The 72,089-nt window shown below is 42.8% G+C and overlaps 1 protein-coding gene across 1 annotated transcript; it reads left to right on the forward strand.

The window, feature by feature from the left end:
• Nucleotides 1–10,648: 10,648 nt before the first annotated feature.
• On the forward strand, nucleotides 10,649–54,658 carry LOC148152195 (uncharacterized). The gene is made up of 4 exons (XM_087992476.1): nucleotides 10,649–10,864; nucleotides 11,914–12,169; nucleotides 17,240–19,000; nucleotides 54,310–54,658. The coding sequence occupies exons 3-4, from the start codon at nucleotides 17,481–17,483 to the stop codon at nucleotides 54,656–54,658; spliced, it is 1,869 nt and encodes a 622-aa protein (XP_087848602.1). The 5' UTR covers nucleotides 10,649–10,864; nucleotides 11,914–12,169; nucleotides 17,240–17,480.
• Nucleotides 54,659–72,089: the final 17,431 nt, after the last annotated feature.

Here is a 72,089-nt window from a genome sequence, read left to right on the forward strand (position 1 = left end):
GTCCAGTAGCAGAAGTAATGAGGATAAAAATGGAAAGTTTTAAGAGAAAAATCATTCCGAGCATCATGGACTGGGCATCGTCAGTCTCACTTGATAAAACACTTTCACTTGTGCTGTGAATAACAAGTACCCAATGGAGCTGAAATTAGCTGCTACCATACTTGAAATTGGAGGGTAAGAGTTATATTCTGTGAGGGAGGTGTCTTCATTTTCGTGAGACCGATACATTACAGGCGAAAGATAGCTGTGAACACCACAAGCAATGGAACCCATGGCCCAAAGCATACTGCGGCATCAGGAATCAATCCAAGTCATGGCTGTGATGCATAAAGAACGTAATGTGCACTGGAATGGCTCTCCCCTCTGGCAACATTATAAGCACCTTCCGAGTTCCCATATCACGTACATGGTACAACAGGTGCTCACTTCACACCTTGAACAGTAAAACATCATGTAGCATTACGAATAGCTCAGCTCTGCACTTCCTTGTTGTTGCAACCAGACAGAGATGTGATCACGCAACGGAGTCAATGTGAGGTAATGCTCAGTTGACATAAGTACCAGACAATCTAGATCACTGATAGGAAGCTGGCTGGACGGATGGTAAATTTTCTTTTTTCTTATTTTTAGTTCTGAGTGATCTTTTACTAAAACATAAACACACAACGTTGCAGTCCTGGTTTTAACAATAAACAAAACAAAAATTTCTTAACAACAGAATGAAGTTAAACAAGAAACAAAATCACTATCCTCTTACAACAAAGATTCAAAGGTTTTTCAAACACAATCGAAAGAAACCAGATTGAAAGAAACAACGACTTTGTATTTGAATCAGTACACTGGGTACAGCTTACAAACCTTGTTGCAATTCTAAGGACATCTAGTTCTGTGCTTCAAGCAAGACTGAGTGCAGCTTCTTTCCAAGACAAGGAGAAAGACAGAGAGAGAGAGAGTCATTTTTTGATATTTTGAAACTCTTAAATAATCAAAATTTCAACAAATCCACTAGAACTATAAATAACTTCTTATTTAATTAATATTTTCCTGAATTAGCTTCCTCCAAGTACTATATTGTTCCACAATGCAGCTCCAATTCTTTTCCTCCATTTAAAACTTAGTTGCACTTTATTTCCAATGATTGTGTCCCAGCAATCTGGGATGGAAATAATAACTTCTGATTCCAGTTAATGTTATTACTTTAAACTCCTTTTCCTAGGAGTGTTACCTACATGTTACTCCATTACAAGAATTTTCAACAATTGATGCATGCTTCTCTCTCAATCAACTACTGAGCTGTTTTAAAAAATTCTCAAAGTCAAGGACCAGGCTCGCAGGAAAGTAGTCTGACACAGAACAAACAGCCAAGAGGCGAGTCTGCTAGAATATAAGTGTTTTATTCCCCGCAGCGTCGCCACAACCAGGTCTCGTACTTACAACGGGTCTGGTTTATACTCACTCTACGTGTTACCGGAACTGGGAGCCGTCAGTTCTCGTAGAGCGGTTGCCAACAACCCACGCTCGGCGGTTAAACGCAACCCCGGAGCAGACTCTACCGAACTGGAGACTTTTCCAGCTGATATACTCTTTTCGAGATCTAAACATTCATGTGAACAGCAGAGCAAGGCTGAAAAACACATTCCATTCTGGTCACATACAGATAAGAAGATTCACACGGGAAGGTGTATAATAAGATTCACACGGGACTAAGCGACACCTTCCATTTTCGGTTAGATTCACACATGTATTGGGACACAATTTTAACCCTTTCACCACATTCCACTGCTTGGCCCAATACATGTGTTACATTATGATTCACACATGTATTGGGACATAATTTTACACCACATTCCACTGCTTGGCCCAATACATGTGTTACATTATGAGCACACATGTATTGGGACACACCACATTCCACTGCTTGGCCCAATACATGTGTTACATTATGCCCATATGTATTCTTTCTAACAAGCGCCTACGTACACGCCAAATATACAAGCAAGTCAGGACATTACAGCATGTTAAAATCACCAGGACCGCTACCAGGATCGACAAGGGTGGGAACAGGAATGTCCCCGCAGTGGAGGACATACCACTCAATATGTCCCACCAATGATGAGCTGACTCCACGTCCACTACACGGGCAGCATGTACTACCTCCTGTCCATGTATAAAGGTAGACACCGTAACCTTGGTGACATTGGTTTGATGCTTTCGTAATATCTGCTTAAGCTCCTCGGATCGGTCCAATGCTCGCTTAAACCGATCCAGGGAAATGTTCCAAGGCTGATTCTGCCAGTGCCACTGATAGACATTTGAGAGGCATCCCGAGAACGGTGCTGAGGGAAGCATAGGATGTGGATTATTGGTAGCCACACAGAGCGTGTGTGGCCCAATCTGCCACATCATGTCCCTTGGAGTCTCAACAGTCCATTCGCACAGGGCCGTTCCCTTAGTCAAGCAAGGGTCCCGATACCTGTCCATCAGTAGGCAAGTTTTCCCCTGATCAGTCTGTTCACAAGCGGACAGATCATAGGTAATATTGGTATCTGGGCTAAACCACTGTCCCCTTGTCTTCAGAAAATAATATCCAGAAGATGTAATCACTGGTAATACATAATATCGACAGACCGTAACAGTGTGGGTTACATTCATGGTAACAAAGTATCCGTTACACATAGTTGCGTTACACCATGTTCGCTCTGGATGGGTTATCATCCACAATTTCTCAGATACATTCCATAGTCCCCTCCACGCTTGTACATTGGGGGATGTTACCTCACGCAAAAAGCGTTCTTTCTGTATTTGAGCATGCAACATTTGAATATGACAGGCAGTCCAATTTAACTGAGCCGTAATGTTCTCAAACAGTTCCTGAGTGGCACCCCAGACATCCAGTTCCCATTGCAGAGATCGTATCATTATTTCAGCTGTCTCTCCTTGAGTCATCATTACGGATGGCATCCACCTTCCAATAGTATGTAGTCCTTGTGAGGTGGCCTGTCCCGTGTTAGATAATTTAGTACGGGTCACCTCAGAGTCAATGGCATTCGAGATACCCATAACAGTTCCTGCGCCTCCCAGCAGGGTGTCGTACCACGCTCGTCGCCGCCTCTTGGTATGACACTCGGGTATGAGGGGCAACTGTACCCGCCAATGAACATCAGTGTGCAGTACCGCCCGGGCCATCTGTTGACAAGTTGACATAATAGGGGCCAACTGTGTTCGATGCGACCGCACGCCCCCCGTGGCTGGCCCGCCCCGCGTGGGGTTTAATAACGCCTCAGACGGGGCGTTCGTCGAGGGCAGTACCATTATTAACCACATGAATCGATGACGATTCCGAATATCGGTGGCATTGCGCAGCCACAGATCTTCCCCCCGAGCTGTGACGCTCCAATGAGTCCCCGTTGTCCCGCATGTCTGGGTGCGTCGGTCCCACAAACACGTCTTGACTTGGGCATTTACCACCAGGGTGCAATTAGGCGGTATGAACGATATGTCATATTTTTCCCCATCCCGGCGCATGTAGCACTGTGCACACGTGTACAATTGACAGTCGCTGGTGAGAGTCAGAACAACGCACTGCTGACCGGGTTCACATGTAAAATTGTCCTGCGTCAGTCGCTGGCTACTGGCCTCCCACTGCACCTCATGGCGGGCGACCGGTACCAGCGTCCAGGCCGTGATACCGATGCCCTGGAGTGGCCATCCGATCGCGAACATCGCCAATAGGAGTCGCAATCCCCATGACCACCCCATGTTCAAGGTGGAGGGCCAGCCTGTGGGTGCATAGCAATTACAACATTATTTAGGTCTCACGTAAGTAGCACTGGTTCGCCGGGACGTTTGCCCAGGTCGGGTCCCCGGGGTACATAATGGTGACCAGACTGTCCTTCCCCTGTGCTATGATTTCGGCCGGCCTGGGGGGGCCGGTCGTCTGGCGCACCCATACCTTGGCCCCCTTAGTGTCAGTAGACCCAAATCCCCCCGTCCCACGCTCAGTAACCGTAACGGGAGCTCCCGTCTCTTCCACCGTTGTAAGGTTACATGGCTTAATGACCAATTGCGCTATTCTGTTCCCCTTCTGTATCACGTAAGGTTCAGCAGTGATGTTGACCAGGACCACCCCCAACTCCCCTTGGTAGTCCGCGTCAATTACACCTGCCATCACATCAATCCCCTTTAGTGACAGTCCCGACCGCGGGAGGATATGCCCATAGGTTCCAGGGGGACAAATCAATCCTAATCCGGTCTTAATCACCGTAGGTTTCTGTTGGATCAAAGTCTGGGCAGTTAGTGCTCGTAGGTCCAGTCCAGCCGAAGCCGGCGTGGCCCTTACGGGAATATCAGCTTCCTCAGCGAATTTCCACATTTTAATAGGCTGAGTCTTTGGGGTATCACATACTCGTATCATCCTATTCAAGGGTGTTACCCCATTTCCTAATGGGCGGGTATTAATTTGTTTCACCACCCAAATTAGTTGCTTCTTCCAACCTGTTAAGTCATTGCAACCTCCTGCTTTTCGTAGTGAGGACTTCAGAAGCCCATTCATTCGTTCTATAAGTCCCGCAGCTTGTGGGTGATAGGGTACATGATAAACCCATTCCACGTGGTTATCGTGACACCACTGCTTTACCGCCCTTCCTGTGAAATGGGAGCCATTGTCACTCTGGACCTGTATGGGCAATCCATAAAATTGTTCAATCAAATCTAAACATCGCAAGGTAGCCTGTTGATTGTTGTGACGACAGGGATGGGCTACCAAAACCCCAGACATAGTGTCCACAGCTGTACATATGTGGTTACATTCTTGTGAGGAGGGTAAGGGACCCACAAAGTCCATTTGCCAGCTCTGTCCCGGACCATCCCCCCGATGGATATGTCCCATCATGTGTTGGGGCACTCCCTGCCGCTGATGTTGACACTGCTCACACTGGTTTACTGCAGTCTTAACATCATCTACCATAAGATCTATTCCTCGGTCTCGAGCCCATTGCAAGGTTCCTTGCACTCCCCAGTGCCCAGCCTTAAGGTGTGCCCATCTAGCTAGGTCCACTGAGGTGCCCCTTTGCACAATCATGGTTCGGACGATACCATCCACATATCGGTTATGTAGAGCTTCCACATCATTTCGAGATGTATGGGCATCTACGTGGGTGATGTATATGACCAGGTATTGAGCTTTCTCCCATATATCTTCCCATAACTGTTTACCCCATACTTCCCTATTCTGGATCATCCACTGATTGGCCTGCCAAGTTGGCATCCATTGTGTCATGCCGTTAACCACTGACCACGAGTCAGAGAACAAACAAACTCCCATGACCCCTGCTTGCATGACTACCATATGCACTGCTTTTAATTCTGCCCACTGACTACTTTTTCCCTCCCCTAATTCTTCTAGGGTAGTGCCTTGTTTTGGGTTAAAGGCGGCAGCTTTCCATCTACGCTGTCCCGCTTTCCATTGGGCTGACCCATCTACGAACCAAGCCGTGGCTTGTTCATCCGGGGTCAGTTCATCATACCGTTTTCCCATCTTAACGGGTGATTCCTTGTATTCAATCACCTCAAACCGTTTTTCCCCTTCCTCAGGGGCCTCCGCCACTTGCTCATGTAGGACTGACACTCCTTTCTGTCCAGTCCGCACTCTCTCCGACACATACCATTTCCATTTAATGATGCTGCTCTCTTGGGCAGTTCCTATTCGGTGGGTAGTGGGGTCACTAAGTACCCACGGAAGAATAGGGATAGCTGTTCTCATGATCACTTCATGTCCAATGGTCAGGGCTTCGGTTTCCACCAAGCCCCAGTAGCATGCTAATAACTGTTTCTCAAAGGGGGTATACCGTTCCCCTGCCGGGGGTAATTTTCGGGACCAAAATCCCAATGGCCTACGGGTTCTTCCCTGTTTTTGCCATAAGCTCCAATTGGCATAATCCCCCTGTGCTGAGACTTGCAGTTCTACAGGTCCTGACTGTATCTTTCCCAAGGATACAGCTTGCTGTATCGCTTGCTTGGCCATTTCAAATGCAGTTTGATGGACCTCCGTCCATTCGAACGCTGCCTTTTTCCTCGTAACTCGATACAAAGGTTTTAAAATTTGTCCTAAATGGGGAATATGCTGTCTCCAGAATCCGAATAACCCAATAAATTGCTGCACGTCCTTCTGGGTGTGAGGGACGGCAAAGACCTGAATCTTATTTTTAGCTTTCGCAGTGATTTCCCTTTCCCCCTTGTTCCACACGATTCCTAAGAATTATACCGTTTGTGAGGGACCCTGGATTTTGGCTGGGTTGATCTCCCACCCATATCCTCGCATATGTTGAACCAGTTGGTCCAGCAATTCCTGAACCTGCTTCTGACTTGTCCCCTGTATCATCATATCGTCAATATAGTGCGAGATCATCACTTCGTCAGGCACTTTAAAGGCAGCCAAGTGTTCTGCAACTATCCGGTGGCAGATAGTAGGGCTATGCAGATATCCTTGGGGCAATCGCGTGAACGTGAATTGTCTACCCTCCCAAGTGAATGCGAACTGTTCCTGCCTATCTTCGGGAATAGGAATTGTGAAGAAGGCATTAGCCAAATCAATTACTCCGTACCACACCCCTGGATGATGTTGGATTCGTCCTATAATAGTGACGGCATCCGGGACCGCTGCCGTCAAGGCCGGAGTGTGACGGTTTAGTTGCCGATAATCTACCGTCATCTGCCATGACCCATCGGCTTTATGTACGGGCCATAAGGGGTTATTCCACGCCGTGGTGCATGTCCTAAGCACTCCCGCTTCCAAATAATCCTTAATTGTGGCGGATATTTCTTTATGTCCGCCAGGAATCCTATACTGTCTAAGACTTATTACGCGATCGGCGATCGGGATGGGGAAGGGGTCCATTTTAACCTTTCCCACTAACACCGTCCTACAGCGCAAAGCCATTTTCGTGATTCCAAATTCAAACTTCCCTTGTTGGAGGTGAAGTGTTAAACCGGCCAGAATGTCCATTCCCAGGATCCATTCTCTAACCGGTGTAATGATAATTGAATAAGTTTTAATGGGCATTGTACCTATCTTTAGGGGCAATTGTACTGTTTTTCCTTCAATCAGATTACCTCCCAGCCCAACCAGCGTGACTGGGGTTCCTTTAAACTTATGGGGCGTCCCATAGATTAAGGTGGCCTCCGCCCCTGTGTCCACTAGAGCCATAACGGTTTGGACGGATTTGCGCCAATAGATAGTCAATGATACATGAGGTCGAATGTCGTCTGCTGACCATTGGCTCGTTCGTGGGCAAACCCTTGGGGCTTGGCCCGATTCCTATTGTTCCTCCCATTCATCTTCCCCAGACAGCACTGGGTAAAGACGTTTGCCTCGCCCTTCTTTGTTCTTGCCTTTCTTACTAGGTTTCCGGCCACGCCTATCCACTTTATAACACTCTCGGAGGGGAGGCCGTACCTCCTCCTCCTCCTCGTCCTCCGAGGATTCCCACCGCTGGGAAGTGGAAGTTCTACCCCTTCGAGGCTCATTAACAACCGGACCCCGTGTCTGACATTTTTGTGTTAGTAATTCCACTAGGTCTTCCATAGTGGGTCGGGACTACGTCTCTACCCGGGACACCTTCAGTCCCTTTCGTCTGCATAAGTCTTTTAATTCCGGTGTAGGTAGGCCATCAATCTCCGATGCTGGGACCTGCGCCCGTATCAAAGCTTGCCACAAAGCACGCCGTGAGGGGCCTTGGTTACTTCCTTGATTAGGGTTTACTTTTCCCCCTGCCCGAGCCTCAGGGCGACGCCCCTCCGTGCCCCCCTGAGAAGCGCGGGTTGTGGGTCCCCAATCCCCCAAACCACCCATCTCCCTCATCATACTACGGGCATCTCCTAGGGTTTCTCCCCGTCCACTCAACATTATGGTTAATAACAGTGGTTTATAATGGGGGGGGGCAGTCTTCACTAGGTGGTCTCTAGTCTGTCTACTAACATTTGTGTTATCTACCTCGTCCAGCACTCCCAGCAACAGGGCATCCCGCACACACAAACGGGTTAGCCTCTGAACCCCTTCCTTAATTGTTGTCCAAGTTCCTTCCAAGGGGGGCCAATCGGACGGGAAGGGATACTGTTCGGCCACTGCCCTGGCATACATCCCAAATAAGGTCCCCATACTGCGATCTATTACCATATCCTTGGCTTGTCTGCGGTACCCCAGGTCTATGGCAGCATCCTTTGCTAATCCACCAAACTTGGGAGCATCCTGATAGTCTACCTGCACTTGTTGCCCCCCTTCCTCGAGGAGCCGAATTAGCCATAGCTCTAACGGCTCCCCAGGATTACGTCGGGTTTTCTGGGTGATAAACAGCACCTCATCGGTAGTGAAGTCTTCCGTTAATTCAGAGAATTCTGCAGGAGGCTGAGCCCGCGGTAATTCATGCATAATTGCCTCCCCTTGTTCATTCCGTATAGGGTTTCCTTCCTCATCTAACATTACCTCCCGTTGCACTGGGAGACGTCTCTGAACCTGCTTTCTCCTAACCACTGGTTTAGCTTGGAGTACGGGTGGGTCCTCTTCGTACTGATCATCTGAATCTCCCCAAATGTTCCCATCCCAATGATCGATATCCCACCGATCCCCGTTATTTAACTGGGCTACAAACGCCCGTACTTGTACTGGGTCTGGGGTTCGAGGGACCTTCCTTTTCTCTTTCCGTTTCTTAGCAGACAGATACATAATAGTTCGTCCTGCTAGTTCAGTTAATGCTGTCAATTCAGCTTTTAACTTCATAATTTCCTGCCTCAACATAGAGGCATCTCCCGAACTGAGTCCCTGCTCATGTTTCAGGAGGGCTAATTCAGCTTCAGCTTTTTGGCGCTTGTCTGACTGTTGTCTACAAGCCGCCGCACAGGCCCACATCCTCCGCTGTACCCCAGGCAAGGGGTTCTTCGGCAGGACTGGGATCCTCTCAAGGGTGGACAGCAGCGACCCTGGGGTTCCTACGCCCTCGGCCTCCCAGTTCTCCGGTCGCCCCCCACCATTTCTCAAACAAACTGCCACGCCATGCCACGGTCCATGCCATCCCGGGACGGTCGGGACCTCCACAGTTTGTTCCTCTGGTTTCTTAGCCTTTTTCCAAAACATTGTTCTGTATCAAAATCTTTCCTCAATTGCGATTGATCCTGCCGGCTACGCCAAAATGTTTTAAAAAATTCTCAAGGTCAAGGACCAGGCTCGCAGGAAAGTAGTCTGACACAGAACAAACAGCCAAGAGGCGAGTCTGCTAGAATATAAGTGTTTTATTCCCCGCAGCGTCGCCACAACCAGGTCTCGTACTTACAACGGGTCTGGTTTATACTCACTCTACGTGTTACCGGAACTGGGAGCCGTCAGTTCTCGTAGAGCGGTTGCCAACAACCCACGCTCGGCGGTTAAACGCAACCCCGGAGCAGACTCTACCGAACTGGAGACTTTTCCAGCTGATATACTCTTTTCGAGATCTAAACATTCATGTGAACAGCAGAGCAAGGCTGAAAAACACATTCCATTCTGGTCACATACAGATAAGAAGATTCACACGGGAAGGTGTATAATAAGATTCACACGGGACTAAGTGACACCTTCCATTTTCGGTTAGATTCACACATGTATTGGGACACAATTTTAACCCTTTCACCACATGAGCACAGACGAGAAACGATAGTCAGAGTCTGAAACGTTCTCCCCTAAGCCCTCTGCATAACATCCTTGGAAATCTGGGTAATTTTCTCGTACTTGGAATTCTGAATGTTGAAGTTTTTAAAAGCTAATTATTTAACTTCAAAACAGACAAACGTTTAACTTTGACTTCTAAACTTGTAGTTAACATTTTTAAAATACACACATATACGATATGTTTAAATCTCATATTTTCATCTCAGCCCTCAGGAGGTCTTCTATCTTTCTCTCCAGTTACATGTTGGTGTAATTCTGGGATCTCCTGATTGCGTGGGGCAGCCTGCCTTGCAGTGGAGCCTGTCACCTCAGAGTCTTTGCCAAGCAACCCAGAGTCATTAGTGGCTAGAAAGGCCAAGCATTGCGAGTGCGGCCTGCCCACATAGATGCATCCTCATTGGCTTGAACTCTCACAGGTTTGAGGCATGTGGGAGATTAGAAATGTAGTTTCTTTAGGTGGGGGAGGAAGTGTTGTGGGGAGAGGGGAAGGGGAACATTATACAAACGGTCACGGAATTCTTGTAGCATGTAGCATGCTTAAGACTAAAATTTTAACGAATATAGAGGATTTTGTTTAAGAAATAGTTTTAAACTAAGAAATAACTTTAAAGTGTTGTAGTTGACCACAAAAGAAGCAGTAGAGGCATTTCACAATAAAGCTTATAGTATGATAAGAGAAACTGGATAAAAGAACAAGCTGTAACAAACAAGGAACAAAGAATGCAGACATACAAGGACATCAGGATGGCCAGATAAGAAAATAACTAGAGAAAAAAACAAGTGAGGTAATCGGTTTATGATAGGATGGGAAAAGGGAGGCGTGATTCCGCAACTTGCAAACTGAATAAGAATGCTTACATGCTTTGTTTTTGCGCCCATTTTTGCTTGATTGCAGAGGCGTCCGGTACTTGCAAGGCCGTAATAAATTGTTCTTGTTTTCAAGGCTTTGTCTCAGGCTGATTTGTGAGTGAGTTCTGTTTCTCACAAGACAGCAGGGTTGAGGTGGATGGCCCAGCCGATAGGAGATTTTGATGGGATGCCTGAATGTGGTTCCTCCTCGGACTAGGTAGCTGCTGGCATTTTGTGAGAAAGGGATACCTGAAGTGAGGTCAAACTCCCTCACAGCTGTTGTTGCTGAGTGCCAATGGTTAGAGCAAAGGAGTCAAGGTCTGTGCATGTATCCAGTTCTAATATGTTATCATCTAAATGAACGAATTCTCATGTCTGTATTTAAATTGAATATTTTAAAAATGTCTTATCACACATTTGTTTATATTCTTGGATTATTTTATTTTCGAAATCGATATTTTTCTATATAAAGCTGTGTTTAGTCCCATCTAGCCCATCATACATAATTGAAAATCCTATTCAAGAAGATCAGAAGGTGAGTGAATGATTCTGTCAAGCAGATATGTGGGACCTACTCCATGGTGGACCTCTGCATCATTGGATTTGAGAAGAGTGAGAGGTGATTAGATTGAAGTTGATAAGGACCTGAATTGTCTGGACAAGAGTAGACATGGAAAGGATGCTTACTGTTATAGGCGAGTCCAGAATTAGGGGACACTGTTTGAAAATTAGCAGTTCCCCTTTTAGCATGGATATGAGGCCAATTTCATTTCTCTCATTGGGTTGTGGAACTTTAAAATTCTCCTCCTCAGAAGACAGTAGAAGCAGAGTCATTGATTATTATTAAGTCAGATTCTTATTAGGCAAAGAAATCAAAGGTTATTGGGGTAGGTGGGCATCTGTGTGAGAGACGATTTTGGTACAAACAACTGAGATGTGCATGACCCCAAAGTCTAAGGGGAATAAGAGCCATAGGGGTAGGGTAAAACATGCTTCTCTATAATAAAGGACGAGACATCTGCTGCTACGGATTGATAAGACCACTCACACAGACAGAGTAGAAAAACAAGTCCTTGATTGATAAGACCACTAACTCTGACAGAGAAGAATAAGTCCTTGACTGATAAGACTACAGGGTAGAAAAACAACTCGGGAGACATCTGCTGCAGACTTTGTGATAAGGGTGCAGAATGGAAAAATACTGACGGTTTAGAATGTGAACCTCGTGACTCTTTAGAGCCAAAGAGGGGAGGGACTTGTGCTGTATTTAATGAGAAACTTTGTTAGCCTCGGCGCGCCTTTTTCTCAGAAGGGTGCCCAACTCTGCAGACTTGCTAATAAAACTTTGTTTTCCTGAATTTGTCTAGAGCGATTATTGAGAAGCGATTTTCGTTTCTAACAAACTTGGGGGCTCGTCCGATCAACACTCCGGCCGCGATGGGGGCTGAGGAAGGACATCGGAGAAGGTGCACCCTGCCGAGTTCGGCAGTCCCTGATTCCTTGCTTGTCGCCCCGCGCGGCTTGAGCGAGTGATATCCGGAAGGCTCAGGAAAACAAAGGAGGGGTGTGGTCGAGGCAGTGGGGACGGTTAACGATCGAGTAATTTCGGTGCACCGAACCCAGGTAAGAACAGACTTGCGGGAACCGTCTTTCCGGAGGACTGGGGACCTGCGGAGTGCCTGTAGATTTTTCTACAGAGACGTGGGACTCAGGAATCTAGAGACCGGGGCTCGTCTGTGCGAGATTTTGCAGAGACCGTGTTTGCGGAGGAACGTGGACCTACGGGGTGCCTGTGATCTGTTTCACAGAGACGTAGGACACAGGAATCCAAAGACCGGGGGTGCCTGCAAAGGGACCTGGGCGATCACGGGACTGGAGGTCCGGGAATTGGTTAAATAGTGATAGATTATTACGGGACAATACAGGAAACAGTCCTCGGCAATGGGAAATATGGGATCCAAGGCGAATAAGGGAAAGGTAAGCTTGAACGTGGACAATGAAAAATACCCCGGGGTACCTGACGACAGTCCGTTAGGAATAATGTTAAATAATTGGGATCAGGGTAGGGAAAAAGGAAAATCTAGAAAGAAGATGGTGAATACTGTCGAACGTGGTCCCAAAAACCTATTCAGGGAGACTCAGTGTGGTGGCCTAAATTCGGCACTGACGAAGACTGGGTCCGGCAAGCTCTAATTTTATATGTCAATTCGAAACCTAATGTTACTCGGGAGGAAAGTGATTACGCCCTTTGTTGGCTACCGGTCACACTATCTTGCAAAATGAAGGTAACCAATGAAGACTCGAAAGGGCAGAGAGAATGGGAACCTTTAGATCACTTACCGCCGCCCTACGTGACCCCGTCTGCCCCGCAAAATAGTCCTTTGGGTGGCGACGATTCAGGGGAAGGGGAAGAAAACGGGGACGGTTAACGATCGAGTAATTTCGGTGCACCGAACCCAAGCTGATCTCAAGCTGAAAAGAGTCACAGACAAAACTCTGTCCCGATTGCAAGAATGAATCCACTCCGGGAAGTGCCCATGGGAGGCGCGGAAGGAGGGACGGGATATGTGAACGTCCCCTTAACGAGTACTGAAGTACGGAATTACAAGAGGGAGATGAAGGGCCTACTGGAGGACCCCATGGGCCTGGCTGAACAATTAGATTAGTTCCTGGGGCCAAATACTTACACGTGGGATGAGATGTATTCCATCATGGGAACATTGTTCTCTAGCCAGGAGCGACAGATGATACGACAAGCTGCGCGGTTGGTCTGGGAGAGAGAGGGAGGAACAGGAGGGGAGCAGAAATTTCCCCTCACCGACCCCGGGTGGGATAAGCAAACGGAAGAAGGACGACGCAACATGAGGCACATGCGGGAATATTGGATAAAAGGAATAAGGCAGGCAGCCCCGAAGGGGCACAATTTTACCAGGGCCTTTGGGAATCATCAAAACCCGGAGGAAACCCCTACAGACTTCCTAGACAGGATTAGGAAGAACTTGCAGCAGTTCGCTGGGGTGGACCCTGAGACGGAAGTGGGACAACAACTCATACGGGTAGAGTTTGTATCAAAAGCCTGGCCGGACATACGAAAGAAGTTAGAGAAAATGGATGATTGGGATAGTAGACCTCTAAGTGAACTACTACGGGAGGCGCAAAAGGTGTTTGTGAGAAGGGACAATGAGAAGCAAAAGAAGGCGACAAAGATAATGATGCAGACGGTGCAACAAGTGACAGCTGGAAGGAGGGAAAAGGGGGAGCCGTGGCAGGAACCGGAAAGGGGAGAGTCGTGGCAAGAGCAGAGGAAAAGAGGACCGTGGCCGGAACAAAGGAAGGGTGGAGGAACTCAAGGCCGCGACAGGGAAACGAGGAGGATACTCAGATGTTACTACTGTAATGAAGAGGTACATTTTAAGCGAGAGTGCCCCCGCTACAGGCGGGAAGTGCGGTCGTACGCCCTGATGGAGGAAGATTAGGGAGGTCGGGGGTTCCTACCCTTGGGGCAAAAGGACTATCGACAGGAACCCCTGGTAAACTTGAAAGTAGGGCCCCAAGGGTCGGAGATCACATTTATGGTGGACTCGGGAGCCGAAAGATCAAGTATAATCCAAATACCCCCCGGCGCCCGAGCAGGAAGAACAGTTATGGGGGTATCTGGCATTGGAGGAAAGACATTGCAAGTCCCAGTAGTGGAGGACGTGGAAATTAGGTATGAAAACAGAACTACTAAACGAGACCTCCTTCTACTGCCATCGGCGGGGTTTAATTTGTTAGGAAGAGACTTGCAGGTCAAACTAGGGATCGGAACGGTACCAAGTAACGGGGAAATGGTGGTAAGGTTGTTCGCCCTCACCGGAGAAGATGATCAACAAATAGACCCGGGAGTATGGTACCGAGAGGGGAACAGAAGGGGTCTAAATATCAAACCTCTCCAAATCACCATGTTACCAGGAAGAGGCCCGGTAAGAAGGAAACAGTACCCGATTGCTATGGAAGGACGGGAAGGGTTACAATCTGTGATAGAAAGATTAATCACAGATGGACTACTGGAGGAATGTATGTCCCCTTTCAATACTCCAATACTCCCTGTGAGGAAGCCGGATGGGACGTATAGGCTGGTGCAAGACTTGCGGGGGTTGAATGAAGTAGTCCAGGCTAGATACCCGGTGGTACCCAATCCCTACACGTTAATGAGTAAAAGTCCCCCCGAACATGAATGGTTCAGCGTAATAGATCTGAAGGATGCCTTCTGGAGTTGCCCCCTTGGCGAAGAAAGTCGGAACCTTTTTGCATTTGAATGGGAGGATCCCTTCACAGGACGAAAGCGACAGTTAAGATGGACAGTCTTGCCGCAGGGATTCACGGAGTCATCCAACTTGTTTGGACAAATACTGGAGCAGATCTTAGGAGGATTTCGGTGTAACGCGGAGAATCAATTGCTCCAATATGTCGATGATCTCTTACTCTCAGGACCAAGAGAAGAGGAGGTACGAGCAGACACCGTTGCCCTGCTGAACTTCCTGGGGAAACAGGGCCTACGCGTCTCCAGGACAAAACTCCAGTTTGTGGAGCAAGAAGTAAGATATCTGGGCCATCAGGTCAGTAAGGGGCATCGCTGTATCACGCCAGAACGAATATCGGGGATTACGGGTATGCCAATACCCAGGACGAAGAAGGAAATCAGACAATTCCTGGGGCTAGTAGGGTACTGCCGGATATGGATTGAAAGTTACACCACTCTAGTAAAGTTTTTGTACGACAAACTGGGACAAGAAGAACAAAAGCTGGACTGGTCAGATGAGGAGGAGCAGCGATTTAATATTATTAAAAATAAACTGATCCGAGCTCCGGTATTGGCTTTACCCACCCTGAAGGAACCGTTCCAGTTATATGTTAATAGCGCCGGCGGAATTGCCCAAGGTGTGCTTACCCAGCTGCGGGCAGGGAAACGTCAGCCGGTTGCATTTTTGTCAAAAATGTTAGACCCAGTGTCACATGGATGGCCGACCTGTATACACGCAGTGGCAGCTATGGCAATGTTAGTAGAAGAGGCCCGGAAACTTACCTTTGGAGGAAGAATCACAGTATACTCCCCACATTCGGTTAGTACCATACTGGCTCAAAAGGCTCACCGCTGGTTAACAGACTCTCGCATCCTGAAGTATGAGACGATTTTGATGACCGGAGACGATCTCAATTTTGCAAAAGATCTCAGTTGCAACCCTGCCCAGTTTCTATACGGACGTCCTGCAGATGGGGAACAGGAGCATGATTGTGTGGAATTTGTAGACTTACAGACCAAAAGCCGAGAGGACCTGCAAGAGGCCCCGCTGGGTGAAGGACAGGAACTGTTCATCGACGGGTCCTCCCGGTGCATCAGTGGGGTACGGTACAGTGGCTATGCTGTCGTAGATGGTGCAACGAGACGGTCGATCGAGTCCGGACGACTGCCCGGGAAGTGGTCAGCCCAATCCTGTGAGTTGTATGCCCTCCAGAGGGCCCTGAAGTTGTTGGAAGGGAAAGTGGGGACCATATATACTGACTCAAAGTATGCATACGGAATCGTTTTTACTTTCGGGAAAATCTGGAAAGAGCGACGATTGATAACTTCCCGGGGAAAAGAATTAGCTCATGAACAAATGATCAGCCTAACGTTGGAAGCCCTGGCGTTGCCTACAGAACTCGCAGTAGTCCATGTACCCAGTCACCAGAAGGGGTCGACACCGGAAGCGGTGGGAAACCGGCTGGCAGATGAGGAAGCCAAGCGGGCAGCGGTCGAAAAACCCGTCCAATTATTAACATTAATACCGTTGAGGGAAGGGCTCGCTAAACAACCCGTCTTCACCCAGGGGGAGATTGATAAAATGGATCAATTGGGTGCCCGGCTAGAAACTAACGGGAAGTGGACGGTTCCTGATGGGAGACAAGTACTGAACAAACAGATCACCCGGAGTATTCTGCACCGATTACACCATCAGACCCACTGGGGGGTGCAAGCCATGTGTGACACAATCTTGAGAGACTATGTATGCAGGGGGATATACACGTTAGCCCAACAAGAAATAGTCGGATGCCCCACTTGTCAACGTATTAACAAGAAAACCATGCGTTCTATGCCAGCTGGTGGTCAGCCCCTCGCAATTAGGCCATTCCAGAGGATCCAAATTGACTTTACAGACTTACCCCCAGTACAGAGATGGAAGTATCTGCTAGTAATAGTAGACCATTTCACTCACTGGGTAGAGGCTTTCCCAACCGCCAAAGCCGATGCACCAACCGTGGCCCGACTCGAGAACATAATCCCGAGATATGGCATAATGGAATCTATCGACTCAGACTGCGGGACACATTTTGTTTCTAGACTACACCATTTGATCTGTACTGCCCTGGGTATCCAATGGAAATTCCATGCACCCTGGCATCCCCAGAGCTCGGGTCGAGTTGAGAGAATGAATGGCACGCTCAAGACCCAATTGACTAAGCTGATGTTAGAAACTAAGTTACCATGGCCAAAGTGCCTTCCCATTGCCCTATTGAGAATACGTACAACACCTCGCCGGGATATCGGGGTCTCCCCCTATGAGATGCTGTTCGGATTACCATATTGGAGTAAGGTTGATGGGTGTCCCACTCTACAAGGGGGAGATGTATTTGTCAGAGACTATTTACTGGCCTTATCCCTTTCTTTTGCAGAACTCCGGAGGAAGGGTCTCCTGGCTCAGACTCCGCCGCTCGACTTCCTCTTGCATAAGGTGGAGCCCGGAGATTGGGTACTTGTAAAGACCTGGAAGGCCGAAAAGCTCCAGCCACAGTGGGAAGGACCGTTCCTGGTCCTGTTAACAACTGAAGCCGCTGTTCGGACGAAAGAAAAAGGGTGGGCCCACGCATCGAGGATAAAGGGGCCTATTCCGCCAGAAGGAGAGAGCACTTGGACATGCGGGCCAGGGGACAAGCCGTTGGTGGTAAAGCTGAAAAGACAGCAACAATGAACTCTACCTGGACTGTATTGGTGGGGATATTGATCAGTTTACTCCTGTATGTGGGGGAGGGCGAGGGGAGATGTGACAAATTTCGGACTACGGTGAGGCTTGGGAGTCAGATCTACTCGGGATCATTTGTGTCTCACTCCCATGTGAACGATCGGTGTTACGATGTGAATGCACGGCAAGAATGTTGGGAGGGTGGAAAACCCTATTATCAAGTGTATAATAAAGGGTACGGTGGCAAAGTCCATGGATGCCCTAAAAATGACCGCTGGGTGTGTGTTAACAAAGATGGGCAGTGGGGCCTACCCTCCGTGTTGCTCAGAGAGCAGGTGGACAGAGTCAAGGAGACCAGAGTACAGAACACTGAACGGAAGTTAGAGAAAGAGCACGACCGTCAGAAAACGGTCGTTGTCTCTAAAGTGCCATCTATATACAAAGAGGTAGAAGAGAAGATTGAGCTCCCTGATGTAACACAAAACCTGTTTATTGATCTCACCTCTAGGATTGCCACTGTTTTAAATGTTAGCAATTGCTGGGTTTGTGGGGGGCCACATATGTCAGAACAATGGCCGTGGTCTGGTCAAAGCTTAGACATATGGGAATTGCTTCAATACAATTGGACACATGTCAACGAAAGGAAAAGCCAGGGGTGGAGACTGACGAATAGCCCTGAGGGCCAGTTATGTGTTGAAGGCAAGGGGACCATGGAGGTAGGAATTAGTCCCTGTCAGAGTGTATTGAATGCCACCACACAAGTATGGTGGCCTGAGAATATTACTTGGTACATTGCAAACCGAGATCATCAAAATTGCGTTCGGTTACGTACTGATTCTTCCTCTTACGAGCTAAGTGCTGACCCTTCTGATGGCATGAAGAGAGTCTGGACCGGTGGTTGTCAGGGAAATCAATGCTCGGACGCTCCTGTTAAGACTCTGCCAGATTCTGGTAAGAGAGTGTGGAGCGGTGGTTGTCAGGGGAATCAATGCTGGGATAATCCTGTCCAGACTCTGCCACGGGGCCAAGAATCCGAATACTGGAATTGCAGTGGTCCTGGTCCTTATGAGGCCGTCCCTTGGGTAAAGGAGCTGTGGGATGACGTTGTGAGGCAGGGAGGGCCTGCTGCAGATGGCCTATTTTGGATATGCGGTAATCAGGCATATTCCAAACTGCCCATGGGATGGGCTGGAGTATGCTTCCTGGGTCTAATACGACCTGAATTCTTCCTATTACCCCGGGAGGAAGGCGATGATTTGGGAGTTAAACTCTTTGACTCCCTGCGTAGGTCGCCAAGGGATATCCAAGTCGGTGATTGGGGGCATGAGTGGCCACCGGCCCATATTATGGAATACTATGGGCCTGCTACGTGGGCACAGGACGGATCATGGGGATACCGTACTCCTATCTATATGTTGAATCGAATTATCAGACTCCAAGCAGTCGGAGAGGTCATTACTAACCTGGCCCTGGAGTTGCTGGCTATGCAGCAGAATCAGATGAGGGCTGCTATATACCAAAACCAGCTTGCCTTGGATTATCTGTTGGCCTCGGAAGGGGGCGTGTGCGGGAAGTTTAACCTGACGAACTGCTGTCTGAAAATTGACGATAATGGTAAAGCGGTTTTGAAGATTTCCGATGAAATTCGGAAATTGGCCCATGTGCCGGTACAATCCTGGCGTCCTCTTGGTGGCATCGGATGGTGGGATGGTCTCCTAGGTGGTAGTTGGTGGCGTACGGCGTTACTGATGGCTGGGGGGGGCGTAATGCTTCTACTCATCTTACCCTGCCTGACCCCCTGTGTTCAATCTTTAATCCAGAAAAATATTTCCCAACTCCAGGCAGTGGCGGTACCCCAACATGGAACGCAGGAACTTAAGGTGCTGTTGCTGCGAAAGACCAAGGATTTCCCGGGCCCTTGATGGGAGGAGGCTTATCTTTGTCATGCACATCTTAAAAAAAAAGGGTGGAATTGGGAGAGACGATTTTGGTACAAACAACTGAGATGTGCATGACCCCAAAGTCTAAGGGGAATAAGAGCCATAGGGGTAGGGTAAAACATGCTTCTCTATAATAAAGGACGAGACATCTGCTGCTACGGATTGATAAGACCACTCACACAGACAGAGTAGAAAAACAAGTCCTTGATTGATAAGACCACTAACTCTGACAGAGAAGAATAAGTCCTTGACTGATAAGACTACAGGGTAGAAAAACAACTCGGGAGACATCTGCTGCAGACTTTGTGATAAGGGTGCAGAATGGAAAAATACTGACGGTTTAGAATGTGAACCTCGTGACTCTTTAGAGCCAAAGAGGGGAGGGACTTGTGCTGTATTTAATGAGAAACTTTGTTAGCCTCGGCGTGCCTTTTTCTCAGAAGGGTGCCCAACTCTGCAGACTTGCTAATAAAACTTTGTTTTCCTGAATTTGTCTAGAGCGATTATTGAGAAGCGATTTTCGTTTCTAACAATCTGGAATCCAGAACACAAACAGATCAGCCATGATCTTATTGAATGGCAGAGCAAGCTCGAAGATTTTAACAGTCGTTTTCTGCTCCAAATGCTTAATGTTTGTCAAGAGTGCATATGATTAGATGAGATTCCCTACTGTGTGGAAACAGGCCCTTCGGCCCAACCTGTCCACACCGACCCGCCGAAGAATAATCCACCCAGACCCATTTCCCCTCTGACTAATGCATGTAACACTATGGGCAATTTAACATGGCCAATTCACCTGACCTGCACATCTTTGGACTGTGGGAGGAAACCGGAGCACCCAGAGGAAACCCACGCAGACACGGGGAGAATGTGCAAACTCTACACAGACAGTTGCCCGAGGCTGGAATCGAACCTGGAACCCTGGTGCAGTGAGCCACCGTGCCGCCCATTATATGCCCATAATTTTATAAGACACAGGAACAGAATTAGGCCATATGAGCTAAGGAAGTTAGAAAGCCACAAAATAATAAGTTCCATTTTTACTTCTTTTTCATGACATATTGGGAACATAAGGGTTAAGCATTCCACTGTTAAAAGGACTCACTGCAGAATCGATTGCATGACTGTCCCCTTGCAGAATGAAACAGGACATCACAGCAGGGGGGCTGGCTGACTCCCAGAGAAGAGAATCTTCTAGAGCCACACATGTGGATTTCACTTGCAGCCTCAGGCAAAGGTGTTTGCCCTCCTGGACAAGACTGATAGCCTTGGCCATAGCCTTATTAACTGCCTCCTGTTCCCATTATCATGCTTCCCCTACCTATTAACATGAGCATGTGAATCCAACCATGAGAACAAAGCAAAGTCCTTCTGCTTAAATCCCTATCCATCAACATACGATTATGAAGAATACGATAACCAGTCCCTATAAACCATTCACTAGCTATCACAGGAAATCAGCAATCACTGGGCATTGTAAAATTGCAATTACCTGTCTTAAACAATGTAACGGCAATCAACCATGTGACTTGTCGACCTCTGTATTATCCCTAAAAAATATCCTGCTTTTGTGTGTGGAGCAGAGATTCGTTGAGAAGTGCCACCACAAGTAGGCTATCTGACTCCTTTGGTGTCACTGAGAATCTCTCACTGGCTATCCGATAATAAAGCATCTACCGTTGTACTGAAACCTGTGCCATCTGGATTTGTGGAAAAATTGCTTCAACAGAGCCTATTCAGCCTTCTCCACGATTTGATCATGACTAATATGTTTCTCAACCCCATTCTCCTGCCTTCTCCCCATAACCATTGAACCTCCTACTCATCAAGAACCTATTTATCTTGGTTTTGGCCTCCACAGCCCTCTGCAGCAATGAATTCCACAGATTCACCACCCTCTGCCAAAGAAATTCTTCCTCATCTCAGTTCTAAAGGGTTGTCCCTTCACTCTGAGGCTGTGCCCTCAAGTCCTAGTGTCTTCCACTAGTGGAAACACCTTCCCCATGTCGACGCTAGACAGACCTCATCCTCAGAATCATTCTTCTCTGGAACCCCTGCAAGACCAGCACATGCTTCCTTAGATACAGGGCCCAAAACTGCTCACAAAATTCCAAAATCTGATCTGATCAGAGACTTACTCAGTCTCAGCAGTACATCTCTGCTCTTGTATTCTAGCTCTGTTGAAATGAATACAAACATTGCAATTACCTTCCCAACTACCAACTGAACCTGCAGGTCAACCTTTAAAGAATTCTGAACTTTGACTCCCAAGTCCCTTTATGCCATCAAGAAATAGTGTTATGTATGACCTATGGCTTTGTAATTATCAAAGAAAATTGCGTAAGTTAACATGAAATCATGTTTTCATTGCTATTTTGTAGCACAGCTCAATACTTTATTAAAATTGGCCCATAAACCATTTGTTCAGAGATTCCACAACTTCAGGCTAAGCTGTGAAGATCAGTATTACATAACTGTACTTTGTGCATTGAAGATAATGCCTTTTTGCCTATTGCTTTCTGCAGTTTCCCTTCAATTCAATATTCCTCTGCTCCACATTTTCTATGCCAAAAATGTTGTTGTGGTAAATTCAGTTTTGCAGCTTTACCAACTTTAATCAGTGGGTATTCAATTTGAATCGATGGCAGTGCTGGGTTGGAGGAGGAAATATACCCACTGAATGTAGTGGAAAGGCACATACACAGATCAGGTATTCACCGTGAATTCAAACTAGATTTGAGTCAGCATTTTGGAAAACACCTGCCTTTGCCATCTCTATTCCTGTAGAGCAGCAGTAAATTAATAATGCTGTATACTGGAGAATGGCACCATTTATCCTGGCAACTGCCATGCTCCTATGCATTGAACTTCTGGATAATGGGTGAACTTTAAATCTCTACTAATAATATTTGCCAGTTAAGATAGGAAATATGCTGATATCCATCCTTGCTCATAATTTAGAGTAAGGTCAGGATTACTCCAGTTGCTTCAAGTGAATGAATGCAGAAAAAAGAGAATAGGGCAGAAGAATACTGACTGAAGAGTTGGTACAGGAGGAAGGGTTTTAAATTCCTGGATCATGGTACATTCCTGGGAATTGTTGTATGTCTATAAGTAGGATAGTCTGCAGCTCAACTAGAATGGGGCTAATATCTTTACAAGAAGGTTTGCTAGTGCTGCAAGTTTAAACTAGTTCATAAGGGATAAGAGGCACAGTACCTTAGTGCAATAGCAACCCAGCACAGCTTTGAAAAAGAACCAAGTCAGAGCAAGTTCAGTCATATTGAGTCTCAAGGAAGTAAGGTGGGATCGAATGGACTCTACTTTAGTGCCAGGAATTTTAGAGGTAAACAGATGAATTAAGGATATGATTGATATGTGGAACTGCGATGTTGTTACCATCACAGAGACATGGTTGAGAGAAGGATAAATTTGTCAGCTCGTCTTTCTGGAATGTAGGATCTTCAGACAGGACAGGTGAGGGAGCAGAAGTAGAGGTGGTGTCACATTATTAGTCAGTGAGCCAGTTTCTACAAGGAGGAATGAATCTTGGAAAGATCATCAAATGAGGCTTTGTGGGTAGACATTAGGAATAAGAAGGGGGCAGTCACACTGTTGGGAATGTATCATAGAATCCCAAACACTCAGGTGTACTAAGCATTTCTTCATCAAGAGTGGTTGACAGTGAGGAGGAAGGCCTTAGGTCCTAGGAAGATTTAGATTGGTTATATATATTGGTTAGTTTGACAGATCAGTGACAAATGGAATTTAAACCTGATGAATGTGGCGTGGTTGACTTTGGAAGAAGCAACAAGACAAGGGAGTATTTAATGAATGGCAGGAGACTAGGGAGCTCAGAGAAACACAAGGATTTTGGGGTGCTTACCCATAGATCCCTGATGGTGGCAGGACAGTTTAATAGGGTAGTTAAAAAGGCATAAGGAATGTTTGCCTTTATTAGTCAAGGCATGGATTAAAAGAGCAAGGAAGTTATGCTGGAGTTGTACACATTTTGGTTCGGCCACAGCTGAAGACCTGTGTGCAGCTCTAGTCACCATATTCTCGGAAAGCTGTGATTGCACTGGTGGGTTGGGGTGCAGTGACGCAGAGGAGATTCACAAGGATATTGCATGAGATGGAGCCTTTCAATTATGAAGAGAGGCTTGATAAGCTCAGGTTGTTTTCTTTGGAGAAGAGAAATTTGAGGAGGTACCTGATAGATGTGCATAAAACTGTAAGGGGCATGGACAGGATGAACAGAAAGAAGCTGTTCTCCTTAGAAAGAGGATCAAGCATGAGGGGAAACACTTTTAAAGAGAAAAGCAGGAGATTTCAAGGGTGCTTGAGCAAAGAAATCTTTTCAAACAGAGATTGCTGGGATTCTGGAATGCGCTGTTTGGAGGGTAGTTGAGGTGGGTAACCTCTTGACCTTTAAAAAAGTACTTGGATTAACACTTGAAGTGCCACAACATTTAAGGCTACAGTCCTAATGTGGAAAAGAGTAACTAGTATAGGTAGTAGCATATTTATTTTGGGCCAAAGGGCCTCTTCTGAACTGTATGATTCCACGAAGCTTATGATACCATGTTCAATATTTAATAAATGTCAATTTCATATTAAAACTGTAACAAACTCAGAAAAGTTAGCAGCTTCCAGATCAATCAGTAACTATTGATACAACACCTTACCAGTTGGACATGATAACCAGATCAGCAGATTTATTATCTGTAGCTTATTATCATTGCAAATCAGGACAGTATCTTGCTGATTAATCTCCTTTCCAACTGAGGTGCATAATAGCAATTCCCAAAATAATCATATTGTTGCTTTTTCTAAAATGATCCCCGGGTTCAGTGTGATCCAAAAGCTCAGAAAGAGTAAGTAATTAGAGCAAAGTTGGGAAAATCCATGATGATTAACACTGTTGAACATTGGCAAGCATCCTGTTCAGTGTTTTGTAAACTCAACATTATAATAAAAATCATCAATAGCATGCCTTTTATATTTAAATAATATTATTACACATTTTGATTTCATGTATGTGTTCAAAAGGGAGTTAGATGAGTTCCTGTGTGAGACGATAGCTCAATGTACAGAAAAGAGGTTGGATGAGATTTCTTGAACACGCGTTTTACACTATGTTCTAGAATTTTATTGTTGATTGAACTATATAAACTTGGATCCAAATAATAGACAACCCCCTTCAGCATATATAAAATGTATGTGACCAGTGTTCCATTTTGTTAGTGCATGGAACCATTTCCAGAAGTTTTTGCGTTGGAGGTAAGACTATAAAGCCATAATACTGTATATATGGTGCAGAACTACGCCATTACGTTGAATCTGCTCCACAATTTGATCATGACTGACATGTTTCTCAATCCCATTCTCCTGCTTCTCCTGATAACCTTTGATTCTCTTACCAATCAATAATCCATCTATCTCTTTCTTAACTACACTCGATGACTTGGCCTCCACAGATTCACCGCCCCCTGCCTGAAGGAACTTGTCCTCATCTCAAATCTAAAGTATTGCCCCTTCACTCTGAGGCCTTGGTTCACTCTGACTGCCTTTATTCCTGATGAAGGGCTTTTGCCCGAAACGTCAATATCAAAGCTCCTTGGATGCTGCCTGAATTGCTGTACTCTTCCAGCACCACTGATCCAGAATCTGGTTTCCAGCATCTGCAGTCATTGTTTTTACCTAGTTGATTTTAACCCTACTGTGAATCCTCTTGCAAGGATGCCTGCCTTGAAGAAGTTTTCCTCCTCTCTCTACAAGAATCTCAGGGAGTCCCTCTCCCACTGCAACTCCCAGGTCATTGCCTCTGCCCTGAAGCTCTTCAACCATGTTGTGAAACAAACTCGCTACCACAGCCACATTTGCTTCCTCAGTGCCTGCCTCCATAACCAACTCATCTCACACGGACTCCAGACCACCTTTAAACCAGCAGAGTTCGGAACCGAAAAGGACAAACAGTACAGACTACAGATTCAAAAACACCAGCAACAGTTCTCCTTCAAGATCCTCCGCTCCACGCTCGCAGCAATGCGCCGGCACCTAACCTCTCTACAGTCTGCCCTGCCTCAGCTGAGGGCCACACTCTCTTAGAATTGCAAAGGACCCACTCTGTACTACATCCTCAGGAGAATTCATAGTCTCAACAAACAGTATTTCAATTCCATCTCAAACATCAAAAACTGTAAGTACAACAAACTTTTATCCACCCACCTCCATAACCAGCACCCCTCAAACATTCCAGAAGATTCCCCTGGCCTCGGAACCAATTCTACTATTAGCCATGCAGCTGCCACCCCCACGCTGATTGATGATGTCACTTCCGCCCCCATCATGGCCACTCCCACAACCACTTCCACCCATCACAATTCCTCATGCATCACACGTGACATCACTTCCATCCCTCACATCATCACTGATGCCACATGCTCAGTGACTTCTGCCAGCCCTAGTGCCATTGTCACCACCACTTCCGCCCCCACCAACGCCACTCACCTGCATTCTGCTGACATGCCCCCCACAGACCCCACTGTCACTATCCCCACCCTCCAGAACCCCGAGGGGAACACTACCCCTGCTCATGACTCCACCCCCATTCCCCCCCACAATCACACCCACTCCAGTTACAGATTCCGCCCCCACTCCCATCTCTACACCTACACCAGATCCCAGCTCCCAGCCCTGCTGAGTTTTCACCATCCCCCCAGACCTCCCCCTCACTGAGGATGAACGATCAGTCCTCAGCAAAGGACTCACCTTCATCCTCCTCCGCCCACGCATCAATGAATTTAATACACGCCGTGACGTCGACAATTCTTCCGTCGCCTTCGCCTCTGAGCTTACTTTCACAATCAGGATTCCGGCCCACCTTCCGAGGACCCCTTCGCCCATCTCCAACACACTGCATCCACCTGGACACCCCGCGCTGGCCTATAACCTGCCCTCGACCTCTTCATTTCCAACTGCCACCAGGACATTAACCGCCTCAACCTGTCTATCCCCCCTCCCCCACTCCAACCTCTCACCCTCACAACGCTCAGCCCTCCAATCCCTCTGCTCCAATCCCAACCTCACCAACAAGTCAGTGGACAAAGGGGGCGCAGTGGTAGTCTGGCGCACTGACCTCTACACCGCTGAAGTCAAACATCAACTCGAGGACACCTCTTCCTACTGCCCCCTCGACCATGACCCCATCCCCCATCACCAAACCATCATCTCCCAGACCATACAGAACCTCATCACCTGAGGAGATCTCCCACCCACAGCTTACAACCTCATAGTCCGGGAACCCCGCACTGCCCGGTTCTACCTCCTTCCCAAGATCTACAAGCCTGACTACCCTGGCCGACCCATTGTCTCAGCATGCTCCTGCCCCACTGAAGTCATCTCTACCTACCTCGACATTGTCCTATCCCCCCTAGTCCAGGAACTCCCTACATACATTCGAGAAACCACTCACGCCCTCCACCTCCTCCAAGACTTCCGTTTCCCCGGCCCCCAAAGCCTCAGCTTCACCATGGATATCCAATCCCTCTACACCTCCATCCGCCATGACCAGGGCCTCCAAGCCCTCCATTTTATCCTCTCCAGATGTCCCCAACAGTACCCTTCCACCGACACTCTCGTTCGTTTGGCCGAACTGGTCCTCACCCTTAACAATTTCTCCTTTGAATCCTCCCACTTCCTCCAGACCAAAGGGGTAGCCATAGGCACACATATGGGCCCAAGCTATGCCTGTCTCTTTGTTGGCTACGTAGAGCAGTTGATCTTCCGTAATTACACCGGCACCACTCCCCACCTCTTCCTCCGCCACATTGATGACTGCATTGGCGCCACCTCGTGCTCCCGTGAGGAGGTTGAGCAATTCATCAACTTCACCAACACATTCCACCCTGACCTTAAATTTACCTGGAGAAAGTGAGGTCTGCAGATGCTGGAGATCAGAGCTGAAAATGTGTTGCTGGAAAAGCGCAGCAGGTCAGGCAGCATCCAGGGAACAGGAGAATCGACGTTTCGGGCATAAGCATTCCTGAAGAAGGGCTTATGCCCGAAACGTCGATTCTCCTGTTCCCTGGATGCTGCCTGACCTGCTGCGCTTTTCCAGCAACACATTTTCAGCTTAAATTTACCTGGACCATCTCTGACACCTCCCTCCCCTTCCTGGACCTCTCCATTTCCATTAATGATGACCGACTTGACACTGACATTTTTTACAAACCCACCGACTTCCACAGCTACCTGGATTACACCTCTTCCCACCCTACCTCTTGCAAAAATGCCATCCCATATTCCCAATTCCTCCGCCTCCACCGGATCTGCTCCCAGGAGGACCAGTTCCACCACAGAACACACCAGATGGCCTCCTTCTTTAGAGACCGCAATTTCCCTTCCCACGTGGTTAAAGATGCCCTCCAACGCATCTCGTCTACATCCCGCACCTCCGCCCTCAGACCCCACCCCTCCAACCGTAACAAGGACAGAATGCCCCTGATGCTTACCTTCCACCCTACAAACCTCCGCATAAACCAAATCATCCGCCGACATTTCCGCCACCTCCAAACAGACCCCACCACCAGGGATATATTTCCCTCCCCACCCCTTTCGGCCTTCCGCAAAGATCGTTCCCTCCGTGACTACCTGGTCAGGTCCACGCCCCCCTACAACCCATCCTCCCATCCTGGCACTTTCCCCTGCCACCGCAGGAACTGTAAAACCTGTGCCCACACCTCCTCCCTCACCTCTATCCAAGGCCCTAAAGGAGCCTTCCACATCCATCAAAGTTTTACTTGCACATCCACTAATATCATTTATTGTATCCGTTGCTCCTGATGCGGTCTCCTCTACATTGGGGAGACCAGTACCTCCTAGCAGAGCGCTTTAGGGAACATCTCTGGGACACCCGCACCAATCAACCACACCACCCCGTGGTCCAACATTTCAACTCCCCCTCCCACTCTGCCGAGGACATGGAGGTCCTGGGCCTCCTTCACCGCCGCTCCCTCACCACCAGACGCCTGGAGGAAGAACGTCTCATCTTCCGCCTCGGAACACTTCAACCCCAGGGCATCAATGTGGACTTCAACAGTTTCCTCATTTCCCCTTGCCCCACCTCACCCTAGTTCTAAACTTACAGCTCAGCACTGTCCCCATGACTTGTCCAGACTTGTCCTACCTGCCTATCTCCTTTTCCACCTATCCACTCCACCCTCTCCTTCCTGACCTATCACCTTCATCCCCTACCCCACTCACCCATTGTACTCTATGCTACTTTCTCCCCACCCCCACCCTCCTCTAGCTTATCTCTCCACGCTCCAGGCTCATTGCCTTTATTCCTGATGTAGGGCTTTTGCCCGAAACGTCGATTTCGAAGCTCCTTGGATGGTGCCTGAACTGCTGTGCTCTTCCAGCACCACTAATCCAGGCCTTGGTTCATTGTCTCCCCTATGAGCGGAAGCATCTTCTCCATATCCACTCAATCCAGGACTCTCAGTATTCTGTAAGTTTCAATCAAATTCTCCCTCATTCTTCTAAATGCCATCGAGTACAGATCCAGAGTCCTCAACTGCTCCTCGTATGATAAACCCTTTATTACTGGAATCATTTTTGCAACCTTCCTCTGAGCCCTCTCCAATGCCAGCACATCATTCCTTTGGCACAAGGCCCAAAACTGCTCACCAAATTCTAATGCAGTCTGACCACATTCTCAGCAGTACATCTCTGCTCATGTATTCTCATCCTCATGAAATGAAAGCTAACATTGCATTTGCCTTCCTAACTGCCAAGCAAGCCTGCATGTTAAGCTTAAGAGCATCCTGAACTTGGACTCTTTGTGTGCTTTAGACTTCAGAAGCCTTTCCCTGTTTCAGGAAGAGTCTATACTGCTGTTCTGCCTACTAAAGCACCTTTGAGATCTGAACCTAGGAATGCCTGTTAATTAGGAATGCACTTTAACCCACTGAGTCTCAGTGCCCCACAATATTACAGTTGCTACAATAAAGCTTACTGATATTGGTTTGTTGCCATGTTGCATACATTGAACAGACAGCTTTACAGCATATGTGTATGTTAGATGACAAGATTTCATGGTATTTTATTCAAATACTATTAGCACATCATAGGGTAATGAAGTATTTTGGTAATTTCATAATCAGTCTTCTCATCTGTAGCCTCTATTCTCTCTTACCATTCCAATGATCTCCAACTTAGAGATGTACAGCACGGAAACAGACCCTACTCTGTCCTTCATTGTTAATTATTAGTTAGCGATACTCTGATCATTGTACAAAGTTAAAAATCACACAACACCAGGCTATAGTCCAACAGGTTTAATTGGAAGCACACTAGCTTTCGAGCACCTCTATTAAACCTGTTGGACTATAACCCGGTATTGTGTGATTTTTAACTTTGTACACCCCAGTCCAACACCGGCATCTCCTGATCATTGTAGTAACGTTTCTCCAACTGTGTGTTGGCATGCTGAAATAAAGATCCATCATATAAGGGTCCAAATCTTCTGGTTAGTGTCAGAACCTCTCTTTCTAATGCTGACCAAACAAAAGCTTACTTACCTATCTCTGATTTTTCTGGCTGATCTTCAGAGGCAGGCCCCTACACATGATTTCTCGAGAGGAGAATGGAGCGAAATCACCATGAAGTCATGCCCAGCTCTTACGACACAAGCTGCTTTATCCTCCAAGATAAATTTTAAATGTTCCAGAACTTCTCACTGAGTTAATCTGAGTGTATGAGAAAATGGCTGAATGTGTACTTGTATAAGTTTGTAAGCGTGTTGAGTGGGTGAGACAGAGGAGGTAAGTGAGGTAAGTGAATGAGGAAGTGGGGTAGTGTGGTCAGTGATAAAGGGATAGTATAGGTGAGGTAAGTGGGTAAGGGATAAGGTGGATAGAATGGCATGTGATACAGGGTGGTGGATGAGTGGGTGGCAGGTAGAGTAAAAGCTAAGTAGTGTAGTAGGTGTTCAGTTGGCAGGGTGACAGTTGGCTAGGTTAACACTGAGTTAGAGTTTGAGACGTTTCCGGAAGGTCTATGGAGGACGGAATTGCCGAGCAATTCTGAAATTCCATTGGACAATTCCTACAGAGTCAGCGTATCAGGAATTCTGTCTGTCTCTGATCATCATGCAGTCTCTGAATGTCCACAAGCTGGATGGTCGAGCCCATTGTACATATTTACCTAATTAATTTCTTTAAAGAACCTGCAGAATTATGAAATATTTTATTTCTCTCAATCTTCCAATTCTAAATGTTGTCTTTCTGTATTAATTTAACACGAGCGATTAGATTAGATTACCTACAGTATGGAAACAGGCCCTTCAGCCCACCCAGTCCACACTGACCCATTTCCCTCTAACTAATGCACCTAACACTACGAGCAATTTAGTATAGCCAATTCACCTGACTTGCACATCTTTGGATTTTGGGAGGAAACCAGAGCACCTGGATAAAATTCACAGAAACAGTTACCTGAGCTGGAATTGAACTGGGGTCCTTGAGGTTGTGAGGTAGCAGTGCTAACCACTGAGCCACTGTGTTGCGATATCAACTGGGGAGTCTATTTTATAACTATCCAAATTTAATTTCAGTTCTGAGGAAGGGTTACTGGACCCAAAACATTAACTCTGATTTCTCTGCACAGATGCTGCCAGACCTGCAGAGCTTTTCCAGTAATTTCTGTTTTTGGTAACTTTATTGAAGTCAAGATTTAGCCCTTTGTTTTTTAAACTTCAAGTTTGTCATCATTTAAGTTTTTTTTCTGATGTACTTCATAGTTTCTTTTAGCTTACCAAAAAACATATGTTTCTCAATTAAAAGAAATCACAGATGCATTCAAGTGTCCTTGATATTATCTGGCTCAAGGGACCTTCAGCAAGTCTTCTTCGGAAATATTTCATGTTAAAATAGGTGAATGCTCAGAAAGGCATTCAACAAACAGGAATTAACAGAAGCGATGAATTCATGATGAAGTGCACCCATTGGGAAGTAATTCTCATGAGACTTCATTTTGTGGAATGTACAATTTGTGATTTTTGCATCTATTCATGCTAATTATCATTAATGTATTAATGGACACCAAGGGCTACATGCCCTCATTTTTACAAGACTGCCTCTTTAAATGCTATTACAGTTAGGAGTGCCAGTTTGCAGAATCTCCATAGGAATATTCATGACATTTCTTTACCTCTTTTTTAACATTTCCATCCTGATTAACTGCAAAGAAATGAATACCTGATTAAGTACCAACATCTCTTTAATGCCATACTGCATAATCCATGCTTTAATTCTTATTAATATTTCTATACAGTGATGCTTTATAAAGGTTACTTGTAATACTCATTTTGCAAATGCTATCTGGAATGCAAACTGTGATCTGTTTTAGTTAAATGATGATATTAAACTGAGCTCAAAGAGGTTAAGGAAATCTGTATAAAATTCATGTGAAAGAAGAGAAATGAATACCACTTTACATTATGTGATGCGTGCAATTTCAAGCACCATTTAATGACATATCTCCTGTAGTAACTCCATACATGTGTGCATATCTAGTCACACAAAATTACATCTCCATTACATGAGCAAAAACAAAAAAAAATGCTTCAGTTTTGAAGTTTAGGGCATTCATTTTATTATACTGTTTCAGCAGACTGTGCGATATATGAAAGAACAGTACTGAAATACAAAACAAGACCTACATTGGTTTGTAGGTCTATCTTCTCAGTGGGACTGAAATTCCAATTTCTGCTGGTCGCAAGAGGGAGATTGTGGTATTAAGGTCAAAAGTATTAATAGACCATTGATCAATGCTTAGTACTGTTGTGCCCTTCCTATACCATGAGAAAATGGATCAATGAATATTAGCAAAAATAAATCTCATTTTTTTTTGTTTGTAAAGGTCTTTTTAAGGTTGTTACTGAAGTACTTGTGCAACATTTCATAAAAGTATAATCCGATCTGTAGTTAGTGAGCTTAATGGTTCAGATGCCTTTTTCATGAGCCACGTTTTCTTATATTCTTGGGTCAATATAAATGACCTTCATAATTTTAGAATTTATTGGTTAATTGGCCTTCTCCAAAAATGTACACAATATTTGCTGTTGAGATTGGCTTTAATTGTTTTTACTTCAACAAACACTAGTAACTTATGACAGACTTTATTGAAAACAAAGTAACAAAATGTCAAGATTGATAGACAGAATTCATTTTTTTAAACAATGCATCAAGTTGTGAGTTTAATTTCCTTTTATTATAAATGCACATGTTGTACTTAGGATTTTAATGATACATATATCTACTACTCATGCAGCTTAATTTGACACACAAAAGCCACATTGTAATTTAGGTCGACTCCTATTGAAACAAATTTGGATCTTGCCTTGAGGAATTTTTTAAAGGTTGTCAACCCTGTGCTTTTATGTCTTAAGCCATCAAATTCCTTACAGGCAAATTACTTTATCTTTGTTATTTCAACAAAATTCTAAAGAGAACTGTAATTACATATTAATGCTGAGCACTAGATGACATCAAGCTTTTATGATGCATGTGATTAACATTGGTAGACAGTATCCTCCAGTTAAATGGAAAGTGTCTTGTCTGAGATGGGATGGAATGGCTGGGTCAACTTTCCATAACCTGGGAACTTTGAGACAGATGATGTGAATTTTTATTTCCTACATTATAAAACCACATAGGATACAGGGGGAGAATTAGGCCTTTCAACCCATCATGACTGCTCCAACTTTCGATTGTGGCTGATACGTTTCTCAACCCCATTTTCCTGCCTTCTCCCTGTGGCCCTTGATCTCCTTATTAATTGAGAACCTATCTACCACTGCCTGAAATACAATGACGTGGTCTCCACATCCTTCAGTGCAATGAGTTCCATAAATTCACTACACTCTAGCTGAAGAAATTTATTCTTATCTCAATTCTAATGAGTCGTCCCTTCATTCTGTTTCCTCAAGTCCTATCCTCTCCTACTAGTGGATATATCTTCTCCACATCCACTCTTTCCAGGACTCTCAGTATTCAGTAAGTTTCAATAAGATTCCCTCTCATCCTTCTAAACTCTATAACCTAGGGTCCTCAACCACTCCTCATATGATAAGTTTTTCATCCCCAGGATCATTCTTGTAAATCTCCTTGGGAACCCCTCCTTTGCCAACACATCGATCCTTAGATACTGGGCCCAAAACTGCTTACAATATTCCAATTGCAGTCTGACCAAAGCCTTATACAGCTTCAGCAGTACATCTCTGCTCTTGTATTCTAATTGTTCACTTACTGGCCACCACATATCAAGGCATCCAACAAAATCCGTAACTTTTAATGTAACATTTTGTTTGCTGATGGAAACTTACTCAAAAGGGGACAGAAAACGGATTCCACCTGAAATGTATTTGTGATTATCTAATGTTCTTCACAAATTTTAATGAAAAATAATCTCACTCAGACAACTTTTTTAAAAGTAATCATGAATTTATATTCTTACTCACGGGACCGTAGTCTTTTTCTGCATTATGCCATTATATCTGAACTTCTGCAAGTTGTTGACCTGTTTAGTATTAGTTGCTTTTGACTCCTAGGCTGATGAAAAGATATTCTTTTAATATTGTTATCAATGGAAATTATACTTAAATGATGTTATATGCAATTCTCTCCACATCTCTGTGATTAAAAAAACGGTTGCATATTCTGGATTTCTCACAAATCTTGACTGGCAGATGCTTTGATACATGGATTCTTAATGAGGGACAATAAGATAATGTTGAGTATGTGAAACATTGAACCGTGCAATGCCCACACTCCCTGTATTATAATGCACAAAGACTTTAGATCTGCATAATGCAATATGCTCAAGGCATGTAGCATGCTCCAGTGCAGTCAGCTAAGTCAGAGTAGTTGGAGCCTGGAGAATTTCTGCTTGCATGAGTCATTAAGCTGTAGAATGGAAGTATAAAATTAAGGCAAGGCAACCACTAGAGTGTTTGCAGCCCCACAAAGCCCATCTGAAATAAGCATTGAGGAAGAAGCCCATGTGAAGATGGAATAAAAGACATTCTGCTTCCTGGCTGATGAATAGTTGTCATCCCCACTAAGCCCCCTCAGTTGCCATTGTTCCAACTTGCTCACCGACAGCACAATATCATGCTTATTTAAAAAGGCAATTGGCAGCCCTTGCTCTCATATGAATCTAGGTCCACACATATTATTTTTCATAATTACACCCTCCCCACCAACTCAGTCTTTGTACCCAAACCATATTGTACTCCAAGCACTGAGAACACCAACCACAAAAATGGTCTAAAGAGCTGACTTTGCAATATTTATAAATTCAATAACATTTTGTTGAAGCCTCTAATAATGATAATGCTACATGGGACAAGTATTGTTCACCTCTGGTTGATGTATTTGCTTGAATTTATGATAGCACAATTTTAATTGCTATATGGTTTATTTGCACTAAATTTGAAATGATTCTATTTATCCCCAAATTACTTTTGCACAGTTGCACTAAGACTGAAATACATAATTAGAATTATCAGAACTCTCCAAAGGTTCTCCTCCCTAAAACACAGGTGTGGTAGTACCAGAAACAGAATGACCTCTGAGTGATTTTTGCTAACACAACTGTGTAGAGACGTAGAATGATTTAGCTTTGATATGGTTTCCAGAATCTGGACAGTAGAGAACCTCTACTACAAAAAGGATGTCACAAAGCTAATCCCTTTTTACCTAAAAACTGTTCCTTGACTCAAGGAGACTCCATCCTTGATTCATTTCAGAATGGCAATAAACCGGGCTGGGCTCCAATCAGTCTGGTTTGGTACAGAGATGAAATGGATTTTGAAAGGCCTTTTGTTTATATGTAAACAGGTGACACTTCAGACCAAAGTGGTCATGCTTTTGAATTGACCTGTATAAAGAGAGGGGAGTGGTTAGCTCTCTAGCTGAGCTGAGCTGAGCAGTTTTAGTTCAGTCTTGAAGTGGGAAGTTCAACAGTGAGCTGTGTGGAAACTGTCTCTCTTTGCTGCTCTTCAACTTCAACCTGTAAGCATCTGTTCTATTTTTACTGGTTTGTAAAGGGAGTTTGCTTATTAGAACTGTTGTGTATATTCAGAACAGCATAATTAAGTCTCGTTGGATAGGAGTTCTGTAGGGGTTCTGTATTCTATTCTTTGTGTTTCATTGTGTAATTTTGTGAATAACTTTTTTGTCTGTTTTAAAATCTAGTAGTCATCCTAGCAATCTTACTCCAGGTAATTTTCACTGTACACTTACCAAAACAAATTGCAAAGTTATGATCTGGGGCTGCCCGCTTAAGGATGTTTTGAGTGGTCTTGGCATAGTCCATCACAGGGAGATAGCATGTAAATGAATAGGGCATTTCACTGACGCAATCTTTCCAGAGGTTTTGGTAATTTCTTGTGAATAACATGTTAGGATGATCAGAAGAAAGGATAATTGAGCCAAATATATTGGTCACAAGTCATCACTTCAAATAATGCTTTCACAGCTATATTCCATGCTGATGGAGTTTAGGGGAGTGACTGACTGAGATATTAAATGAGGAAGCACGAAAAGCAGAAAAAAAAATTGCATTTTTTTCTAAGCTTGAACAAGATGTCTGTTTACTTCATGGTCTCCAATGAGATAATTCAAACGCACTTTTCTCAAGATCACAAAGGATCTAATCCAGCCATGATAGGAGGTAATGTTGTCATGGCATTGTCACTGGAATATTAAGTGAGAGATTCAGGTAATCTTTTGGGGACCTAGGTTTGAAAGGTGCTATGGTAGAGATTGGAGGTTGGCCTCAATATTAAAATTCTGAATGACCATGAATGTATCACCGGTAATCATTGAAAGCTATCAATTACGCTAATGTGGTTTATAAAGAAATGTCACAGCGCTGAAGTGTCAGAGCAAGCCAGTCAGTTATATCAAATATGACAAAGCCTCAAAGGAATTAAACTGAACCATGAACTAATGTTGGCAGCAGCAAAGGCAAACTCAGTCCTATCAATAATGCAATGACCTCCTTACTGAGGGCTAGTGCCAAAATTAAGAGAGCTGTCCCACACAATAATCAATCAACAGCACAAACACTCAGAATCATACCTTACATACAATCATCAACATCACCACCCTGGGTATTTGCCCTCCTACAGGCACATACCAGTTGTGGCATGACAGTGATACATTGGCATGACACCCCTCAACATTGACTCTGGCCTGCATGAAGCGTCATGGTATAACAAAGTCATAGAGATGTACAGCATAGAAACAGACCCTTCAGTCCAACCCATCCATGCTGACCAGATATCCCAACCCAATTTAGTCACACCTGCCAGCACCCGGCCCATATCCCTCCAAACCTTTCCCATTCATATACCCATCCAAATGCCTCTTAAATGTTGCAATTATATCAGCCTCCACCACTTCCTCTGGAAGCTCATTCCATACACGTACCACCCTCTGCGTGAAAAAGTTGTCCCTTAGGTCTCTTTTATATCTTTCCCCTCTCACCCTAAACCTATGCCCTCTAGTTCTGGACTCCCCGACCCCAGGAAGAAGACTTTGCCTATTTATCCTATCCATGCCCCTCATAATTTTGTAAAACTCTATAAGATCATCCCTCAGGAAAAATAGGGAAAACAACCCCAGCCTGTTCAGCCTCTCCCTATAACTCAAATCCTCCAAGCCTGGCAACATCCTTGTAAATCTTTTCTGAACCCTTTCAAGTTTCACAACTTCTTTCCAATAGGAAGGAGACCAGGATTGCCTGCAATATTCTAACAGTGGCCTAACCAATGTCCTGTAAAGTATGGGTGAGGAAACCTCCTGCTGATTAATACGTAGCAACCCAGCTTGGCTGATGAATCAGAATACCACTCAGCTGAAATCCAATTAGATGGGGTACTAGGAAGACAAGAACAAAGGATGGACTCTGTGTGGAGGGACTTTAATGGCTCAGCATTATTAGTTGAGCAAGTTGGGGCTAAAGGACTAAGCCACTAGAAAGGCTTTGTAAAGATGGTGAGAGATCCAACAAGGGAGAAATCTTACTTGACATTTTCCTCATCAGTGTCCCTATCTCATTTATAACCAGAGAGCCAGTAAATGATATTAAAAAGTATTTTTTTCCTTTTGGGTTGTTATTCCACAAAAACATTGAGATATTTGAAAAACAGAAATAGTAAGGGCTTCGACTTCAGTTCTTGGCAGATAATTATCGCTAATCGCACAATGGACTAATTTTGTTGGTTGAGCTTGTCTATATCCTGGCTTATTTTCAGCTTACCTATGCTGATGGGTCAGAATGAGGAGGCTGGCTCTATTTGACTCTCCCAGAAGAGTACTGGCACTTTGCTGCATGGAGTATGAAGTGCAGATGTTGAGGTTGCAGCTGATTGTTGCCGCCCTAGAATTATGGTGCATTTCAAAATGCTCCTCAATCATCCAGTGCAGTTCTGTCACTGTCTCCCCGGAGACTTAAAGCAATTGCAGGCTGAGATTCTCTGACAAATACAGGTGCATGTGTTTCTGGCTGACTTGAAATTATTGATTTGTGGACACAATCTGTCTCCAGTGTAACTTAGCTTGCTTTGCATCTTTTGTCTTTCCTCCCAAACAAAAATAAAGAGAGAACAATTCCAATGTTGCGGATTTCCAAAAAAAAGGGAACTTTGAAAACAGATAGCACAATGCATTCTGAACAAATAAATGCTAAGAGAGAGCAGGGAAAAAGAATATAAGGCCTCCTGGACAACAGCAAGAGAAACTTTCAATATCTATTTTACATATAGCCACATTTTTCCATAGTGTTGTTGCAATAAACACTTCAGAAAGTCATACAGACATTTGAATAATGATCTCACTTCAATATTGAAAAAAAGAGAAATTAGTGAGTCCATTTGACAAGCTAATTGTAGAATTGAGTGGTGTACTAAATAGATAAGTAATCAGTGGAAGTAACCTTTACCCTCATTTTAGATTGGATATATCCATGTTATTCCTGGTCATTGGATGTAAAGAATTGAAAACCCTCCCCCTGCATCTCGATATCTGCATGTGTAACACGATGAGCTCTAAACTGCTAATTGCTTTCTTTGAGTATTTACTGTTAGCACTCTTCAATGTTCAGCAGCTCAATACTTACATCTCTTACGATTTCTGAAATAGGTTGTTAGACAACATTTCAAGGATTGGCTATTGTGTCATTCTTTAGGAAAGGTAATGATCTTCAGTCTTTCAATCTACTCACAGAAGGAAATTAGTGGCCCTTTCCTACTTTTGAGTAAGCTCTCAGCAAGAGGTGGAATCCAAACAGAAGCTCTCATTTCAGGTGTAGTTCAGCAAGTAGGAATGCTTCCAAAGCCAAGGCAAGAGGTTCATGCTGCAACATCTTACATCTTTCAACTTGTTACTTTTTGAGTTAAATAATTATTACTTTATTGCACAAAAATGTGGGAGTCCTTCAGTAAGGACATTGATCTGGTGCTATGCAGGTCAAGTTTAGGTCGAGCAGTTGCAACAGAAACACTGCATCTTGGAATATAACCAAGGTCGCTAATTTAAAATAGTTCCACAATGCTTATTCTACTGAACACTCAGTAGTCAGAATGGAAGGATAAAAGGACAAGTCATTCAGAGTTTTATTAAGGAGCTTTTCTGGATGCACCATATCCCTCAATACCTTTGGCTAACAAAAATGTCAATCCTAGGCTGACTCGTAAGAATCACTGGACTTGAAATGTTAACTCTGCTTTCTTCCCACAGATGCTGCCATACCTGCTGAGCTTTTCCAGTAATTTCTCTTTTTGTTTCAGATCTCCAGCATCTTTATATTATTTCCTTAGAGTTGTCCATGAACTAATAATTTGTAGAATCTTTTGTATAGCCTCCCTTTAGTTAGCGAAAGCTTCAGTTTAAAAATAATTAGTAATACTATTTTATGTGTTAAATAAGATGCAGGTTCAGTTATTGTACTGAAAACTTTTTTATGCAAAAAATACTCCAATTATTAGGTAATATTCAAAAACAAAGATTAAGCTAAAGATAAAAAAAAATCTCAGGACAATTGTTGTGTTGAGTCTCATGGTCAGTCTGCCGTAGATCTGCAGGAGATATGCTCATGTTATTATTACTGCATCGTAGCTCCTGACCTGATGATATAAAGGTCTCAAAAACCCTCTTAACTTGTTCCAATTGAATTGTTAATGGAAGTACGCTAGGCCTTTGGAAGTGAATAGCTTAATGTTAACCTAGACATAAATGTGCCTATGAATATCTGATGTGTTAAAGTAAGTTGTAATAAACATCTGTTAGATCTTTCAATAACACATTTTCTATTCCCTGTTTCTCATGTTATGAATGATAACATGAAGTATCACTTCATCAGATAAAGGTCACCCACTGGAGGCAAAATGCACTTCAAAGATGAAAATGGCTAATCCACCCAGCCTGCACATCTCGAGACACTACACCACAATTTAGTATTGTCAACCCACCTAATGTTCATATCTTTTGACTGGGGAGGGAACCTCATGGAAATCCACATAGACATCAGGAGAACATCTCAGCAGGTGACAGCATCTGTAAGGAGAGAAAAGAGCTGATGTTTCTAGTCTAACTGACCCTTTGTCAAAGCTTTGACAAAGGGTCAGTTAGACTCAAAACGTCAGCTCTTTTCTCTTCTTACAGATGCTGCCAGACCTGCTGAGATTTTCCAGCATTTTCTCTTTTGCTTTCAGATTCCAGCATCCGCAGTAATTTGCTTTTATCCATGGGAGAACCAACAGTCATCTAAGGCCGGAATCTAGATCTCTGGCACTGTGAGGCAGCAGTGTTAATCACTATGCTACCATGCTGCCCAGTTAAATAGAGGGCCAAGCCGATTGGTGACTAGGAGGGGATTTACACATGGAGGCAATGGATATGGATAAGGTGTTAAGTTAATAGCCTGAACTTTTCAATGCTACCCAAGCTATGGTGACAGAGAAGGAGGCACTGTCAGCAGAAGTGTTCAAAATAGATGAAGAGGAAGTAAAAAAAATGGATTAATTGTGCTTAAGGTAGACAAGACTCCAGGACCAGATGTAATGCATCCAAGGACTTTTAAGGAAGTGAGGGTGGAATTTACAGAGACACTGGACATAATCTTCCAGTGTTCTCTTGACTTGGAGAAGGTACTGGAACTGGAAAATTGCAAACATCCCAACTTTGTTCAAGGAAAGTTGTAAGGATTAGCCCTGACCAGTCAGTTTAGCTTCAGTGGTGGAACCTTCAAGAAATAATTCTTTGGGACAGATTTAGTAAAAGGTAGGTTAATTAGGGAGACATGCTGTGGAGGTGCCAGTGTCAGAGTGGCATGGACAAAGTTAAAAATCACACACCACCAGGCTATAGTCCAACTAGCTTACTAGCTTTCAGAGCACTGCTCCTTCATCAAGTAGTGAAGGAGCAGGACTCTGAAAGCTAGTACCTCCAAATAAATCTGTTGGACTATAACCTGGTATTGTGTGATTTTTAACTAATTAGGAAGAGCCATAATGGTTTTCTAAAGGGGAAGCACATTTAATTAACTTGTTGGAATTTTATGAAGGGGCAACTGAAAGATTTGCTGAGAGTAACATTGCCGATGTGGTGTTCATGGAAGATGTTTGTTACAGTGCCATACCACAAACATTTGTAAGGAAAGTTATATGAAATGCAATAACAAAAACAATAGCAATGTGGATACAAAATTTGCCGAGTGATAGAAAGAGTATAATGGCCAATGTTATTTTTTGGGGCAGAGGAATGTTTTGCAGTGGAATTCCTTTGTGGCCAGTATTGGGACGCTTGCGTTTTCTCATAAATATAAATGACTTAGGCTTAGGAGTGAAGTAGAATATTCCAAAGTTTGCGGATGACACAGAGGAATTGTAAACTGCAAGAAGATCAGTGTAGCATACCAATAGGATAATAACAATCCCACAGAGTGGGTCGATAAGTGGCAGATAGGTTTTAAGGCAGAAAAACAACAAGTGATGCATTTTGGTAGAAAGAACATTGAAAGACAATACAAAATAGGAGGTAAAATACTTAAGACATTGCAGGAGCAGAGGGTTCTGGATGTGCTTGTGCATGGGTCATTGAAGGTAGCAGGGCAGGTTGGAGGCAATTAATAAAACATACAGAACCCTCAGCAATATTAATAGGAGTATAGTTATGAGAAAAAGGAGGTGATGTTGAACCTAAATAAGACACCTTTTGGACTTTAGCTGCATTAATTTGTATAGTTCCTGGCTTCACATTATAAGAAAGGTATAAAAGGATTGGAAAGAGTGCAGAAGTGGTTTAAAGTAATAGTTGCAGGATGAGGAATGTCACTTACAGAAATAGATTAAGAGGTTGTCACTGTTTTCCTTAGAGAGAAGAAGACAATTGGGAGATCAGACAAACACTTTCAAAGTCATGAGCGAGCTGAATAAATAGGGAGAAGTCTGCAAACCCGTATAAAATTACATCCTTGGACATTCCCCTGTTCCTTAATTTAGATAACTTATCAAAAAATTCGATCACATTTCTCAGATATGACCCATCCTTTACACATCCATGTTAGCTCTCAGACCAGAGGAAAGTCTACAATATGTTCAGAAACAGAAGTTGTTGGAAAAGCTCAGCAGGTCTGAGGAAGGGTCACCAGACCCGAAACATTAACTATGATTTCTCTTCACAGATGCTGCTTGACCTCCTGAGCTTTTCCAGCAACTTCTGTTTTTGTTACTGATTTACAGCATCCACAGTCTTTTCGGTTCCTACAATGTATTCAGTCAATTTTCAGATAACAAATGTAATCTGTATCTAACATTTAAATAAAATTTGACCCCATCTTTTGAAAGAACTCACATTTGCATAGCACCTTTCACCTCATAATGTCCCAAAGCATGGGATAATCTATGAAATAGATTTGAAGTTTAGTCACTGTTATAATGTCACAAATCACATTAGAAATCCCTAAAGGCAGATAAGTTCACTTGCATTCTCTACTTTAATTAATTAAATGTTCAAAGACAGTTGAGCCAAAATTATAGAATTATTTTCATTGCTATGCATTAACTTAAAATAACACATAAACTTTTGTAAAGTGTGTTGGTACTTGTTATGGAGATTGGTTTGATAGCTTTTAGTTATCACCAATAATCTATTAACATAACATAAGAACTTCAGTTTAATTACAAATGCTCATTTTTCAGGAGTTCACTGTACAAAAGATTTTAAATGCTTTTATTCAAAATACTTTAAAGAGCCATCTCAAATCAATTTTTTTTTGCTTATCTTGACTTATTTTTTGACATTTTATTTGAACAGTGAGCACTAAAACATCACATGACAAATTGACTTGCCAAATTAATTGACCTTGAAAGTATGAGTTAGCTGAACGGACCTGTATAGGTGAAATAACAAATTCATTGAAGCACCCTATGCTAATGACTATATCTAATTCAAGTTTCTAGCTTGATAAAACTTTGCAGCTCCTCTCAACTTCACTGTTATCAGTCGTTATTATTTAAGAATCAACACTGTTTGGATAAACAAAGGGAAACACTGTTAATCGTATATTTCTTTTTGTATTTTAATGTTTAATATATAATTGGATGAATCCAAAATGTTACATTTCCACTATCACTAAATGTTAATGGGTTTCCAAATGTTGCTCACAGTGATGTAGATTTTGACTTCCTGTAACAAGTTAACATGGATGATAGAAAATCAGCAACCCAGTTTATATCTCCAACACAACTATTTGGGAATATAGTTTATGACATTTTATTTTACACAAATATTAACAATGATAGTACTCTATCTATGTGTAGCACTTTAGCATGAGGAATGAGAGAAAAATACAAAGGGATGGAAACTAGCCTTGAGCAGTGACACAAAAGGGAAAGCATCTTCTGCTTATTATACTCAGCAGCTGACATTCAGTCACAGAAGCAAGCAAGAGCATGGTGGGAATTAAAATCAAAAATAAGAACTTTATACCTGTGGCATTGCTAGAACAGCTGCCACTGCAGTTCAGCAAGTACAGGGATGATGAGTAAACAAAGTTTCTATGATTTGGTTAATCCATCTTGGCATCGTCCTGAGGTCTTCAGCATTGCAAACTCCAGTCTTTGGTCAATTTGATTTGTTATATATGATGTCAAGTCTCCAAGACCTGAAGACCAGGTCAACACTCTTGTAAGTGAACATTGAGAAGCTTTGAAAAACATAAACTATAAACCAGGGATCTTAAGAGAGAACACCTTATGTTCCCGTTCTACATGGTGTGGTGTCACTTGAACATAGTTCATTATGCACATGTTCAGTAACTGATTTTAGAGTAAATGTAGAGTACAGTTAAAGCTTTACTTCACATTTCTCTCCCACCACCCCAACTCCAAGTTCATTTATGGTATCCACTTTAACCATTATCATGTAACTATGGTAAGGCCCTCTTTATTCTCATGCACTGCACCCCAAAATGTGCATGGGACAGACACACACTCTGTCTCTCTCCATTAACCTTATTGACTACCTACCGCACCTGTGTGCTAACTTCCTGTGTTTCATGCACAAGTACCCCCAGCTCTCTGCAGGCTTTCTCTATTTAAATACTAGCAGTTTTTTGTTCCCCCTTCCAAAATGAATACCTTCATATTTTTCCACATTATACTCCATTTGCCAACTTTTTGCCCATTTATTAATCTATTGATATCTTACTGTAAACTTTTTACATGCCTTGCACAAATTGCCTTTCCACCTGTTTGTGTGTTGTCTGCAAACTTAGCTAGAGTACATTCACTTCCACCCTCCAAGACATTAATGTATATTGTAAACTGTTGCAGTCGAATCACTGAACCCTGTAAGTATTGTGGCCATTTCAGAGACATGGGTAGAGCAGGGACAGGAATGATTATTGCAGTTTCCGGGCTTTAGATGTTTCAGTAAGAACAGAGAAAATGGTAAAAGGGGGCAGAGGAGTAGTGTAACACTGTTAATCAATGAAAGTATTACTATGGCAGAACGCATGTCTGAGGACTCATCGGCTGAGGTAGTATGGGCTGAGATTAGAAACAGGAAAGGAGAGGTCACCTTGTTGGGAGTTTTCCATAGGCCACCAAATAGTTCCAGATATGTAGAGGATAGGATAGCAAAGGTGATCCTCGAAAGGGAAAGTGAGGACTGCAGATGCTGGAGATCAGAGCTGAAAATGTGTTGCTGGAAAAGCGCAGCAGGTAAGGCAGCATCCAGGGAACAGGAGAATCGACGTTTCGGGCATAAGCCCTGAAGAAGGGCTTATGCCCGAAACGTCGATTCTCCTGTTCCCTGGATGCTGCCTGACCTGCTGTGCTTTGCCAGCAACATATTTTCAGCTCTGATCCTCGAAAGGACCAAGAGTGATAGCGTAGTTGTCATGGGGCTTTAACTTTACAAATATTGACTGGGAATACTATAGTTCAATTACTTCAGATGGGTCAGTTTTTGTCCAATGTGTGCAGGAGGGTTTTCTGACACAGTAGTAGACAGGTCAACAGGAGTGAGGCCAGATTAGATTTGGTACTGTGTAATGAACTTGGCCAGGTGTTAGATTTGGAGTTAGGTGATCACTTTGATGATAGTGACCACACTTATGTTTTCTTTAGTGATGGAAAGGGATAGGGACATACCGCAAGACAAGAGTTATAGCTGGGAGAAAGGCAATTACGATGCGATTAGGCAAGGTTGAGGAAGTTTAGGATGGGGAAGGAAACTACAGTGGATGGGCACAATTGAAATGTGGCGCTTATTCAAGGACCAGTTACTACAAGTCCTTGATAAGTATGCACTGGTCAGGCAGGGAAGAAGTGGTCGAGCGAGGGAGCTGTGATTTACTCAGGAAGTTGAATCTCTTGTCAAGAGGAAGAAGAAAGCTTATGTTCAGATGAGATGTGATGGCTCAGTTAGGGCACTTAAGAGTTATAAGTTAACCAGGAAAGACCTAAAGAGAGAGCTAAGATGAGCCAGGAGAGGACATGAGAAGTTGTTGGTGAATAGGATCAAGGAAAACCCTAAGGCTTTCTATAGGTATATCAGGAATAAAAGAATGATTAAGAGTAAGATGAAGGCCAATCAAGCACGGTTGTGGGAAGTTGTGGGTGGGGGCAAGGAGATAGGGAAGCACTAAATGAATACTTTTTGTCAGTATTCACACTAGAAAAAGACAATGTAGTTGAGGATAATTCTGAGATACAGGTGACTAGACTAGATGGAATTGAGGTGCATAAGGAGGAGGTTTTAGCAATTCTGGCAAGTGTAAAAATAGATAAGTCCAGGGTGTAGGTTTGCTCGCTGAGCTGTAGGTTTGATATCCAGACGTTTCATTACTTGGCTAGGTAACATCATCAGTGGTGACCTCCAAGTGAAGCGAAGCTGTTGTCTCCTGCTTTCTATTTATATCTTTCTCCTGGATGGGGGTTCCTGGGGTTTGTGGTGATGTCATTTCCTGTTCGTTTTCTGAGGGGTTGATAGATGGCATCTAGATCTATGTGTTTGTTTATGGCGTTGTGGTTAGAGTGCCAGGCCTCGAGGAATTCTCTGGCATGTCTTTGCTTAGCCTGTCCTAGGATAGATGTGTTGTCCCAGTCGAAATGGTGGATTTTTTTCATCCGTGTGTAGGGCTACGAGGGCTAGCTAGTGTTCGTGTATCCTGGTGGATAAGTCCCCTGGGCAGAATGGGATTTATCCTAGGATTCTCTGGGAAGCCATGGAGGAGATTGCAGAGCCTTTGGTTTTGAGCTTTATGTTGTCATTGTCTACAGGAATTGTGCCAGAAGACTAGAGGATAGCAAATGTTGTTCCCTTGTTCAAAAATGGGAGTAGAGACAACCCTGGTAATTATAGACCTGTGAGCCTTACTTCGGTTGTGGGTAAAGTGTTGGAAAAGGTTATAAGATATAGGAGTTATAATCATCCAGAAAGAAATATGTTGATTATGGATAGTCAACACTGTTTTGTGAAGGTTAGGTCGTGCCTCACAAACCTTATTGAATTCTTTGAGAAGGTGGATAGATGAGGGTAAAGCAGTTAATGTGGTGTATATGGATTTTAGTAAGGCGTTTGATAAGGTTCCCTACAGTAGGCTATCACACAAAATACGGATGCATGGGATTGAGGGGGATTTAGCAGTTTAGATCAGAAATTTGCTCACTGAGAAAAGACAGAATATAGATGAGTCTACTACTGTTACAGGCAATGAATTCCATGTCTCTGCTACTCTCTGAGTAACAAAACTACCTCTGATATCTGTCCTATATCCATCACTCCTCAATTTAATCCTATGTCCCCTTGTGCTAGCCATTGCCATCCAAGGAAAAAGGCTCTCACTGTACAGGCGAAAGTAAAGATTACAGATGCTGGAGATTAGGGTCGAGTGTGGTGCTGGAAAAGCACAGCAGGTCAGACAGAATCCGAGGAGCAGGAGAATTGACATTTTGATGATTCCTGATGAAGGGCTTATGCCCGAAACGTTGATTTTCCTGTTCCTCTGCCTGACCTGTTCTGCTTTTCCAGCATCACACTCTCGGCCCTCTGCACAACTACATGCTGCAATGTTTTTTTTTACCATTCAAATAATAGTCCTTTTTGCTGTTCTTCCTACCAAAATGGATGATTTCACATTTAGCAACATTGTACTTCATCTGCCAGACCTTTGCTCACCCACTTAAACTATCTATGTCCCTTTGCAAAGTTTCACAGTCTTCTGCACGCTTTGCTCGACCACTCATCTTAGTGTCATCTGCAAACTTTGATACACTACACGTGGTCCCAAACTCCAAATCATCTATGAAAGTTGTGAATAATTGTGGTCCCAATGTTGATCCCGGAGGCACACCACTAGTCACTGATCACCAACTAGAAAAGTATTTATTTATTTCCACTCTGCTTCCTGTTGGTTAACCAACCCTCTATCTATGCTAATGCATTGCCCATAAAGCCTTCCATCTTTATCTTATGTAGCAGCCTTTTGTGCAGCACCTTGTCGAATGCCTTTTGAAAATCTAGATATTCCACATTTACTCGGTTCCCATTGTGCATATGCATAATGTCTTCATAGACTTACTTTTCATACACCTATGCTGCAGCTACACAATGGGACAATTTCTATCCCAATGTCTTGTTATTTCTTCTTTAATAATAGATTCAAGCATTTTCCCCATTGCAGAAGTTAAGCTAACTTGTCTATAATTCTCCATCTTTTGTCTACCTCCATTTTTAAACAGTGGCGTCACATTTGCTGTTTTCCAATCTGCTGGAACTGCCCCAGAGTCCAGTGAATTTCAGAAAATTACCACAAGTGCATTTGCTATTTCTCCTACCATGTCTTTTCGCACCCTTGGATGCACTCCATCAGGACCATGAGACTTGTCTAGCTTTAACTCCATTAGCTTGCCCAACAGTACCTCTTTTGTGATAATGATCGTTTCAAGATCCTCACCTACCTTCATCCCTTTGTCAATTACTAATATGTTATTAGTGTCCTCCACTATGAAGATCGACACAAAACACCTGTTCAATACCTCGGCCATTTCCTCACATCTCATTATTAAATCCCCCTTCTCATCATCTAAAGGACCAATATTTACCTTGGCCACTCTTTCATTTTATACATTTGTAGAATCTTTTGTTATCTGTCTATATTCTGAGCTAGTTTACTCTCACAATCTACCTTACTTTCTTTTATAGCTTTCTTTGTGGTTTTAAGTTTGCAGGCTTCATGTTTAAATTTCACCTCACACTGAAGTATGCATCAAACATCCTCAATAGTTCTTCATATGGTGCTGCATTTTTATCAATCATCTGTCTTGTAACAGCATCATTCACAGTGTTCCCAATAATATGTAGTAATCTATGACCTGGTCCTCTTGTCCATTAGTTTAAGCTAAGTCAAGCTACTGCATACCGTATAAATACTTTCTTCCAAATCTTTCATCCCTCAGCCTTCTGCAATCTTTCAATTGCTTGAAATGTTTTTGGGAGTAGCAGAGTAGTTTCTGTAACTCCCTTGATTTCTGGATCTGCTCCCTCATCCCACTAACTATTTATCCTGCTGCCTGCTGCTTTGAATCAGTGCATAAAACTATCAGGTATTTGGATCCATTTTTTTGTCCTTCTGCTATGTCTACAATGTTCCCTGAGGTTCTGATAAGTATTGATAATATTCTTTTACCTTTCTGATGACAAAGTTCTCTTCAACTGATGCATTCAACACATTTTCTGCTGGTACTGGCAATGCCAGCGTGTTCTATTAAGTTTATGGACTCTAATTCAAATTAGCTCCGAAATTACTGCTTCTTGACTCCATGCTAATTTCTGGAAGAACTCTTTCTTTTTGTCTTAGTATTGATGCAGATTATCCTAAAAGCTTCTCTTCCATTTTACCTGCCTTTGCATAATCAGTTTATACTGACAACATCATTACTCTAATGTCTCATTGCTCTACAGAGTTGGTCACTTACACTGCTTCCCTTTTCTCACCAATCTTTTATTAACATTACCATGGGAGTTTGAATCAACTCCATTTTAACATAAATGGATCATTCAAAATAGCTATAGGATTCAAACTTTTCAAAACAAAACGTTCTTAGGACAAGAACATTCATGGCTAGACCAGCATTTAATGCCCAATTCCAAGAGTGAGTGCCTGAACTCCATGTAGACAAGACTTTTTTCTCTAAAAGAGATTAGTAAACCAGACTTCTTTTTAACAACAATTGACAGTGGTTAAATAATTGTGGAACATTGAACACAGCAGATGGAAAATGGACCCAAAGTTTTAGGTCAGCTTTTCAAGAATACCAGAATCTTGATTCACCATCTCTAGAACATTAACTTGGTTTCAAGATTACTAGCAAAATGCAGTGGTATTACTATTACCTCCAACTGTTGAGAGAGACAGAGAGAGAGAGAGAGAGATTAGAAGCGATTTTTGTAAGCCTCATTACACAAAGGAGCACTTCAGAAATATTTCAAAATAGGAGAGAGAAATAGAGAACAACATTGTAATAGCTAAGATAAGAAAGAAGATCCTGAATCTATAGCACTCAGTTATGAAAATAATTCCAGGTGCAATGTCCTACGCATACCCATTTAATCTATACATGTAACAAATCAAATAAAGAGATTTTTGGAGGGGTTGAACACAAATCACAGTGCACATATGATGACTTGAAATTCAGAAATGAAGACAAGATCAATGTATTTTGAAATTCCCCAGATCAATACATTATCCATTGAAGATCATACAATTCAAGTAAGATATTTTAAAACTTAAACAATGGTTTGAATGTAAGTTAACTCAATGCATGCACACTTAGTGCAAGAAGCATCATTAAAATAAAAGTAAGAGCTGAGAATGCTGGAGACCGGAAACAAAAGTAGAAAGTGATGGAGAAATTTAGCAGGTCATGCAGTATCTGGAGAGAGAAAAAAGATTATACTTTTTAGGTCAGTGACCCTTTATCAAAATTGGCGCAATTCTGAGACAAATGCCAGCTGGACTTAAAATGTTAATTCTGGTTTTTCTCAGATGTTGCCAGATTTGTGTTTCTCTCGTATTTTGTGCATGTTCGAGGACATTCACTTTTTTAAAAAAGCAAGAATATTGGTAAATAGCACTCATTAAAAGATTCAAGGCTAAGACAAAAATAAGACTTGCAGAAGAGACAGAATATATCCTTCAAATAAAAAAGGTAAATTTAACTATAATGCTACAATGTCAAATCAACATTATCAGACATTGCAGAATAGTGAGGAAATTGAAGTAGACTTAACAGCTATGAAAGCTATAGGCTGCAATAGCATACTTGCAAATAAGAAATTTAAATAGGGCAAATTGTGTAATACTCCTGAGTGACAAATATTTATGCATAACTCAGTTTCAAGGATTCAGGACACTTTAGAACAATTGATTAGAATGGAAAGGAATGCAGAAGATTTGATATGAGAACAATACAATGAAGTGTATTTTCATTAGATATTTCAGGTAAATACGACTGTATTTGTGTCTGAGTATTTTGAACCCCTATCGTCATGTGACAATTAACTGTCTGTGTGCCGACACGAAGTTGATCTGAACATAAAAATTGCAATATTCTGAAGTTTGAAGGTCATGAAAAGTTATATATAAGTATACAAGTTATTTTCATGTACACATGACACTAAAATAATTCCAGTAATTTGTTCTCATTGGCCATTACTGAATGGAAGGAGGCCAATGAAAGGTGGAGCGATTATTGGATTGATTAACAAGTATTCTGCAGATGTGGCTTTGTGGTCAAGCTAGCCGGCATTTGATCATAAGCTTTAAAAAAAAAAATTAGCTGAAAATCTATTGTTTGATCTTTGACCAAATGTAAAATATTAGCTTTTGAAGGTGAATAGAATCTGGTAAAATATGCTAGAAATCTTAATAGCATTGCTAACTACATAGTGAAGAGTTAATTGCTGCACCTCAGCTATGATAAATCGTAGCAGAGGAATCCTCTGTGGATACATAATTTGATATTGAGATTTTGTTTAATACTTTCAAATATTGGTCCCTGTTCACCACTGTGACATTAATTTTCCATTGCCTGCAGTGGTTCAGTGGTAAGAATAAACAAGTAGAGTCTATTTCCTTTTTGAGGAGTAAAGGGATTTGAAATAATATTAGTAGCCACAGCTGTGAGATGATTAGGCTAAACAGCAATGTAACAAAATATGAAATCTGGATGAAATCCAAATGTTCTCAGGGTGAAAATGTTGGACAGTCCCTAATCTAATCTAGCAAAGGTTTACTCAAGAGTTGAGATAAATATGGCATAATGCAGTGTCTTAACAATAACTTTGAAGGCTGGTGATAGAGGCCCCAAAAATTATTCTGCTTTTAATATCTTCCCAACAGTTTATGCATCACTGATTCAGGTTTAGCTGTCTTAATAAGTGTCAAACAGCAATGATTATTATTCTTCCTAAATAATCTTTTAACACAAAGGAATTAGTTTTTTGGATCAATTTATCAGATCTGCATTCATCCTGATTACACAGTAGATGGGACTTTGTAATTGTTACCTAAAAATATCTCACTATTTATCCTTAACATATTTACTTACAGCAAACATTTTTATTATATTTGTTTGAGAAGGTCTTCAAAGAATGAACGAGATAAACAGTGCACAGCAATTAAAAACAGAAAAATGGTTATATCCAGTACAATAGCTGGGAAGTGTACTATATGCTGAGTAGAGGAGATTAAAATGCCCATGTTCTATCTCCTATCTGTATTAATTAAGCCAGGCCTTCAGTTAGGTCATCAATCGGTGATATGGCTGGTTCAGTACATATGATTCAATGTGAGAAAGGACAGGACCAGGCTCGGATATGACATCATTACAAATTCATTCTGACAACTCCCACTCTCCAGATTCACAAATGAAGATTGACCACTTGGATGAGGATGTGGAAGGTTTAGGTATTTCTCTTTATCTGATTACAATAACTTGAATGTTACAAGATTCCTTGAACTAATTGTTCATATTGACATAACAAAGATGTATAATCAATAACCACTTAATGGTTTCAAACTATAAAATGGACTTAGGAAGAGCCAACACCTCATGTACCAAAGTGAAAATTGAAATCGCTGACTGACCAGCCTTTACTGTCATCCACTGTATTATGTTCTGATTACGTGGTGCACTCCAGGTGATCTCAGTGAAGTAATTACACAGTACCCCGAGCTACCGAAAATGTGAACAGAGATTTTCTTAGAGTTTAAAGGGTTAATCACTTGAGCAGGGAACTGAAAGAGAAGAACATGATCTTTAAAACCGAGGGCATCTTGATTCATTTTGTGATACATCCTGTGTTTACATTTCACCTCAGCAAGCATAACATAAACATGTAGTTAATTACTAACTGGTATGACATATCTTATAATTCCCTCCTTTTTTTGAGAATCATTACTGGGTTAAATTGATTTGAAAATATTAGTGAAAGAAGTGAAATGTAGGCTACATTAAAACTGCCTCAGAAAACAATGATATTTTAAGTAGTATAGTGTAGTGAGCTTGTTTGCCTGTAGACTCTGGTAAGAAGTATTGTGGACTTGACTGTACAGTTTATACCACATGGTGTGCTGCAGTTTGAAACCTTCAGATTCAGCTTTATATAGTCAGCAGCAGGGAAGAGCAGAAAATTTAAGAACCCTACATCCAAGAATTAATATTAATCTGTGGTCTCAAATCCAGGCACTCATAAATCCAGCAATTAAAACAGTAACACTAGGCAAGTTAAATGCCTAAGCAGGCTCATACCTAACGAATATGTTCTGACCATACACAACTTAGAAGCTAGCGAAACCTATCCTCTTTCTACAAGGGTTTCGCTAAATTGTCCGAAAATAAAGTTTTGATGAAATGTGATGCAAATAGCAATTTACAGGAGGTGGAACTTCAACACACATTGTGTCCCCACACCAACAATTCTGTAGAAGCAATTCTGCTGTAGTGTCCCAGCAAGTACAGAGGTTTATAAAATCATGAGGGGCATGGAAAGGGTAAATAGACAAGGTCTTTTCCCTGGGGTGGGGGAGTCCAGAATTAGAGGGCATAGGTTTAGGGTGAGAGGAGAAAAATTTAAAAAGGACTTAAGTGGCAATGTTTTCACATGGACGGTGGTGTGTGCATGGAATGTCCTATAAGAGGATGTACAATTACAACATTTCAAAGGCATTTGGATGGGTACATGAATAGGAAGAGTTTAGAGGAATATGGGCCAAGTGCTGGCAAGTGGGACTAGATATGTTTGCGGTGTCTGGTGGGGTTGGACTAAAGGGTCTATTTCCGTGCTGTATATCTCTATGACTCTATATAACATCCCATTTTCCACTGGGACCCTGTAGCCTCTAGGACACAACATCAAGTTCAATAACTTCAGAGCCTGATTTTATCTTTCCATGTTTTTTATCCATCCCACACCCAGTCCTGTTTAGATATGGGTTTTTAGCACAGTCATCCATTGCCACATCCTCTTTGGCCCATTATCACATTACATGGATTGCATGCAGCACAGATAACCCATTTTCTCACTCTTAGTTCTTATTACCACTTACTCAGCTTTTCTTCTGTCCTGACCTGCTATCCATAATCCATAATGTTTACCTACCCTTGTCATATCTCTGTCTCTCTCTCTCTCTGGCCTCTGTCTCCATGTCTCTGTCTCAGCTTCAGCAGAAATACTACCTACTAACAGTCCTAATAAAGATTCACTCGACTTTTTCTTCCTATGGATGTTGCCAGATCTGCTGAGTTTCTCTAGCAATATCTGTTTTTGTTCTAGTAGGTATGAATGGTGGAGTAAGTAAGATTGCAGAAAATTTTCAATGGATGATGCCCAATATTTTACATAAATTGGATGCCACATAGCTAGGGAAAACAGTCGAAGAGCATGTTAAATTGCTTATTAGATTATGGGCTCACCATTGATCACAAGTGTGAATTATCTAGGAAATCTAAACTGTGCTTGCATCATTTAGGCAACAGTGAAAATGTATATACAAACATTCAAACTAGGATGAAAAATAGGCCACTCGGTCCTTGTATCTGCTCTACCATTCAATAAAATCATAGCTGATTTGTTAACGTTTCAAATTCCATATCCCAGCTATCCTGATAACCTTTGATTCCTTTACCTAACAAGAATTGATTGACCACGACATTAAGAATATTCAATGACCATATCTCCATTTTTTTTTCTCTCAGGGATGCTGCCATTTCCACGGCCTTCAGGAAAGGAGACAAAGTGGACTGTGGGAATTACCGAGGAATCTCCCTATCTCCATCACCACCAAGATCATCACCCAAATCCAGTGGCGCATTCTCCCAGTCTCGGGGGAAATTCTTCCCAAACATCAGATGGCTCTTGACCAAGCATAGAACTATGGACATGATTTTCACAGCCCAGCAACTCCAAGAGAAATGGCAGGAACAACACCAACCACTCTTCATGCTCTTCATTGACATGACCAAGGCTTTTGACTCTGTCTTGGAATGTACTGTGGAAGATCTTGTCACAGGCTGCGTGTCTAATGAAATTCATCCTCTGTCATAACAAGATGTTGATGACAGTCCTCACCAATGGGAACATGCCGCAGCCCTTTGAGGTCAAGATAGGGGTCAAGCAGAAGGTGTCATTGCTCCCATGTTTTTCTCCATCTTCATCGTTACCATTCTTCATCTCCTCAAGGACCAGTTTCCAATGGGGTAGACATTGTCTACAGGATGGACGGTAATCTTTTCAATCTTAGCCAGTTGAAATCCAAGAGGAATACAACATCAGTCTCCCTTGTGGAACATCAATATGTCCTCTCTCTGAAGAGAATATTCAATCCTCACTCAATACCTTTGTGGAAACATATCAACAAATTGGTCTTAACCTCAACTTCAAGAAGATTGTTACCAACCGATCCCAGGACAGGTTCCGAACCATCCCTCCATTAAGACCATTGGAGAAATCCTCACAAACCTAAAAGAGTTTGCCTATCTGGGAAGTTACCTTTCATCTGTGGCTGACATTGATGCAGAGATTCAACATTGTTTCAATCTGAGAGAGCTGCCTTTGGAAGCCTAAAGATGAGACTCTTGATTATACATTACAGCATTATCAGGCAGAGAAACACAGTGTGCTGTAATTGAGGAGGAGGCTTTCCTGGCTATCTGAGTTTTGGCGAGACTTTCAGATTATACTCTTGCATATAGTGAAAATTTTCACAGAAATTATCATGAAAGTCTGGTTTCTCTACTGGATGAGAAGCAACTAGGCAGCGTATCTCCAAGGATACAAAGATTTTGATGGTGTCTGATGAGTTTCACGTGTGGAATTGTGACAACCAGATGAGGAAGGGGCATTAACTCTTCTCTTTTTTACCTCCTCTCAGTCACAACAGAAGTCTTTTCTGTTTAATTTTTGTTTTATCAAACAGCTATCATGCTTCTATTAAAATGAAATTAAGCAGCAATTCTTTTTCAGGATAGAACTTGAGTATTCCTGAAAAGAGACATGTTTCTGAAGATTATCGTCTTACAATTGTCAGGGTAATTTGTAAGGATACTAAAAAAAGGGAAAACAATATGTATACTGCATGGGAGAAGAATGCCGATTGGTGAGCAAGTGAACTCTAACTCATAGAGGAGTTGCCATGGAGAATAATGATGACTGATTGTTCATTTCAAGTGTCTACCAGTCAGAATCCTCTTGTCAAACAGCTGGCACTCTATATTTATACAGTATAAATTGTGTTTTCCCTTTACTTTGGCATTTCTTGCAAATTGTCCTGATGGGTGCAAGTCGAAAATCTTCAACAAGAAGCATCCTCCTTCTCAGCAGTAGTTAATTAAATTGAAAGAGGTAAATTACAAGGTTCTATTGTCAGGAAGAGTGTTGGGAGCCAAGAAATGCATTTTGGGAAGCTAGTTAATATGCACAACCAGCCACTTTGACAGCTGTGGTAAGAGGGTAACTATGTAAGCTAAATGAAGATCTGCACTACCAGGTGGGCGAGGGCAATAATGTACTGGGGGTAAAGGGGGTATTGTACAAAGTATATGAGGTCTTAGGGAGCCAGGTGAGTAAGATTGGTTAGTTGCCCAGTGAGTGAAGTGCTAATTTGAGGGGGTGGGCAGGGTGTGCCAGTTTAGATTAGATTCCCTACAGTGTGGAAACAGGCCCTTCAGCCCAATGAGTCCACATCGATCCTCCAAAGAATAACCACCCAGACCCATTTCCCTCTGACTAATGCACCTAACATTATGGGCAATTTTAGTATGACGAATTCACCTGACCTGCACATCCTTGGACTGTGGGAGGAAAACGGAGCACCCAGAGGAAACCCACACAGACATGGGGAGAATGTGCAAACTCCACACAGACAGTCACCCAAGGCTGGGACCTGGGACTGTGAGGCAGCAGTGCTACCCACTGAGCCACCGTGCTGCCCCAAAATGCAGGCTCATACGGGATTTGAATACAGGATCTCTCGCAAGCCAACCCAGTAGAAGGCCCAAAGTGTGAATTGTACCCCTAGACCGACGAACCACAAGTTTTGTGAATGAGTCCTCAGGGAGGTTGTCTCTGTTGAGTCCAGGACCAAAGGGAGTGGTAGGTCTGTTGGCCCTGTCGAGTAGAAATGATTGTTGGATGTGGGGGCCATTGGAGTGGTAAAGGGAGTTGGTTGAGTTGAAAGTGTTGGACTCAGGAGGCATCAGACCAGCAGTTGGAGGGGCAGGGCAGTCCTGCAGGGTCTCTTGGCACTTGGGGTGTGAAGGTGGGGACATAGTTGTGAGGAGCAGCTGATGCAGGGGGCGCAGTAGCGTGAATGTTGGGCTGGGAAACAGTTAGGGTTGAGGGGATAAGTAAAGACACAAAGCACTGGAGAAATTCAGCAGGTCTGACAGCAGCTGTAGTGAGGGAACTTTGGGTATAAACTTCGAAGAAGAGTCATATTAGACTTGAAATGTTAACTCTCTTTCTTTCCCCACTGATGCCTAGCTGCAGCTTCTCTGAATTTGTTTCAGATTTCCTGCATCCACGGAATTCTGTTTTTATCCAGAATTGAGGGGTGTCGGGTCAGTTAGGCGAAAGAGAGTTTTGGTCCTTGAGTGAGATGGGGAAGCCTCAGATCAGAGGAGATGTCAGATCGGGAATGGCTCAGGTTAACGGGCAGTGAGGAAATATCTCCACTAATCTGACCAACAGGTGCTCTGTCAGGTTGGGGGTAGAGTCAAGTGGGTGGAACTAAGGTTCAGTATAGTCACAATCAGTGGGGAGCGGAGTTGTATTGAGTCAGGGGCAAGAATCTGCTCAGGCGATGTTGTCCAGGATCCAGGGGAGGGATGTAGCTGGGTGGAGTTTAGTCAAGAATCAGGTGTTTTTTGAATAAGTACTTAGGCATAAGAGAAATTCTCCATCTTTTCTTGGGTATTTATTACACATAAACAAATTAGAACACTCCAAATTCTTTGAATTTTATCCATTCTTTCAGATGCAGGAGATTTCTTGCTTGGAATATTCAACCTGATGGACAATTCCCATGGAATTAGCTGCATTAGGGATTCTGTATGATCCCTAACATCTATCTCCAGTTTGTGCTCCTCTAAAATCTCTGTGGCCATTAGAATAGCTAGGCTAGTCAACTGTCTGTAAAGAGCTTGGGCTGTCTTCAGGTTGTGAGAAGTGCCAGAAAAAATAAATGATCTTGTCATAGGCTGAATGTGTTTGAGTACACAGAATCCTCATGAAGTTCATGATCAAGGGTTTACACTGGCACTGTATGGTGGAGCAGCACTTTCCTACTCTGCCTCAAGTCACCCCAGGTCAAAATGGATTAAAAAAAAGATTAGATTTTTACAGCTTCAGTTCTGCTCGAGCAACTTTGACACAAGTCAAGTGAATGCTTGGGGCTGTCAGATGTCCCAAAACAGACCTCATGCTACATTTCAATGAATTCCACTGGGGCTTTTTCAATGAATAAACAGAATGAGGGGAGAAATCTGCCAGAGAAAACTCCATTTGACCCTGTGCAGCTCATATTGCCCACCTGAACAGTACACTTCCATCTGTGAGTGAGTGGAAGATCTGTCGAAACTCCTCTGAGTTGATCAGCCTCCCAATAAAAAAAAGTGTAGGAATCCTAACAGGGCTGTGTTCCAAATCATATTCCGTTCCTTTTCAACGAATAAAGATTGGAATCTGGACCTGAAAATGTTCCTGTTTAGGTTTTGTATTAAAGTACATTTACAGTGAATCAAATGTTATCTTGGCAAATTGTTTCATTTTTCATCAATCATAAACTTCATTTTCAAGACAATTATATTTGGGAATGAATTGGCTAGGAATGAGAGAGTGGCTGATGAAGAAAATCGACATTTCGGGCATTCAGATAAATGCAAGGTGCTGTATTTTGGGAAAACAAATCTTAGCAGGACTTACACACATAATGCTAAGGTCCGAGGGAGTGTCGACAGATCTTCCACTCACTCACAGATGGAAGTGTACTGTTCAGGTGGGCAATATGAGCTGCACAGGGTCAAAGGGAATGTTCTCTGGCAGATTCCTCCCCTCATTCTGTTTATTGATAGATTTTCCTGCTCCTCGGATGCTGCCTGACTTGCAGTGCTTTTCCAGCACCACTCTAATCTAAACTCTGGTTTCCAGCATCTGCAGTCCTCACTTTTGCCGAGGAATGAGAGAGTGACCTATTCCAAGAGAGCTCTTACTTTTATGATTCTGGATCTTCCCAAAGATTGCAGCAGAGACCTGAAAGAACCAGTTGAACCATCGGCGATTCTATAAACAATTATTAGAATGGAATACCATGAGAAGGGCCACAAGGCTTATCTTTAGATTCATTCAGTCATGTCAAGTGATTTTAGAGTCATAGAGATGTACAGCATGAAAACAGACCCTTCAGTCCAACCCGTCCATGCTGACCAGATATCCCAACCCAATCTAGTCACACCTGCCAGCACCCCGCCCATATCCCTCCAAACCCTTCCTATTCATGTACCCATCCAAATGCCTCTTAAATGTTGCAATTGTACCAGTCTCCACCACTTCCTTTGGCAGCTCATTCCATACACATATCACTCTATGTGTGAAAATGTTGCCCCATAGGTCTCTTTTATATCTTTCCCCTCTCACCCTAAACCTATGCTGTCTAGTTCTGGACTCCCCGACCCCAGGGAAAGACTTTGTCTATTTATCCTATCCATGCCCCTCATAATTTTATAAACATCTATAAGGTCACCCCTCAGCCTCCGACGCTCCAGGGAAAACAGCCCCAGCCTGTTCAGCCTCTCCCTATAGCTCAAATCCTCCAACCCTGACAACATCCTTGTAAGTCTTTTCTGAACCATTTCAAGTTTCCCAATATCTTTCCGATAGGAAGGAGACCAGAATTGCATGCAATATTCCAACAGTGGCCTAACCAATGTCCTGTACAGCCGCAACATGACCTCCCAACCCCGTACTCAATACTCTGACCAATAAAGGAAAGCATACCAAACACCTTCTTCACTATCCTATCCTATCCTATCTACTCCACTTTCAAGGAGCTATGAACCTGCACTCCAAGGTCTCTTTGTTCAGCAACACTCCCTAGGACCTTACCATTAAGTGTATTAGTCCTGCTGAGATTTGCTTTCCCAAAATGCAGCACCTCGCATTTATCTGGATTAAACTCCAACTGCCACTTCTCAGCCCATTGGCCCATCTGGTCAAGATCTGTTGTAATCTGAGGTAACTCTCTTTGCTTTCCACTACACCTCCAATTTTGGTGTCATCTGCAAACTTACTAACTGTACCTCTTATGCTCACATCCAAATCATTTATGTAAATGACAAAAAGTAGAGGACCCAGCACTGATCCTTGTGGAACTCCACTGGTCACAGGCCTCCAGTCTGAAAAGCAACCCTCCACCACCACCCTCTCTCTTCTACCTTTGAACCAGTTCTGTATCCAAATGGCTAGTTCTCCCTGTATTCCGTGAGATCTAACCTTGCTAATCAGTCTCCCATGGGGAACCTTGTCGAACGCCTTACTGAAGTCCATATAGATCACATCTACTGCTCTGCCCTCATCAATCCTCTTTGTTACTTCCTCAAAAAACTCAGTCAAGTTTGTGAGACATGATTTCTTATGCACAAAACCATAACAATCCCTAATCAGTCTTTGCCTTTCCAAATAGATGTATATCCTGTCCCTCAGGATTCCCTCCAACAACTTGCTCACCTCCGACATCTGGCTCACTGGTCTATAGTTTCCTGGCTTGTCCTTACAACCCTTCTTAAACAGTGGCACCACGATAGCCAACCTCCAGTCTTCTGGCACCTCACCTGTGACTATCGATGATGCAAATATCTCAGCAAGAGGCCCAGTAATCACTTCTCTACCTTCCCACGGAGTTCTGGGGTACACCTGATCAGGTCCTGGGGATTTATCCACCTTTACCTGTTTCAAGATTTTCTTCTTCATTTTCCCTCATTGTTACACTGACCCATATCCTCCACTGTCCTTTCTGTTCAATTAGAAAATTATACTTTTATTTGTTTGACATCAAGTGCATTGTCCACACAGAGATCTAGTCTGTTCAATAATTTAGTAAAATGATCTGAAGTGGCTATTTATTAGTTGCATTTAAATGAGCTTGCCTAAGCTTATAATCAGGCCTTATATTTATGATATACTTCCTTAGGGGCTCTGGTTGTTTAAAACAATTTGGTCAATGAACCTAATTGGGCTGCTTCAGCTTGTTTTTGTTATTAGTAAAATAATTCAAACTAAATAACTATGATGCTTCAGTAAAACCACAATCATAAGGACAAATTCAAGTAATAAACTGCAGGAACTTCACAAAGCAAAATTCTAATCTTGCTGCAATAGAAAGGCTAGGCTGGTGTCAGAATCATATCACCAAATTACACTTGCCTATAAGATGTTACTTAGCAATAAACACTTCAACTACCCCCTTACTTATTTGATAAGTAGCTCATTTTAAATTGTTCTGTTTTCTCTGGCAATGGTGTTTGGAGAAGGCAGTGAAGGCAACAGCTCAGACTTTTCATACATTTTGTTTGTGAAAAGGCAGGACCTAATTGACATCTTCCTTATCCTGCAAAATCACCAGCACTCAATAACTGGATATGGCATGCTTTCCTTTAGCAACTTGCCCATGTGATTATGCTTCCCTTGTGAGCCTGGACATAATCAGCATTATGAGGCATTCACTCAGATTGGCCCTGTCTTGTGGGCATGTGTGTTTGGATATGACAATCATGGTACTGAAAGCAGAGTTGAATCAGACCAAGACTAGCTAATTTAGCTTAGATTCCTGCTCTCCGACTGCCCCTGGGAAAATTGCCTAATAAATAGTCGAGACTCCAAATAATGATCCTTGTGATACCCCACTTAATTTCATTTTGTCAATAGAAAGGGATCCATTTATTCCAACTGTCATTTTTTTTCTTTCATATCTTCAGCATCTACAGTTCGTTGTTTTAGTTCAATATTTTTAAACTTGTGTGGATATCGAGAGAGGATATGCAAATTGATCATCATAGAGAGGGAGGAGCATTCAGCTTGGAGAGTAAAATGGAGTAAAATGTGGGGCAAAATGGTTGGGGTAGAGACTTTTCTTTGGAGGCATTGTGCCTCCTGAAAACTAGGGTTCTGCTCAGTGCCAGGATTAAAAACATCTCCCCAGGCTGCCAAAGAACACAGAGTGAGAAACGTGTGTGTAAAACCAGTGTCTGAAACTTAAATAAAAATAATTACAGGTATCCCCGCTTTTTGAAGGTTCACATTATGCAATTTCACTTTTGCGAAAGACCTACATTAGTATCTGTTTTCACAAATCCAAAAAGGATTTTCACTTTTACGATAAACGGCGATACTTTTTCCCATATAAATCACGTACCTTCGCTTAATGCCATTTTCAGCTCACAAAAGCTTTCCTGGGAACGCTCTACTTTCGGATAGCGGAATATACCTCTGGAAATTATGAAAACAGTGGACTAAATTAGACTGGGAATAGGAAGAAATGTAAAATGAAAACTGGCAGACTTTTCAGAGATATTTCTTAACACTCAGCAAAGATTTTTTTTCATTATTGAAGAAAAACTCTATGGAAAGCAACCATCCTGGGATAACTAACAAATTGAAAGAGAAGTTGTATGATGATATGAAGATGAATAGTAGGCAAAAAGATTAGGTTTTGTTCTGAAGCTAGGAAATGTTGACTAAAGCAAAAAGGAAAAATTACAATATGAAAGTAAACTAGCAAGAAATATGAAAAATCCAGCAACAGTTACTACAAATTTATAAAAAGGAAAAGAATAGTTAATGCAAAATGGCTCCCATCACGAATGAATATTGGTGAATGAGTAATAGTAACCAAAGAAAAAGCAGAGACTGGAAACAATTGATTTTTATCAATCCAAGCCAGTCATCACTTTGACTTGGAAATATATCACTGATCCTTCGTTGGCACTGGGTCAAAATTGTGGAATACCCTTTCTAATGACATTGTGGGTCAAACTACAGCACATGAACTGCAACGGTTCAAGAAGACAGCTCACCACCACCTTCTCAAGGGCAACCAGGGTTAAGCAATAAGTGCTAGTTAGTGATGCCCATGGTCCATAAGTGAATAAAAAAGACTTAGTTAAGGACAAAAAATTCACCTCAAGTAGAGTGAGGATCAAGACACCAGAGAGACAAAAAAAATTAAACTATAACATCAGGCATTATTATTTCCTCCTGGGAGGTGGTAAGGAAGGTGACGAGAAGGAGGCATTTATTGCTTCAGGGCAAAACAGTCTGATTATTTGTCCTTCTCGGTACCTTAGCAATGAAGGGCTGGGTGAAAAAAACCTACTGTTGACCTTCATAACAAACCACAAATGAAGGCTGGTTCATTACTTCAAGGCTTCCACCTATCACCAGCGCAATTACATACCTTTCCAACATGCAAGAAAAGTGCTGGTGAGGGAGTCTATTTGCACCAGATAGGAAAACATTGGGGCCTGGAATGAGAGAAAAATGTGACCACTGAAGACCACAATCCCAGTTCTTGACTCAGACCCCAACTCTCATCTTCCCATTGCCTCCTTTCTCATTAAACACGAAAAAAAAACAGCCTACCTTCTCTCTGTTGGACTCATTTAGTAGCTACCATAATTGATAAACATTCTTGTGATGTGGGACTTCACTGTCAAGACACCTGATTCAGCAGGAAGCTTGTTTGTCAGCTTCTGATTGGAGTTTGATCCAACATACTTTCATTTTGCTAGGGGTGGAGTCAGTCTCACTTAAGACACCCACACCCACACATCCAGATGGTGCATAAGGTACTAAATCTTGTACCTGGAATTCAAATGAGATTAAAGTCAGACAAGTTCTTGGACATGATGGCCTACATCATAGGGTCTCAGAAGAAGTGTCTGTAGAGATAGAGTCAAAGAGTCATAGAGATGTACAACACAGAAACAGACCCTTCGGTCCAACTTTTACATGCCGATCAGATATCCTAAATTAATCTAGTCCCATTTGCCAGCACTCGGCCCATATCCCTCTAAATCCTTCCTATTCATATACCCATCCAGATGCCTTTTAAATGTTGTAATTGTACCAGCCTTCATCACTTCCTTTAGCAGCTCATTTTAAACACGCACCATCCTCTGTGTGAAAGCGTTGCCCCTTACATCCCTTTTAAATCTTTTCCCTCTCACCCTAAACCTATGCCCTCTAGTTCTGTACTCCCTTGAAATGACCCCATCTACTTATCCTATCCACAGCCCCTCATGATTTTATAAACCTCTATATTGTCACCCCTCAGCCTCCAAAGCTCCAGGAAAAACAACCCTAGCTTACTTACCCTCTCCCTATAGGTCAAATCCTTGAACCCCAGCAACATCCTTGTAAATCTTTTCTCAACTCTTTTAAGTTTCACAACATTCTTCCGAGAGGAGGGATACCAGAATTGCACACAATATTCCAAATGCAGCCTAACCAATGTCCTGTACAGACACAACATGGTCTCCCATCTCCTATACTCAATGCTCTGACCAATAAAGGAAAGAATTGATTATTATCTTCCGAAATTGTCTGATTTCTGTAACATTCTTAATTAATTGCTCAAATGTTATGGTCGTCTTAAAGAAAGACAGGTGACCGAAAGAGGAAACTAACATGTATCGTTGGCAAATGTTGGAATGTATTACGAAGGAAGTAATAGCAGGACATTGTGAAAATCTTAATATTATCAGTCAGAGTCAACTTGGTTTCGTAAGAGGTAAATCATGTTTGACAAATTTATTAGATTTTATTTAAGATGGTGAAAAGCAGGTTAAATGTAATTTATTTTGATTTCCAGAAGGTATACAGTAAGGTGTCACATAAAAGGTTACCAGACAAGATGAGAGCTTATGGGAGTAATATAAATGCTCATGAACTGAGTATGGATTAGAATGTCTAACTAAAAGGAAACCAGCAGTTGGGATAAATAAATCCCGTTCTACTTGACAAATTGAAACCAATTGGGGTATCACATGGATTATTACTTGGAACAATTTCTCTACCACTGGTTGTGCTTTGATTTGATTTGATTTATTATTGTCACATGTACCAAGATACAGTGAAAAGTATTGTTTTGTGTGCTACGTAGCAAATCATACCACACATAAATACATTAGGGTAATAGAAGAGAATGCAGAATGTAGTTTTACAGTTACAGGGATGGTGCAGTGAAAGATCAACTGTAATATATGAGAGGTCCATTCAAAATTCAAGATTACAGCAGCGAAGAAGCTTTTCTTGAACTATTGGTATGTGTTTTTAAACTCGGATTTGGATGCAAATATAGGAGGCATGATTAGTAAGTTTGTAGATGACATCAAAATCGATATAGTGGACAGTACGAAGGTTACCTCAGACTACAACAGGACCTTGATCAGATGGGCAAATGGGCTGAAAAGTGCCAGGTGGCATTTATTTAGATAAATGCGAGGTGTTGCATTTTGCAAAGGCAAATCAGGACTTATAAATTGGGAGTGTTGCTGAACAAAAAGATCTTAGGGTGCAGGTTCGTAGTTCTTTGAAAGTGGAATTTCGGGTAGACAGGATGGTGAAGAAGGTGTTTGTTACACTTGCCTTTATTGGTCAGAGCATTGAAACTCGGAGTTCGGAGGTCATATTGAACCCATATAGGACATTGGTTAGGTCACTTTCGGAATACTGCATACAATTCTGGTCTCCGTGCCATAGGACAGAAATTGTGAAACTTTAACAAGGTTCAGAAAAGATTTACAAGGATATTGACAGATTTGGATGATTTGAGATTTAGGCAGAGGCTGAATAGGCTGAGATATTTTCCCTGCAGCACGTTATAGAGGTTTATAAAATCATGAGGAGCATGGATACCCAAGGACTTTTTTTCCCAGAGTAGGAGAGTCCAAAACTAGAGTGCATACATTAAAGATGAGAAGGGAAAGATTTAAAAGGGACCTGAGGGGTAACTTTTTCATGTAGAGGTTAATGCATGAATGGAATGAGCTGCCAGAGAAAGTGGTGGAGTCTGGTACAATTACAACTTTTAAAAAGGATCTGGATGTGTTTATGAATGAGCAATGTTGATAGGATTATGGATCAAGTGCTGGCAAATAGGGCTAGATTAATTTAGGATGTTTGGTTGGCCTGGATTAGTTGGATTGAAGGATCTGTTCCTGAACTATATACCTCTATGAGTCTATTCCCGATTGAAGAGGGTACAAGAGAGTTTAACAGGATGGGAGGGGTCTTTGCTTTCCCGAGGCAGTGGGGAGTGTAGATAGAGTCAATGGAATGAAGGTTGGTTTTCGTGATGGACTGGGTTGCATTCAGCACCCTGTAATTTCTTGCAGTGTTGGGCAGACCAGTTGCCATACTAAGCTATGGTGCTTTCAACAGTGCATCTATAAAGATTGGTAAGTCATTGTGTTCATGCTGAATTCCTTTCACCTTCTGAAAAGGTGTGCTTTCTTAACTGTAGCATTGGCATGGATGGGCCAGGACAGATTGTTGGTGATATTTATCCCGAGGAACTTGATGCTTTCGACCATCTCCACCTCAGCACTGTTGATACAGACAGGGGTGTGTCCTCCACTACATTTCCTGAAATTAATTATGATTAGATTACTTACAGTGTGGAAACAGGCCCTTCGGCCCAACAAGTCCACACCGACCCGCCCTAGCGCAACCCACCCAGACCCATTCCCCTACATTTACCCCTTCATCTAACACTACGGGCAATTTAACTTGGCCAATTCACCTAACATGCACATTTTTGGACTGTGGGAGGAAACCGGAGCACCCGGAGGAAATCCATGCAGACACGGGGAGAACGTGCAAACTCCACACAGAGAGTCGCCTGAGGCGGGAACTGAACCCGGGTCTCTGGCGCTGTGAGGCAGCAGTGCTAACCACTGTGCCACCGTGCCGCCCACAAATGATGAGCTCCTTCATTTTTCTGAGATTGAAGGAGAGATTATTGTTTTTACATCATGTCACTAAGCTCTTCATCTCTTTTCCCGGTACTCTGTCTCATTGTTGTTTAAGATCTGACCCTCTATGGTGGTACCATCTGCAAATTTGTAAATGGAGTTAGAGCAGAATTTGGCCGCACATTGTGAGTGTATAAGGAGTATAGTAAGGGGGTGAGTATACAACTTTGCAGGGCACCAGTGTTGAGGGTTATTATAGAGGAGGTGTTTTGTCTATCCTTACTAATTGCAGTCTGTGGGTCAGGAAGGCAAGGATCCAGTTGCAGAGAGGGAGCACAGTCTCAGAGACTGACGATGAGTTTGATTGGAATTATGGTGTTGAAGGTGGAGTTGCAGTCAATAAGTAGGAGTCTGACGTAGGTATCCGTGTTATCCAGATGTTCTAGGAATGAGTTTAGGGCCAGGGAGATGGGTCTGCTGTGGATATCATGTGACAGTAGGTGAACTTTCGTGAATCAATGCAATCTGGCAGGCTGGAGTTGATGTATACTATGACCAGCCTCTCAAAGCATTTCATAATAATGGATGTCATGAAAGAACAAGTTTAAAAAAAGATGAGTACATTCAGTTGTTGCTCGCCAATAGTCCTGGGTCTCACAAGGTGGACATTGTGACTGTGATTTTCATGGGTTTAACTATAAAATTGTAGCATGTTTTCAGAGTGTAAGGAGCTGCGCAGCCTGATCAGTTCATTGCAGCTCTTTGCAAAAGCAATTTTATTAGTTTCATGTCCCCACCCAGAGCCCTGCAATTCTTTTTCTTCTTTGAGTGCTTATTCATTTCTTTTTTGAATGTTATAATTGAATCTTCCTCTACCACCCCTGAAGTAGTGCTTTCCAGATTCTAACTGGGCTCTGCATGACAAGTAATGCTCGCTGACAGCAGAATGTTTGATTCTCGATGGCGATCCACTTACTTCAGCTGGAGTTTTACTTACTTTAACTAAGGTAACAATTATAGATACAATATTGCCATTTTTTTCACTACCTCATACAAATTCCATTCAAATAGCTCATAGAGCATAGCTAGTCTTGCTCTGGCAGAATTGACAGAAGTAATGCCTACATCAAAACTTCAGGACTAAAGATTTCTCTGGTGCTTCAATCAAACTGCCTGAGGCAATTAATTCCTGCAGTAACTGCCCAAAATGGAAATGGAATCATGTTATGCACAAAGAAAACCCATCTGTAGCATAACATTCAACCTCTGGAGCCCTGTTTATTCTATTGCTGACACAGTGAAGTGCCTGCTTTTTAGTTTTAGAAGAAATTAGGTGCTATTAAATTCTGCTTTGTGATGCTGTTTTAAGTATGGTTGCAAGACCTATAAAATTAAATGCTACATTGGAGTAATTATTGTCAAAACAAGGAAAGGCAACTTTTAAGACAAACTTGAAACAAATTTAAACAGTGAAGGCTAGATATGTTGGGGATGATATGTTGGCAGACATTCAAAGTCTACAATGTCCTGGAGATGTTCAATGCAGCGTGGTGAATCAAAATGAGGCCATGAGACATCATATATATATATATATATATATATATATACAACATGCAAACACACATTCAGGCTAATGAATCCATGTTCACATTTCTGCGGAATTCATTAAAATAGTCTTTGTAGTCTCTAATTGTGTTTTGCCATACGTTGAATGCAAAAACCAGATCTGAAATTACATGCAAATTAAGGAATTACTTGTCTTTTTTCTTATTTTTTGTTGGGGTGTAGGTGTCAACAATAAGAACAAAGAAGAGGTCAGGAAAAGGTCCTTTGGCCCACCAAGACTTCATTGATTCATAATGCCTTTCTAAACTAAAAAGCTTTTGCTTCTATATTGTCTGTGTGCTCCTGTTCCCTGCTGATTCATATACCTTTCAAGATGCTTCTTAAACATTGCTATTATACCTGCCTCCACCACTTCATGTGGCAGCATATTCCAGACACTTACCAGCCTCTGTGTAAAAGACCTCCTCTCACATTTCCTTTAAATATACCTTATTATACCTTAAACCAATGCCCCTAGTAATTGGCATTTTTTACCCTGGGAGAAAGACTGACTATCCCTTCTATCTATGCCTTCCATAATTTTGCAAACTTTTATCAGGTCGTTCCTCATCCTTCGACATGCAAGTGAAAACAAACTATGTCTGTCCAATCTCTCCCCATAGCTAATACCCTTCAAACCAGGCAACATTCTGGTAAACTGTTGCTGCATATTTTCCAAAGCCTCCACATCCTCCTGATAATGTGGTGACCAGAAGTGTACATAGTATTCCAAATATGGCCCAACTAAAGTTCCACACAGCTGTAGACATTTGTAGCGCCTGGGCTATGGCCGACCCATCTAAGCCACTGGATTCAGGTTGCCACCTCCACAGAGACGTGGGTTTGACTCTCACCGCTGCCTACCGCTCCTATTTCTGTTCGTTCGTGACTACCTGGTCAGGTCCACACCCCCCAACAACCCACTGTCCCGTCCTGGGACCCTCGCCTGCCACCACAGGAATTGCAAAACCTGCGCTCACATCTCCTCCCTCACCTCCATCCAAGGCCCCAAAGGAGCCTTCCACATCCATCAAGGTTTTACCTGCACATCCACCAATATCACTTATTGTATCCTTTGCTCCCGATGCGGTCTCCTCTACATTGGGGAGACTGGACGTCTCCTCCCAGAGCACTTTAGGGAACATCTCGGGACACCTGCACCAATCAACCCCACCGTCCTGTGGTCCAACATTTAAACTCCCCCTCCCATTTTGCCGAGGACATGCAAGTCCTGGGCCTCCTCCATCGCTGCTCCCTCACCACCCGAAGCCTAGATGAAGAACACCTCATCTTCCGCTTCGGAACAGTTCAACCCCAGGGCATCAATGTGGACTTCAACAGTTTCCTCATTTCCTCTCCCCCCACCTTACCTCAGTTCCAACCTTCCAGCTCAGTACTGTCCTCATGACCTGTCCTACCTGCCAATCTCCCTTCCCACCTATCCACTCCACCCTCCTCTCTGACCTATCACCTCCACCCCCACCCCCATTCACCTATTGTACTCTTTGCTACCTTTTCCCAACCCCCCCCCACCCCTCCTCCTCCATTTATCTCTCCACCCTGGAGGCTTCCTCACTGTATTCCTGATGAAGGGCTTTTGCCCGAAACATCGATTTTCCTGCTCCTAAGATGCTGCCTGATCTGCTGTGCTTTTCCAGCACCACTCTGATCTAACCTCTGGTTTCCAGCATCTGCAGTCCTCACTTTTGCCTCGTTGACATTTGTACTCCAAGTTCCTCTTTGTTATTCATTAGTTCTCATGTATGCTTGATGCTACTAACCTTGCCTTTAAAATCTTTTAAGCATATTCTCTGAGTAAGTATGTTTAGTGCAAAAAGGTGCTTACTCATTGTCTGTACCATGTTTGATCTATTGTGCATTTTCGCTTGGTCAATGATTTAGATTGTTTCAGTATAATAATGGAGCTCAGACTTTCAAACGAGTTTCAGAGTCCAATAGCAAATAATATCCTAAAGTCTGGAGATTGGAATCATGTAGCTTATACTATTCAGTCCTTTCCAGGCAGCAGATTATGAAGCTTATGAAGTTAATTTTGTAAAACTACAAAATCTTAAGACTACTTTATTTTTGGTCTCAATTTTTCATTGTGAATTTTAAACATTAACTACATCAAATTGATATTCCTTCAAAGATTCATGAGAGTTACAACAACAACAACTTACATTTGTACAGGCCGTCCCCAGTGTGCGAGTATGTTTTGTTCTGGAGTCTGTTTGCAAGCCGATTTCTACTCAAGTTGGAACACAGTGCAGGACAATATAAAGCAGCCAGTCATAAGTACAGGAAATGGTCATGCATTGGATCTTTAAAATTAGACCCCTGTGCGAGTTTATGTTTGTAATTATGAGCATTCACAAGTTAGACGTTTGCAAATCAGGGACTTCTGCAATCACCTTTGCTGTAATGACAAGGCACTTAATTGGAGCACTATAAACCAAGATATGTCACGGAGCATCATGAGGAGGTATTAGGTCAAAAGACCAAAATCTTTGTTGAAGGGAAAGCTTTTAAACAGTGCCTTGAAGGAGCAAAGTGGTGTAGAGAGGGGACAATTAAAGGGTGGGTATTCCAGAGCATGAAACTGAGGTAATTAAAGGCAAAAGCCTTTAATTTAATGGTGATTAAATTAGATAGGAACATGAATAATCAAACATAGGAGCAGGAGCTCAAGCATGCTTGGTCACTCAATGGAACTGGGGAAATCAAAACACCAGAATTGTATAAGTGGAGATATTTCAGAGGGCTGTAGGCCTCAAAAAGAATTATAGATATTGGGAGGGTGTGATCATGAAGGGAATTGGAAATGAAGATGAGAGTTTTACGATTAAAATGTTGTTTAAATAGAAGCCAAATGTAAGTCAAAAGACATTGAGATGATAAAGGAATAGACTTACTGCATGTTAAGAAATCAACAGCAGAGTTTGGATGACCTCAAGTTTGTGAAAGGCAATATGTTTCCAAGTCTGGATGGTGACTGACATGGAGGGGTGCTTGCAGGTGGCAGTATTCCCTTGTATCTGTTGCCCTTGTCCTTCTAGATGGCAACAGTCATGGGTTTGGAAGATGCTGTCTAAGGATCTTTGGTGAATTTCTGCAACACATCTTGTAGTTGGTACACACTTCCATTTCTGAGCATCAGTGGTGGAAGGAAACAGCAAAAAGCTCTTTCAATTGTATCTTAAAACCAATTCCATTTGTACTGTTGAATTGAAAGATTATGATTTGCTCAAAGTTAAAAGCCACATGACATCAGGCTATAGTCCAACAGGTTTATTTGGAAGTACAAGCTTTCTGAGCACTGCTCCTTCGTCAGGTAGCAAATAGCCAGCTGACAAAGGAGCAGCCCTCTGAAAACTTGTACTTCCAAATAAACCTGTTGGACTATAACCTGGTGTCGTGTGGCTGTTAACTTTGTCCACCCCAGTCCAACACCGACACCTCCACATTATGGTTTGGTCATTTCTGCAACTTAGAAAAACCCTTTTTAAAAGATCACGTCAGGAGAATAATTTTTTTTGTTATGATAAAGACTATCTCAGAGTGAATTTCTATCTTTACCTCCTGACTGGTAGCTGTTCCTTGGCTGGAGTGAAAATCAAAACTTGGCGGAAGCACCAACTTTATATGGAGCTTGACTGATTATTTTTCATTAATTTTGATGGAGGCAAAATAAATAGGTAGTTTTAGCAGAATGTCTGCACTGTATACTCTCCCTAAGCAATGTGTGATGTCCATGCAGCATAAATAACAAAAGTCCATGATGTGCAATGGAGCAGGATCATGCAAACTGCAAATCAAGTTCTGAACTCCACAGCTGAAACAATTACATGTTTGTCAGTGAGGCAGTCAGGCTCAAAATGCACAATGCTCTGTTCAGATCATTG

Source organism: Chiloscyllium plagiosum, unplaced genomic scaffold, assembly GCF_037043375.1.
Source record: "Chiloscyllium plagiosum isolate Xiang-an unplaced genomic scaffold, Cpla_swu_hap1 HiC_scaffold_1, whole genome shotgun sequence".
Lineage (NCBI taxonomy): Eukaryota > Metazoa > Chordata > Chondrichthyes > Orectolobiformes > Hemiscylliidae > Chiloscyllium > Chiloscyllium plagiosum.

What these genes read in the sequence shown, in the direction of transcription:
- LOC148152195 (XM_087992476.1), top strand. Translation starts at nt 17,481, where the DNA reads ATGCGGGCCAGGGGACAAGCCGTTGGTGGTAAAGCTGAAAAGACAGCA. An exon ending in ATTACTAACCTGGCCCTGGA is followed by an intron (nt 19,001 to 54,309) that starts GTTGCTGGCTAT and finishes TTTTTCTCTCAG; the next exon opens with GGATGCTGCCATTTCCACGG.